The sequence below is a fragment of the Thunnus albacares genome, chromosome 8, assembly GCF_914725855.1.
Source record: "Thunnus albacares chromosome 8, fThuAlb1.1, whole genome shotgun sequence".
In the NCBI taxonomy this organism is placed as follows: Eukaryota; Metazoa; Chordata; class Actinopteri; order Scombriformes; family Scombridae; genus Thunnus; species Thunnus albacares.
This window is the reverse complement of record NC_058113.1, coordinates 10,839,737-10,911,825: the sequence shown is the minus strand read 5'-3', so window position 1 is coordinate 10,911,825 and position 72,089 is coordinate 10,839,737. Positions and strand designations below refer to the sequence as shown.

Below are 72,089 nucleotides of genomic sequence, written 5' to 3'. Positions count from 1 at the left end.
CTTAAGTCCTTTGGAGTATGCAATGTGTTAAGAATCTTTTATGACACTGTGGTGGCAACAGCAGTTTTCCACGCAGTGGTCTGATGGGGAGATGGAAGCATGGAGAGGGATAGAAAAAGACTCAATAAACTTGTTGAGAGGGCTTGTTCTATCTTGGACTGTCCTCTAGATTCCATAGAGAAGGTGGGTGCGAGTAGGATATTAGCCAAGCTATTGTCAATCTTCAATAACACCTCTCATCCCCTGCATGAGACTGTGGTGGCCTTAAGCAGCTCCTTCAGCAACAAACTTCTACACCCACAGTGTAAGAAGGAGCACTACCACAGGTCCTTCTTTCCAATGGCGGTCAGACTTTTTAATAGTTGCATACTGTAACATTGTTGTTGTCTCTGTTCTATCTCACACAGGCTCCGCCCTCCACTGGACGCACGTATTTGCCCACTGAAATTTGCATAAATGTAGCCAGCCAGTCAGGATGTGCCTACCTGAATACGTGTGGAGCCCACAGTATATAAGGCAGCGTCACCCCTGTCCACCATCCTTTCTTCTTCAGTGAACAGGGGGTTTACCCATTGACCAGCTTTCTCCTTATCACTGTCACTGACCATGAATTATGCTTTGAGAGCCTTGGGTGAGACCAAGCTGACAGCTGCCCAAGATTAGAAACAAGCAGCGGTGGGAGCACTTTCAACGTTTTTAAGTGATGCTCCACTGCGAAGAGAGCGAGTTGGAGCTTGTGATTGATGACATCGAGATGCTGTTAGAAAACACACCACACCTGATGTAACGGTACTGAATAACATGCTTGCCTCCTGTTGTGGCCGCTGTTACTGCTTTGTTCCGGTGTGTATTATGTGTCTCTCTGGTTAAATGTGAGGCGTCAGGTTGCATTATCTCTCCGTCAGGGAGAAATACACCAGATGCAAACTTATTCACAGAGCAGTCGACAGTGGTGCATTCACGGACCGCCCCACCAGCTCAGCTCTATCCACACCAGCCCCCTCTCTGCAGTGATCTCCAAAGGCATCACAATGCTGTGCTGGTGTGTGAGCACAATGTTCGGCATGATGCTGTCAGAAAGCACAACTCACCTGATGTAGTGGCTCTGAATAATGAATGAATGAATTATCTTTATTTGTCATTATACACAATAATGCTTGCCCCCTGTTGCTGTGCATTACTGTTTGGCCTCAGAATGTTGCGCACAACATGTCTCTCTTACTATGAGTGAGGCATCACGGTGCATTAATTCTCCATCAGGGAGAAATACACCTGACACGCTTAACCCAGAGTGAGGGGAGTATGTGCATGTCGTTTTCTCCTTCATCAATCTTCACATGAGAGGCGAGAAGGACTGAATGCAATGACACAAATACTGCTGCTGCAACGTTTACAGGGTGGCTGGCAGTGGTGCTTTCATGGACCTCCCCGCAGGCTCGGTCCTTTCTTTACCAGCCCCCATTGGCCAAACTCCCAAATATGGAGTATTTGGTCATGGAGAGGGCCGAGGAAGGATAGCACAGCTTCCACTGTGCAGCTGGTTGCTTGCCCCCTGAAGCAGTAGTGTGGTGCCACAATTGCGTATTGATGGAGTGAATGGACAGGACACTGAGACTGGGTTATTCTCTCCAGTTCTGCCGTGTTCCTCCTCCATTCATGGGCATCAAGGAGGTGACTCTATCTTCCCAGGAGGAGATTGATTTCCTGTCAGCAGAGACCCAGGATCTGCTACAGAAACAGGCTGTGTCTGTTGTTCCCACTCACGACAGACAGAAGGGGTTTTACTCCGCATACTTCCTTCAACCTCCTCAAACTCCAGGCCATGTTTTTGGTCCTCCAACACTTCAAGCTCTTGGCACAGGGGGGACATGTGTTGGTGATGACTGACAACTGCACCGCGATGGCCTACATCAACAGGCAGGGCAGAGTTCAGTCCACTGCCCTGTTGAGAATGGTGGAGGACCTATGGAGAAGGGTGTTAGAGCATCTGTTGTCTCTGAAGGTGCTTCACGTTCTGAGACTGGAGAGCAGGGGGGCCAACTTTGTGTCAAGGGATGGCCCCCCAACCAGACAAGTGGAGGCTTCACATCAAGGTGGTGAAGCGGATTTCGACTCAGTTCAGGAAGGCAGATGTGGATTTGTTTGCCAACTGGTGTAACACCCACTGTCCACTGGGGTTCTCCCTGATGCCACAAGATGAACTACCCCGGGATGCGCCATGGCCAGTAAAGCTGCTTTATGCTTTTCTGCCCCTCTGGCTCATTCCTCTCCCATTGGAGGGAGTGACACAGGAGCAACTGGCAGTCATCCTGATAGCTCCAGGTCGCTGCTCGGGACCGTGGTATGCAGAGATGACTCAAATGCTGGTGGCACAGCCCTGGACTATCCCTCACTTTTGGGGGCTCTGTCCCAGCAGGCAGGGTGATAGATGCGTTGCCCATTCTGAGCCAACCTCTCTAGGCTTGGTTTCTGAAAGGGACAGGCTAATGCAAGCTGGACTGTTGTGACATCACCACCACGACATCACCCATTGGTTTGGTTTCAGACCCAGAGTTACCTGCTTGGTCTGTACGGGTCATACAGACCATTCAGGCAGGGAGGGCGGGATCCACTACTGCCTGTTATAGGGCAAAGTGGTTGGGATTCCAACTCTGGTGTGAGCAAAGGAAGTTAGATCCTCTGACATGTGCAGTCAGTTCTATTCTCTACTTTTTGCAGTGTTTGCTGGATGTTAATGTCACTATTAAAGTATATGCAGCAGCCGTTTCTTCCTATCACAAGGGTTTTGGAAACAGACCGATCTTTAGCCACCCTCTTGTGAAATGTTTCTTGCGGGGGGTCAGGAGGCAATGCCCAGTGATGCGTGCCTCTACCCCCTAATGGAAACTGCCACTGGTGCTCGAGGCTCTAGTGAAGGATCCTTATGAGCCTCTGGAGCGCTCATCTCTGAAGGCATTCAAGACAGCTTTGCTGCTTGCTGTGACCTCAGCTAAGAGAGTGTGTGAGCTAAATGCCCTGTCAGTTCAGTCCAGCTGCATGCTGCTTCGTAGTGACCGTAGTGGAGTTACTCTCAGACCAAATCCCTCCTTTGTTCCCAAGAACATACGGTTCTTTTCAGGTCGAGTGTTATTCAGCTGGATGCATTTTGCCTTCCACCCTATGTTGGGGACAGGGAGACGAAATTGGATCTGTGTCACTCAGTTCACGTGTTAGTATGTTAAGTTGAACACATAGCCCCCATCAGATAAACAGAGCAGCTTTTCGTGTGCTACAGAGATGGTGTGGCTGGAAAAGCCCTATCTAAGAAATGCCTTGCTAGGTGACTTTGTGAATGCATCTCCCAAGCCTATAGGCAGGTGGGAAGACGCTCCCACTATGGTCTGCACACACTCTACACGCATCATGGTAGTGTCAGTGGCCTTGTTTAGAGAGATGAGTGTTGAGGACATATGTACAGTAGCATTGTAGGCTACACCCTGTCTGTTCATATGATTCTATCTCTTGGACATGTCAGGCTCCTTTCCAGTCTGTTCTCACTGGAACGACCCAAGACTGGTTAAAAGGGTGTATGTCAGTTTCACCTGACCCCCTCTGGGCATGATACATCTGCATTTTTCCTGTGCTCCTTCATGACCCAGGGAATGAAGTGTTCAGAGGGTCTGTTGCTTGACAGTGGACCCCTGCGAAGTTAGGCCATGGCCTCACCCAGTTCAGTTGTATGCTATCAGGGTTGTTCTACTTCTCCGCTGAGATGGCCTAGGCTATAAGGTGGGCTGCGGCGATTAACCTCTAGCCGGTCAGGATGATTGGGGCTGGGTTCATTCATCAGACTCCACCTACTGTACCCATAGAGTACTCCACTGGAGTACTCCACTGGTGGAGGGTGGAGCCTGTGTGAAATGGAGGTTCAAAGGTTATGATATTGTAACCTTATTTCTGTTAGCACAGGCAGAGCACCTGCTGGCCCTCCCACTCTTACACCGCTCACTGAAGAGGTTGTGAGATTGCAGGCAGCAGTGACGCTGCCTTATATACTGTGGGCTCCAAACATATTCAGGTAGGCACGTCCTGATTGGCCAACTATATTTATGCAAATTTCAATGGGCGAATATATGCGTGTGACTGGAGGAGAGTATTACCCACAGAGTCCAGTAAAGAGATCCGCCTGTCCTTATAGAACTAGGCTTACAATATCATAACCTTAGTTACTACCACCCACCACTTAAAGCATCACAGCTACTTAGCACAATAGCTGGGGCAATATAACTTGTTTATTCATCTATCAATAAGCTTTGCAATAACTTGATGCAAAAAGACTTTATACTGTTTTTTTCTTTTTGTGCAATTATCCAATTTCCAGTGCAATATTTTAGTACAATGCTATGCACCATGTGTGTTTCAGCACTGCAGGTCATATTTGTATATGTGATAGGTGAATATAGTGTATATAGTTTTATAGTTTTTATTTATCACTCAATCACTCTTTTTCCTTCTAATTTTTAGCTGCTGTAACAAGTGAATTTCCCGTGTGGGGATCAATAAAGTTTCATCATCATCATCATCTGTATGAAATGTACAATATAAATACAAATGCTGGACTGACGGTACTGAAATGAAACTGGTGTAGGACCATCTGCTGCAATCATCCAAGTGATGAAAAAAGCATATGGTCATGCATACAGTATTCGTGGGGAGAGCCTTGCAATATGGGTTTCACTAGGTAAGTGCCAAGGGGGGCATACATGGGACAGAACTAATTTTACTGCACTTGTAGCAAACCCCATGATCCCAAGTGTAAAAACTGGAGGCAAACAAATGCCAATTAAAGCATGGAAAAATATGTTAAACTTATGGCACCAGAGGCTAGATCAAACCAGTGTGAGGAAAGAGTGGGTCGATGTAAAAGAACACTCACTGTTTCTCTATGTGTCTCTCCCCTCTATGTCTTTATTGCTGGATTAGACCCCTGTAAAGGACTGCACCTTGCAGGCAGGGTCTGCTTTTACATGCAACAGGGGTCTCCACCTCGAGGTCTATAAAGTCCAGCCAGCTGGCCCCAGAGAGATGAATTGAACTCATTACATTACAAGGAAGTAAGAAAGAGAGCTGGACAGACCCGCACATAGACAGACACAAACAGAGAATCAGGCAGGTAAATTTGCCAGAAAGATCAACAGATAACAGGGCATCTTTGGTAAGGAATATCAATTTTGGTCTATCCGTTCACCACTTTTGTCCAGACTGAATTATCTGAACACCTATTTGATGGATTGCCCTGGAATTTTCTACAGACATCTGTGGTCTTCAGAGGATGCATCCTACTGTCTTTGATCCCCTGACTTTTCCTTAAGCACCACCATGAAGTTGACATATTTGTGGTTTTCAGTGAAATGCCTCCACAACCACTGGATGGATTGCCATAAAACTTGCTACAGATATCCATATTTCATGGCAGCAGTGGCTCAGCAGCCAGATCACATTGTCCACTAGTTGGACTAACAGTGTTGGTGTGTCAATCCCTGGCTTCTCCTGTCTGCATGTCGAAGTGTCCTGCAGGACACTGAACCCCAAACTGCATCCAATGGTCAGGCCAGCACCTTGCAGCTCACTGCCATCAGTGTCTGTGTGTGTGTGTAAGTGTGTGTGAATGAGAGGCAAATGGTAAAGCACTTTCAATAAAGCACTATATAAATGCAGTCCATTAACCCTTTCCATCGTGCCCAGAGAATGAATCGTAGTGACTTTCATGATCACCTGACTTTTCATCTAGTGCTTTCGTCAGGTCAAAATTATAAGTTATCAAATGTGAGTGCATGTGATTTACTGCTAACCACCAAGGCCACCAAGTTCCAGTAACACAGAGATGTAAACTGCCAGACAGTGGGCATGTATCTACATACACATGCAGAACGAAACCCACATGTACCACATTAGAAATATCTATAATGTGTCTCATAACTTGAGTCATTGCTGCCTTTCTCATTAAAAAGGCTATATGTACAAAGTAAAGCACAGATACCCTCACTGACCTCAATAAGGGTCAACACACAGTATCCTCCCTCTTCCAAAACAATGAACAGTTACAGCTATTTTGAGGAACTTAATGTCAAATTATGCTTTAGAGAAAAGAGAAAATATTTCACACAGCACCTGTTTATTACTATCATTAGCCAGCTATCTGAACAAGAGGCTGTGGGTTAAGTGCATCTGGCATGGCTTAATATAGCACGCAAACTACTGCAATGGCAAGTAACCATAAAACCACACATGTAGTAGTTAATATCCACCTCACTCCGTACCATTAAAAACTGATTAAGGACTTCAAACAGCCTCCATTACAGGAGCGGTCTTCTGCTTTGGTTTAGGAGAAAACAGTAAGGTCTCTATAAACAGTTCTGGTTTGGACTGTTGTGGTCTGATTGGTGTTCTTCAGTATTAATGTGGTCAAAGTTAGTCATTATGATTGTACTGTACTTTGACTGCAGCTCTGTGTGTTTGTGTCGGTAGTATATGACTTTAATGTGTTTTTGCTCTTGTATATAAGCAGTGTGCTGCAGGATGGATTTAATGACCCAAGTGAACCTTTTAGAGGAAAGTTGGTTTTTAGACTTATAGGACAGACTGGTAAGTAGTTTTTGCTTTGGCAGGTTTTTCTGATACTAAAAGCACAGGATACAGGATTGTAACAAACTGAATAAGCTTCCTTACAGCTATATGGTATACTGATTTAATCCATATATCAACTCTGAAATATAAAGAGACAAAGTAAGGAAAAAACAGAATGATTCATGGTTGCCCACTTAGATCAGTACAAATTCTATCTCACACAAACGCAGATGGTAAAAGGAAATTCCAGATAGACATGCACCTGAAAATAAACTAAAACAGACTACACTTTAAAAACTGAGCATTTTTCTCTTCTACAAGTAAGTGAGAGGGGGAACAAAACATTCAGCATATGTTAGGTACTACTGCCATTATTTCAGATCGTCTCCCAAAAAAACACGAGGTATGTGAAACATCTGCAAAGCATTTGCAGAATTAAAAATAAATTAATAAATAATAATGGGCGTCTGGTGCTCTGCCAGGTTTTTGAGTCCAGTTTAATGGCACATGGCTTCATGGTTTGTATTAATTTACCCTGGGCTTTGGCGTTTGGCAGCTGGCTGAAATGAAAGAGACAAGCCCTGGGCAAAATACATCATATTTACTAATAAAAATACATATTGGAGCTGCAGGTTTTTCTACCTCACTTTTTCCGCCCTAAATTGCTGAGCTTGAAGTGCAAATGTGTCCGTGCCTGGTGAGAGTTTAATTTAAGTGTGAATATAAGCTACGCATACCAGCAGTTGATGATAAGAAACCCGATTAGACATTAATTCCTTCTATGGAAACACAACTCAAGCATGAAAATTCACACTTCCAACACAGATTTACTGTTGCCAACATTTAGTACTTACAGTGCTTTTCGATGTGTATATATTTAATACATCCAATATACATTAGACATTTAATAATGATAAAAGTATTCCTAAAATTTTATCTCTTTAGCTCATCTAAACTATTTAAAAAAATAGAAATAGTTTGACTTAATTGATTATTTCCAATATCTGAGAATATTTTGTGTAGTGGACTGATTTTATATTTACATGCCTATTTAATTTTTTTCATTGCTTTTCATGTGGATGCAACTTTTATAAGCATGGAGAATAAAGGAACCTGCCCTTTAATGAAGGCCACTTATTCACCACAGATGGTATCACATACCGTATTCCTGATGAAAGGTTATGGAAATGTTCAAAAATAGTTTCTCAGTTTGGTCGAGAAAAGAGCAGCTTGGTAGCAGCTGCTATTCATGTTTTATCTGTAACGTAAATCAAATAGAGACTCAAAGCTTTTACCAGTAACTTGTGACGCTGAAAATTAAAATGAAGGAAAGATCAAAAACACTCAGACGGACTTGTATGTTCTTAAGGGATTGTTAGTGCTTAATTCATTCACATTGTATGTGTTTGGACAGACTGAGGAAGCCATTTTAAACTCATTTTGTAGATAACCACTATACAAAAACGGCTATTTTTGATGATTAGCAAGTCATTTGCTGGCCTCAACATATTTTTCTACTTTCTGGTTTGCAGTGATGGTGGCTTAAAACTCTGAAAGGCGATCAAAGGCTCTTCATACACCATTAACCAGGAAGTGCTGCCATTATAACTCTAGGTTGTTGCCAGTTTTGACACCCTTCCTGATTTCTCCTGGACTTTTGTACTCAACCAGAATAAATCCTTTCAGTTCAGGTACACCCAATCACTTTGTCCTAGATGTCATGTATGATACCATAATACATGTAGCAAGAGTGAAATAATGGAACAAGCTCCCTGTTTCAATATTTCAACTATTTCCTCCTAGTTATAAAAAAAACAAAAACAAAACAAAGCATATTCTACAACACATATGGCTTTTCATTCAATCGCATGGTTTTGGAGTCTGTAGTGTTGTCATGACACCTTTTACAGTCATATCAATTCATGCATTTTAATAATGATAATACATTCAATTTGTACCGCACTTTTCATTCATAGTGAAATTCAAAGTGATACAGTATTAATAACATAGAACATGCAACATAAAGAAAATAGTAATAGGAGTTAACATGAAAAAGGCCTTCCTGAATGTGTGCAGCAGAGCAGAAGGCTCGATCCCCCATGCTGTGGAGCTTAGTACTGGGGGAGCAAGCTGCTGGCAGATCTGAGGGTGTGGGTGGAGATTTGTGGTATGATCAGTTCCTGTAGGTAGGGAGGCGCATGTCCATTGATGGATTTGTATGTGAGTAGCAGGACTTTGTAGTCAATCCTGAAGGAGACAGGGAGCCAGTGCAATGAAAACAGAATTGGTGTTATATGTTCGTGTTTTCTTATCAGGATCCTGACAGTGCTGTTCTGAATGTACTGGAGCTTCTGGATGCTCCTGCCAGGGATCCCTGTGAAAAGCGCATTGCAGATAAAGGTGTGATATTGGAGATAAAGGCGTGTTTCTCTGCATCTGACAGGGTTAGAGAGGGACGGAGTTTAGAGATGTTTTTGTTTATGGTCATCAAAAGTCAGCTGAAGGTCAAACCCAGATTAGTGACTGAGGAGGAAAGGTGGATGTCCAGGCCGTCAAAGGTGAGATGAGGTATGAGGGATGACTGAATCTGATGTGAAGTGCCAACAAGGAAAGAGCTGCTTTTAAATTTGTGCTCATCCAGCCCTTAGACAGGTGCTGAGGCGTGACATGGCTGCAGAAGGGCTTAGGGCAGTTTTGATGTACAGCTGGGTATCATCAGTATAGCAATGAAAAGACACCCCATGCCTGCTGTTGACATGTTGACAGGGGGAGCATGTAGAGGTTAAAGAGGATGGGGCCGAGAACCAATCCTTATGGCACACCACAGGTGACAGGGAGCGATATAGACCTGCATCCTCCCAGTGAGACATACTCAGTCCTACTGGAAAGGTGGGACTGAAACCCCTTAAATGCAGAATCTAACAGTCCAATGGTGGTGTGGAGGAGGGGACCCTCTATCAGCTGCCATCAGCAGGTCATTCACAACCCTGAGCAGGGTTGTTTCACTGTTGTGTGCTGAACGAAAACTTGACTGAAATTGTTGAAATAGGTTGTTTTGTTCAGAGTGGTCTTGAAGCTCGGAAGAAACCATCTTCTACAACACCTTGGAGAGGAAAGGGAGGTTAGAGATAGGTCTTTAGCTGGCAAGAACTTCTGGGTTCAGGGTGGGCTTCTTGAGGGTGGGGGGTGACTGCGACCTTGAGGGCAGATGGAACATTACCAGTTTGAGGGGAGAGGTTGACAGTTTGGGTCAACAGAGTAATACAGTATGTATGATTTAACCTACTTTTAAACTCAGCCATAGACATCATTCCTCACTCTTTCTCTTGCTCTCAGGTGTTGATTCCCTCTGCTCTTGACTTTGGGCTTATTGAGGTGAAATGGTTTCCATTCTCTGTGAGAGGCCTGATTTAGTGCTGCTGGATGTCATTTGGGTCCAAGAATGGGCAACCATAGGGCATACCACACACAGCTTGCCAGAGGGCTTCACAAGCTGATTGATTAAATGTGTGACAAGTACTGTGTCTACTCCAATTATGGAGAGATGAATCACACCTGTGAGTAACTCACTTTCACCTATGATTACCAAAAGATATATACACACATTATAATTGGGCACAAAAATCCCAAAAAACTGGCTATATTTGTCCATATACAAGTGTGTAATGAATGTTGCATTTTAAGTTATATTATTTCATTACTGAGCTTATCATAGAGAAAACTTCAATTGGGGCCAGATGCAAGCATGAAAGGATGTTGTCTCTCTCTATTGGCTCTCTCTCCTCACACACACACAGCCTGTAGGCTAATCTTGACCCTGTGAGAAGGCATCTGTTGACTATTGGACTCTGCAACCTGCTTCGAAAGACCTCCAGAGTTGATAGCTAAGAAACATAAAACAGGTGCATGCAAACACACACACACAGAGGAAATGGCCCCCAGATTCTGACAGAGAATGTGCGAAGGGGGATTTTTCCTGGTCCTGCTGAATATCAATGTATCTTATTCTAAACACCAAAGCACATGTGCAGAGGTGTGTGGGCATCGTTTGAACCACCGTTTGCATGTGGCAAAGTCGACCAATGTTGATGTAAATGAGTGAGACGAGCTCTTAGCCGATGCTGCTTCTGGGATCAGGCTTACTGTAACTGTATGAATCAAACTAAAATAATGCTCTTTGTTTGCCCTGATGATCACTTTTTAACTTTCTTTGTCTCCATGGTTCACATGTACAGAGAAAGATACGTGAAATAGGGAGCTACGTTAATAATGTATTCATAGGAAATCTGCTTCATTAATCCAATATTCTTTTCACAGCAGGAGGCCAAAATGTAATGTATGCATTTTTCTTTCATTTCATTATGAATTTTCCTTATGGGTATATCTATGATCACTTTCTAACATATAGTACATTTCATTCAAATTACTGTATAACCTTTTATCAATCTTTAAAAACGGGTGTTTCATTAATCTTATCTTACAAAAGCCTACAACATCAGAGAGCCAGTCCTCTTCCTCCCTGCTGAGCGTGCATATACAGTATGATTTCTATACTAGGCAATCGCAGGTTATTGCACATATCAGGGATAGCAATTTGTCATGGTTTTACAAACAGCAGGGGGTCGGACAGCAAGTGAAGCTTTTAATGATTCCACTTGTCTAGTGCAAAAGATTATTTCTTCAGCTGACTTATGTATAATCTATATCTTTAAGAACGACAAGAAAGAGAAGGCATGACAACAAATGACTGTAAGAAGGTTCTTAGCCATGATGTTGAGCATCGCAGACACACACTATAATATTAAAGAGTCGAGAGGCAAACTTTTTTACCACACTTTTTAAAAAAATTATATTTCCATTAATATTCATTGTAATTTTCCAATCAAATCACAAAAATGTTTGTTAAATGCATTAAAAAGGCACACATGAGTGAATGTGTTACATATGTAATATTGCAGCATGCTAAAAATATTTACATTTTTGCTGATATCCCTGACAATAAAATAAAATGACAGTGGTAAAGGAAGCTTAACATTAATTTGGACCTTTTTTTCATTTTTCTTCTCTGGAAAATTTCTGGAGTTTCCTTTTTCTGTACTTTGTGGTTATGTTTGTACTGTGTAGGTTTGAATTTTAGTTTGAGTGTGAGTATGTGTTCATGAATATGTATGTTGCAAGCACAGTCATTAGCACAAATGACAGTTTTCATTCTTAACCATAACTTTTTAAAATTGTAATTTCATCGAATGAATACTTTGCTTATTTGAGAGTGTTGTACATTTAAGCAATTGATGTTACATTTGGTAACTTTGAAATAGAGAACTTAAGGAAATAACCGCCAAGAAAATGACCTTCTGAGAAGAGGTTTGCTGAAAGAGAAAGAGATCCAGCGAGGGAGTTTGTTTGCATTCCCACATAGTGTTTATATCATTGGTGTGCCACGCAGTACAGCCCTGCTCTCTAGGACTGTGTATGTGTGCGTGTGTGTGTGTGTGTGTGTGTGTGTGTGTGTGTGTGTGTGTGTGTGTGTGTGTGTGTGTGTGTGAGTGAATCATGAATCATTCTCTCTAGGATTTGGGGCGAGTCTCTGACAGCAAAGTGAAACCATTAGACCTGACAAGATGTGGACCAAGGACATTTCATTCACAAAATTCAATACAGTTTACTGTTCTGTACAACAAACTACTATTCACTAATTATGGGAAATATGGTTACAAAAAGTAAATAACATAATCTTCTTTATTCATTTCTTCTGATTTTTTTCAAAGTTTATGTTTTGTGGTGATTACTTTCAACTGTTTGCTGTAGACTCCACAGAAAGGATAAATAATGAAAGCATGAGTGCTGAGTGTGCACTATTTTTCAAAAACTACAACAGATAGAGCTAAGAGTTATGTTAAAGAGTTTTGTTAGTATATATTATGCTTTTTGGATTGGAAAAAAAATCTATATTTGCATGTGTTAAAATAAAAAATTCAGCAAGGCAACATTTGATACTGAGTTTTTAAGCAACTGCATCAGTATGGCAAATCAGTAGGCCTACCTTAAAGTAGCTATAATTGATATTTTTTATAGTGAGTTTCTGCTCATTGTTTAGCTGTTCAGCAATTTTATTGTTTTGGTTATCTCTCACCACTACTTTGGCCAAAGCACACAGCTGTTTTCAGAGAAAAAACTCTAAAAACTCACTGAACACTACCTGCTCAGCACCAAACGGCAAACAGACACAGTTGTCTGGTGAGCATAGTGGAGCATTTAGCTGCTAAAGAGCCGGATATTTCCCTCAGGAGTTGATAGAAAGCAAATACAGAGCCAAAAGAGAATGAATACTGGAGTTACATTCATCAGGTGGATAGAAACATGACTACAACGATAACATTGCTCCCTAACTGCTGGATGTGAGAATAAGCAACTGTTTGCTAACAAATTTGCAATATCAACATGAAAGGTTATGATATGTCAGTGTTGTGTTCAAAACTTGTGTTCACAAAAATAATGCAGGGTTAAACAAATATAGTTTGATGTTTTGGGAAATATGCTTTGTTTTCTTACCTTTCAGAATGAAGCTGGAGCAAGCAGCTGGTTAGCTTAGCTTAGCATAAAGACTAGAAACCATGAAGACGTAGGTAGCAAAATTACCATGTTAGAGGTGCTGGTAGACGGATTTTGTTTCCAGTGGACACAGCCAAGCTAGCTGTTCCCCCCTGTTGTCAGTCTCTGTGCTAAGCTAAGCTAACCATCTCCTGACTCCAGCTATATATTGAACAGACACAGATAGAGTGGTATCGATCTTCTCATCGAACGCTTGGTAAGACAGTGAATAAGCGTAATTCCCCTAATTTTGAACGATTCCTCAAAGTAAAATACAGTGACCGGAGAATAAAATAAGTATCCATTAGAGGAAGCATGAAAAAAAGAAAGTTATTTTGTGCATCCTCCAAACTAAACTGAACATTGCAAAAAGCCATGGCAATCCCTCTTTTTCCTCAGGTGAATCACGTCTAAAGATGAATAAATCCCCCCTAACTACCAGCCTACAACAACACAGCTGCAATAGCAAAAGCCAGCCAGTCCATTCCTGTGGTGTCAGGGTCCGGGGGTGTCAAGAGAGCTGACCCCTAACACACAGCAAATAAAACTGATTTACTGCTGCTTCGCTGGCTGCACTGCACTTTATAAAACTGTCCTGGGCAGAGTTATGACCCCAGGTAACACGTACATAGACACACATTCACAGGCACATATAAACACACATGGAAACACAGATGCATGCATACAGTACTTGAACGCACATACTGGTGGATTGGAAATTTTTCTCAAAAGTAGACTTGTGATTGTCTATGTAAGCAGATAGTTGAACACACTCACACACACAGAGAAACACAAACATACCTTTTAAGGCAAAGAATAGGACAGTCATAAAATGATAATCATCGTGGCTCTTTTAAAGACCAAAACCTTAACACATGAGCCCCCTATGTTTTTCTAAATGTTGATAGATGGAGGTTATGTCAGTTATGTTTTACTTCTCTATAAATCTCACCTGTTTCTATCAGATCGTTTAGCTGTGTTCATGTAAGATAAGAGGAAGGGTTGGATGACAGAGGGAGCAAATTCTATGAAATATGATGTGGAGAGAGACTGAAGGAGAGAAAAAGCCCCTCAGTGTGCTTGCATGTTTACATGTAAGTGTGTGAGTTTTGCCTGCTCGGCAGTGCCATGCTCCAGGGATGTTGTGCAATGCAGAGGTCCTGCTGTTGGAAGAGGGAAGAGAGTGGAGAGAGAAAGAGCAACAGCTTTTTATTATTGCTATTATTATTTTTTAATTACAAAAAGTGATGTGGTTTAAAAAGTTCTGAAAACCAGAGCCTACAATTGGTGATAACCAATACAGCCATAGATAAAAATGAAACCTGATTTGTTTTTTTCAAAAAGTACAATGGTTTGTTCCTGCTTTGTCATTCTTAATTGTATGTAAGCTTGATACTAAACTGATTTGCTTCTACCTTATACACTGTAGACTGTACGGTTTGTACAATAGGTCCTCCAAATTAAACAACAATACACACATTTTGTGATTGTTCCTCAGATCCACACATGTAAGCATTTTCTGATCTGACACCTCTATCAGCAGAATGACATAATTGTTTGTGACTTTCAGAATCATTACAAATCACCGTTGGAAAAATAAATCAGTTCATGATCTGACAGTTTGGTCAGATTTACACACAAAAACGACTTGGTTAGGTTTAGGGAAGATCATAGTTTGGGTTAAAATAAGAGCTTGGTTGAGGTTTTAAAAACATCTTGATTTGGGTAAAAATTACAACTTCGTTAAGATGGTTATGATTAAGGAATTATCGTGGTCATGGTCAAAAGAAACCAACCTTGACTGTTGATAGGAAACAGGAAACAAACAGCGACCTACCGTGTTAAAGATCCACCCATCCACCCAACCTCCTCCCTTTGCACACTTTGTGGCTCTATAATGTCACACTACTTCCTCCTTTGCGAAGTAATGAATAAGGTGCCTTGCTCGCAGGCGCCTCTGTGGTCGTGGAGGTAGAATGGAAATTCATCGTGTTACTCACTCACTTTCCCTGTGTAATTTCAGTCTTTCAGATCCAGAGAGACTTGTCTTATTAGAGGCTGACTTATGTGAATCATCCAGTGGTCAGACACACTAATGATGTGGTGACAAACCTAAACCCATTAGTCAGAGGATGCAGCTCCTCCTTGTAAGAATCGTGCTGTGTCAACCTGACTGGCTCATACAGGATACTGCACATGCATTCGGTTTCAGTTGTACTGTAATTTTTGTGTGTATGTGTGTGTGTGTGTGTGTGTGGGTGTGTGTGTGTGTGTGTGTGTGTGTGTGTGTGTGTGACTAGGAAAACACATCGACACACAAAGTCAAACACTATGCACCACTAAGTAGCCAGGTTAGGGGGGTAACTTAAAAAATAAAATAAATTCCATCAGACTTCCATCAACACTGCAACTGGCGATCTACAAATCTGATAATAGGATACTGTTGTATTATATTTAGATTATGTCATGCTACCACAAGTAACCTATTACTACCCAACCACTTTGCCTCACCATACGGACACACAAACTAAAATCTGATAGTACAGTATAGCGCAGTGCATTAAACCCTCTGTGTTTTTAGCTGGCCCCCTTTTTCGAAAGAGGATAAGCAGAGCCGTTTGGCTCATGAGTTTAAATCACCCACCTCGACTAGTTCATCCCTCTGCCGCGGCGGATCGCTGACACTAAGCAGATGTGCTGTGTTTTATCTTGTCATGACACAGAGCTACTGAAGGAAACCCTTAGGACTAAGAGGTTCAGCCTGAATTTGATTTTCAATACTACTTGATACCTCATTAACGGCAGGATTGTGTCTAATGTAAATATAATAATCTGATGACAAAATGTCCAAGCTTTGACACTAAGCAGATGCCTATTGAAGGTAAGCTTAACTCTTTGGTTTTATTGGGGTCTGCCCTACAGAAAATCAGAGTCAGGTTAGTTTTTTGGTTAACACACACATGAAAAGAGATTCAGAATGATGCCATTGATACACACAAGTACACCTATTTGCACCATCACAGAATACTTAGACAATTAAAGAAGCTATTAAGGTGAAATTGGTCTTGTCTAAAAATGTGTGTGAGTCTTGACATTTCAATTATACCATTAGACCATGAAACCTTTTCAACATCGTAAAATAATGGTTGATCATGACAAAGTGTGAGTGCTGAGACTAAGCAGATGTGTTGTGTGTTATCTTGTCATGCTACAGTGCTACCAAAGTCAACCCCTTAGTTTTCAGAGGGCCTTGCCTGCCTGCCTGCTGCCCTCCTCTGTGGCCCATGACGGCTCTAACAGTTTCCTGATTAACAGCAGCTGTCAGTGCAATAGGGGGGATGACCGGACCCATTATTAACTATTAACTCTTTCTGGTGGGGCTGTTTAGAGAGAACTGGATTGCCTGAAATTGGAAATCTGATAGCATGTTTTCACAATAGCCGCATGGTCCTCGTTTGTGCTCTTAGTTGTATATTCTGCATGTACTCAACTCATGATATAGTTTTGTTGCTGCAAAACAGTAAGAAAGTACACCAAATGCAAAGAAATATTTTCACGAACTGAACTCGTTACCCTGAGGCAAAGACTATGGCCTATGATCAACGCTTCATGCATGTCAGCCTTTTGAGCTGTTGTGTTTAAGACTTGCTTTATCTTGTTAAGCCTCAGTCTGATCAGCTATATTAATGTGCATGTGTGAAGGATAGCTGGCCATTACAGAGGAGAGGACACAGACAGCATGTCAGCTATGAGGGAAATGTTGCTACAAGCCTTGTTCACCTTGTACCCTGACAATTACACACACACAATACACACAGGCTCAGTTGGGTCAATAAATAGCAGTCACTACTTTCTTTCTAATTACATAGACATTATATGACCTATGTGTCAGCCTCTATCTCTGTCACCACCCCCACCCCCCAACCTCCACCTCTGTGTGGTGGTGTGGTCCAGCCATGAGAGTTGGACTAGAGATTCCTGGAGGTGAGAGGAGGGTTGATCCCGCACTCTGTCACCCACCAATGAGAGGTGATCCTGGGATTAGAGCTCTGTTGGTTCAGGCTGGGTCACTGGAGACAGACTGGGGCTGGTTTAGAGACAGCAGCAAGAGGAACAAAGGGACAGAGGGGGGGACGGGATAGCAAGGAAGTACAGTATGAAGGTGAATAGGACTGGGAGGAAAAAGAAATGAGGATATACAAACAGAAATTAGGCAGTCCTGTTCATCAATCTGCAATCAATTCCAAGTCAGTCTTTGGTGTTTTACAGAAGAGGAAACCTTTCCTTTATTCTGCCTCATTTAGCCCTGCATCAGTTCATACATTTCCCAGAGAGCCTTCTTGGAATTTGTCTGGACTTTTTGCATTTCTCTACTTCATTCTCTATTCTTTCATGGATATTTGACTGTTGAGCGTCAGTGCAAATAAATAGCGAGTCTAGAAAGAGGCTCCTGCATCTCGATTCTGATAGTCTGATATCAAAACCATTCAAGTTTTAGATTGATGGAAACCATGATGCTCCACTGCAGTTATGGTTGCAAGACTTCATGTTGTATTTGTCAAGGTAGCCAAAGGAATAATATAAAATTAAAAAACAGACTTCATATTGAAGGTTGTATTCCTGATTCACTCATCAATCTCTAAATGTCTCCGTCATAAAGACACTATTTTATTCACTGTACGTGCTGCGATTTTTCCCACAAGGATTATTAACCTTCCAGTCAATTCAAACCTGAACCTTTTTAACCTGGCTGACACCCAAACTGAGTATTTGCAGTCAGCATGGGACCAAAGATCAGAAAAAATAGAAAACTGCATTTCTCATACAAAAACCCAACATAGGAATATCTGTGATCCCTTCTGGACTTAGCATTTGAGAGCAGGTGCTGTATGACATTGATAATGAGGGTAAAAGAAGAAACTAGCCTGCACGGGGACCTCCTCTGTCCACAGGTGCAGCACCTATTCTGTTTCAGACAGAGGTCATTGTCACCCCCTCTGAGGGGTGGAGGGATGAAGAGAGGGATGAAGCGACCAGAGGACAGGACCCTTCAGCGCCTCTTTGGTTTGACAATGGGTTGCTTCTGCCTGCCTAAACGGTGGGTTTGTGTGTGGAGGGAGGGGTTAGGAGTGTGTGTGTGTGCAAGAGAGAGGGATGAAGAGTTGTTACCTCATGGAATTACTATCCCTCCACATACACACGCACACAAAAAACACACACAGATCTCTTCTCTCATTCTGTGCTCTGACCTTCTACTGACCTCAGCCAGTATCTGGTTCACCTGTCCACAGGGGATCTCCTCATCCTGCTGTCAACTCATCACTCTCTGCTCAACCATTATATTGCTGTGGCTGCAGACTGGACTGAAAACTAGGACTATCAGCTATTGTTGCAATAAATATGACACAAGCAAAGTTTTAAAAAATAAGCTGAAGGTAGAGTGTTTCTGTAAAGTTCAGGTACAGCCAGACGAGGAACTTCTGATGATGCTAAGACATAGGAAATCTTTTTAATGTCATCCGCTGCCCTAAAATGTTAAAAACTCAATACAACACTAACTTTGCAGGTGTGATTGTGAGGCAACACACCTAACTGGAACTGGGGTGAAAGAAAATCAGTCCCTTGTGGGGGGGTTGCTAATGAGAAATGGCCCTTTTGCTCCCTCCGGTGGGCAAATCAGTCACATATGACCAAGTGTCAATCTTGTCCAGTTTACTTGTGCGAATACAGAAATTGTGAAGTGACTGCATATATTGTACTCTGTTTCAGTTATTTACAATTGTTCACAATTTACTGTATACAGTAAAGACCAGAACATTAAGTAAAGTTCCGTTTATGTAAAGTTAATGTGTTCCAATGGCAGTTTGAGAGTAAAAATGCTATGTTTTATGTCATAATTGCAACAAAAAGTCCTGGTAGTAGAAATTAAAGTGACATGTTTCACAATGTAACACAGAACCTTGTTTCTCAGTGAAAACTATGGCTTATACTGTATGTCTGATACCAGGCTGCAACAATCATTCCTCAAGCAAAGAGCGTTGAATATGAGAAACACTGTAAATACACAGAGAGGGATGAAGAGTGTGGTAATGTAAAGTGATTTAGAGAGAAAGCAGTGGTCTGGAAGTAATAGTGTTGTTCTGAGTTTCCAGTGGCTCATACAGCCAGGGCTGAGTGATGGAGAGAGGAGAGCACAGCCTTCACCTCTGCATGACACCCATCCATCCACCGTCGTAACAGGAGCGCATCAGAGCAATGGCCAACAAAGGCAGCTGGACTGGTTTGAGTTGTGCACTCACCACAATAAAAGGTCATGGAGAATATCTGTGTGTGTGTGTGTGTGTGTGTGTGTGTGTGTGTGTGTGTGTCATGACAGAGACATCCATGGTTTGGTCTACTTAGCCTCTGTCCTATCATCAAAGGACACAGGTGAGAGCAGCATTGTGGGTCCTGAGTTCTCATGTTACCCTTTCAACTCAGGGAGGGCACATCAAAGACAGGGGCTTAGTACTGAGTACAAAATACATGCACAGACACACACACACACACACACACACACACACACAAATCATAAAAAATGCAAGAACATATGTGCACACATACAATACATTTCATGCACACTCGGAGTCATCATGTACCTTTACCTGTATGAGTAGAAGAATGCATGCATGCACGCAAGCAAGCACACACAAAATGAATATACAAATATGTGTGTGCATAAGCATAAATTATGTAACTCATCCCCCCAGCATGACATTGAACAAATTCTCTGTCACTCAAGCCTCATCCTGTCATATAAGTATACATGTCACTCATTCACTGTGTCTCATAATCTTCCACATGTCCTCACTGGCCAAAGCATGAATGTGGGCTCATAAAGATGAATATTCCTGCTTAAGTTGCTCATATCTCACCTGGCTGGTGTTGGGATCTCCTGGAGATACTAGTAATGACCTGCCAACTCATCATTATTTAAGACCCATCTTAAAGTGTTTTCCTCTTCTGGACCTGCATGAAACAGACCTGTCAGGCCCTGTTAGCCAGACAGTGGGGGTATGCCAGGTGTTTCATAGCAGCAGCCAATGCATGCTTGACACACCATTTGCAGACACGACACACACAAAAAGACGTTCTACTGTACATATATAAAGCTCACTCATAAGTACACTCAACAAACAAATATGTATCTGTATGCCTAAACCTAAAATGCATTTTACCGCTCTTAAACAGCAAAAACGTTTTTGTTTTTTTTTTTTGTTGAATTGTTGGAAGCGTTCAGTGCAAAGAAATAAAGGTTGAAAAGCAAAAGCATGGTGCTGACTTCATTTTGAAAATGAGCCAAGTACATGACATTTTCTAAATGTGATAGTTTTTCATTCGGTTCTTTCTGGCCCATGGATGAAGACAGAGGATCATAACAATACTCACCAAGCTTGAAAAGGCAGAGAGCCTCAGTGCTTTTTAGAGATCAGTATGTCAGAGAGATTGAGTGATACAGGTCAGATGTGTTTATGTGCTCTCAATACCTCAGAGTGTGCAAATGAAAACAAACCACAGCCTCAACCCACTTTCCCAAAAGCAACTCAGCTCTAACATCATGCTTTGTTCCATTTTAGGTCGTATTTTAGGTTATGTATCATAAAGCTGAACCCATTGAACTTTCTGTGACTCGAAACTTGATGTGAACATCCTGAATTCACCGAGATCATCTTTTCTTCATTTTTTTCTATAACTTAATCAAAAGTGCCTGACAATCATGAGTGTATGTGAAATGTCCATCTAATGTGTTGTTCTTCATCTTTATACTTATTTCTAGAAGAGTAGTACAGCCAAACTTATTTATATTGACTGTTGAAGGATTTGTTCATCCTAGAAATAAAATATTGTAATTATCTCCTCACCCTCATGTCAGTGGAAACACACAGCAAGTTAGGCAATAACATTACATCAGCCTCAGGAACAAAGATGGACAAAATATCAAGGTGTTTAGAAAAGCTGGTCTCGTGTTAAGTAGGTACTAAAACGTGGCTTATGGGTGAATTTAAGCAATAACACTTGATTTTGTTTGAAGGTTTCAACTGATCTGTTTTGGAGAAGGCTGTAGTGTTGGCTGACTTCTTGTGTTAGAGAGAGAAAACCAATCCTTTTTTGGGTCTTGCTGTCATTTCAAAACCTTATATCAAAGCTGATATTGTACCCACATTGGCAACGACAGTAAAAAGTTATAACAAATTCATTCAAGTATAGTTTGTATGGTTATATACACGCAATTACATATTTGTGGAAATGCCACTGAGCACTGGTGATTATGCAGACACTACCATTACACACACACAGTAAATTCAAACATTATAGACTTTTCGCCCCTCATAGGGAAGTTATTAAAAAATGGCCTTTGATTAGAATTACATTTCATAATGGTTCAGACAAAACTGTAGCTAAAGACAAACCTTTGGAGCATGTTTATGATAGAACACAGTTATATGATTTAAATCCTTTCATAAGTGAAGCTGAAAACAAATACTGAAAGCCAGAATAATAGAAGAGACATGTTTTACATCAATAAACTGAAATGAAAAGTTTTAAGTACTGTGTGCTATTAGAGGGCAAAGGAAGCCTAAAAACTGCCAGCATGTTTCTGCTGTGTACTTTCACCAGAGTGTTACAGATCAGGTGGCAAATGGGACAGGACAATCAGTTGAGTTCTATTTTATTTGTCAAAATAAGTTATACCCTTAATGTACTCTAAATATATAATATCAAAGGGCCTATCACATTTTTAAATGGGGTTTTTATGATCAGGTGATTTTCAGATAGAACCCTGTAACTCTGTGAACTCACTTGTTGCTCAGGATTATAAGGTTTCATCTGTTGCGGCTTCAGAGAAAGTAGTGATTCTGTTGAAAAAAAGTTGACAGATTAGTCTTTGTTTTAATATACAAAATCAGTGTATACTGGAGGGAGTTCTGATTTACAGTATTTGGGAACAGACAATAATTTAGCAGCATGTTTTAAATTTAGACATAAGTACATGGGGTTTTCATTGACAGATTTGAACTGATGAAACAGTTCATAAAGTTTTACAGACAACAAAATCAATAAAATAAAATAATCAGTTTGGTGGTTTCAAAACTTAAGACTGAGCAATATTTCATGACCTTTTCAGCTTATTTAACCACAGCCACAGAGCAGTGAGGTCACATGGTAAAGAGGCAGAACCTGATTGGTCCTCCTGTCTACATTCATGCACTGATTGGTGCTTTGCAGATGGAACCTTATAACACAAACTTTAAGATTGATTTTTGAGATAGAACCTTTTATTTTCTCAAATTTTAGGGCCAATTATGTGGAAAAAAAACTTACACAGAATGTTAATAACTCAAAGAATAGTTTCATATGAATAACTCGTTTTTGCCAAAAATGTCAGATAGTAACTTATAAATTACAATTTACAATTCAATTCAATTCTACCTTTCTCATTTAAATGACAGCCAATTTATCTTTTTTATGACCATTTTTTAAAATCTTGTTTGGTTGTCACACAGGGACATGACATAAAGGAAATTTGTGAATGGAGACAAAATGTGCCAACATGTCTTTACAAAAAGTTCAAAATGATTAACACAAATACAGACTCAAAGTCACCTACCCCACCACCTACCCTCTACACATAACCCATGACTGCAGAGGAAGACTAAAGAAATAAATGAATAAAATCATAGCTATCAGGTTTGCTAAATCTTCAGTTGTAACTCCATATTTGTTTTCTGTAAATCTCTCTTTTTAGCTGAAATATTCTATGTACTTGCAATAAGACACTGTGTTCCTCTGAAAAGAGGTTTGAAGGTGACGTTTTAGATTTTCCCAGAGTCTCAAATAATAAAATAGACTTTTTATGGTTTTAGTCAAACTTTGATAAGATAACGTGAGTACCATTTTTATTAGAAGTATTTGTATTCATCAGGTATCATCAGTTTGTGTCCTGCCTTCTTACACAAGAGAGGGATCATTCATTATGACTGCACTGGTTTGCCCTCGTAAGTGTGGCCTAATTAAAGCCTGTTTGCTTTCCAATCTGTAACTGAGGTGAAGCAGTGTTACAGCTGAATCACTAAAGCTGAATAATTAAATTTCAAATATAAAACACACTGATGAGCCGGGAATGTATTTCTGTACTGTATCTATCTGTACTGTTAGAAATCAGGGACATACTCATTGCATTTTTACTTTTTTCAGTGTTTCTCCCTTATGTGAGCACCTGTGGAGTTGGTTGCGAGCATGATGTGCTCTTTGTGGTTTGTCTTTTTTTTTTTAATAAATATTGCTTCTTGCCATGTTGTGAAACACTTAAAGTAACTGAGGTAATGTTTTCCACTTTTTTGTAGAGCAGAGTCGGTCATGAGAGAGTTTGGTGCACTATCCAACTTTGAAGTCAGATCCTCATCTGATCCAATGTCTGCTTTAGTTTGTGATACACTATCTGTGGCAGCTCTTAAACATGCATTCAGAATGATGAACCATGTCCAAACTGTAGATTCATCTCTGTTGAAGAACATGCCATTAAAATAAAATCCTAGTAAACCATGATGATATGACAAGTGCTGTGCTGTGGGAAAATAATAACCAGTAGTTTGGTGGAAAAAATAAAAGCTAATGAGAAATCTAATGAGAAAGTAATATATCAACTGAAAATGGGTTCTGCTATAAATCATGTTTCATAAGTTAAACCCTGAGATTCAGAGATTCAGATTCTGAACTATAATCCTCCAACTTCTAGACATTAGAATGATTCTTGTCAAATGATGCTATTGCATCAATAACACACATGTACAGAAAAGAAGAAAACTATCTAAAGCAGGAGAAGCTTAAATAATGTTTTTTTTTAGTTTTTTTCTTTTATTTCTTTTCACAAACACCTCCGCCACAAGTCCTTCTTCTGAGCCCAAGAAGTGATATCATCTCTGACAGTTTTTTCCTAATGAGGTCCATCTCACATGAATGACTTGATATGGTGTGTTTGTTTGTGTTTCTACAAACACGTGTGTGTAATCTAGCTGATGTCAATGTTGGTGTCTTGGCAGTGCTATCTCTCTGAATACTGTAAGACTAAGTTGCTGTTCCAGCTGGGTGCTGCACTGCGATTACCTTACCTCCACCCAAAAATACTGTACTTCGCAACCTTTACAGGGACAACTGCTGAGATGGTCCAGGACCTGCTGCTTGAAGTGACCAATAACCTGTCCTAAGTCTGTTTCACAGTAGCACTCTCTTCCATCTCATAACTTTCTCTTTACTCCCTGCTTATACTTAGAGAAGGCAGCAGCCAAACTTGTGGTAAGAGTAAGACAAAGAGGGGAAAAAAACAAAAGATAATATGAGACAGAGGCTGCAGAGACAAAGAGGTTCTAAGTAGAGAATAAAGTTACTATCGTCTGCAAGTTCAAACATAAAATTAAACAAGGGAAGTTTTGAAATTATGGATGGATTGTAAACAAAGTAAAGCCTGTGAATATCTACCACATACAAGCTTATGTTTTATGATAGGCTCCATAAACCACTGTAATAAAAGCTCTCACACTCCAGAGATGGCCTGTTTGTCGGCTCTCGGATCAGGTCACATGGGGCCAAAGAGAAATAAAACCCCTAACAGATTACATACAGTACACTCACACTTGCAAAACACATGCAAGTCTGTTCCAAAAATGTTTTTTTCTCCTTTTCTCCCTCAGCAGTAATCCAAAAACCTTGCCTGTGTTCAAGTTGTTGTGTGCACCACACTAGCATATGCAGTATACATTATGTGTGTGTGTATGTGTGTGTGCATGTGCGTGTGTGTGTGTGTGTGTGTGTGTGTGTGTTTCAGTCTAATAAGCATTACCTCTCCTCATGCACATTCCTGGGTCATTGCCTCTGCAGAGATAGATAAGCAAACAAGGTGCGGCTGAATATGCAAACTATAAATTCGTCTTGCTCAATAAATAACTTGAATAATCAATCACCAGCCATTACTGTCAGTTAACTGGACATTAAATCACAGACCTTTCATTGCTGGCACATGTGCTGGATCTGATTCCCTGCTTAAGAGGGTGTCAAGAAGAAATACAGCACAGTAGTCTATTACCTCATGGCATCAAAGCTTTTGCTGTGTAATAATGGGCGCATTGTGGATTTTAGAGGGTATTTTATACCAATTACTGTTGGTACTTCACAAAGCCAACTTTGTGTGGTTGCCAGGGTGGTGAAAATCACAACCCTCCCAAAAAAATCACATTTTAATTTACCTGTCTGCATGAGATCAGTACTCGACTGAAGATGTTTTATCAAACCTTTTCATCTGATATCCTACATTGTTAATAATAATTTTTTAAAACGTACTGTAGTCTATCATGAGGGTCCCTGCATAAACAGGATTAAGATCCGCTGTGGCTGCTGCTCAAACTTTGCAACACTTAAAGAGAAAACACAGCTCACCTGTTCAGGATTATCCAAGGTAATAGAGTTAAAAGTCCATGTAGGACAAAGACACTTCCGCACATCTGTTTGCACTGACCTCACTGACTGTAAGTCACTTTTATGAGAATGACCTATTCCTCCACCTCAGACCTCTCTACTACTCATCTTTGACCGGCACAACTCAGTTTTTGACTCTCAATTTTACACCTCTGCACTGTGCAAGATGCAAGCATACAGAACGATTATACGCATGACTCAGATATTACAGATGAATAATGTTGGAATGTCACCTTTGTGTCAGACTCCTGTGATGGTGACAAATTGACGCAATTCTCTCGAGGATAGTATGCTGACTAAGACAGTTTTTTTTTTTTTGTTGATGAACATATCTTGTGAATTTTCAATTTTTCCGAAGATGCCATAGAGAAAATAAATAAAAAATCAAAACAACAAAGTAGATTTAAATAGCGCCTCCATGTCTAAGGTAAGCAATGCAATAATTTCAACAGAACTTTGTTCTACATGGAGCTGTATTCTTGTAGCTCTCTGCGTCTGTCTCAAACTTTTTAATGAGCTTGTAACCTAAAAACTGAAATAGGTAATCTAAAAAAAAAGTTTAAAAATCATAATTTGTAAAAATCTGCAGAAGTGTCTCATCTTAAATGCCTACTATTACACCATCACTATAATCTCAGTCCAAACACAGTTTCTATGCTCATGTTCCGTCACCAACCACTTTTTGCTTCGTCTTAACGTTCTTTCCAGAGACATCTGCCTTCTGCTGGGCATACATTCTCAACATTTGTTTGGTGACATCTTAACAGTGGAAAAATGTACCTCAGTTCTGGGAACATTGCAGTCGGTGGTGATGCCGTTCTGCAAGAGCATTCAGCTATTGAGAGCCAACCCAACAACGGTGCGTTTGGTTCTGCTTGCAGCTTCATAAAAGAGAGGAGCATCTAAGCTCACTCTTTGCATCCAAGCCTTAATTCATTCCTTATAATGTAACGTTTCCCCCTACCACCACCTTGGGGAGTGCTGGCAGCAAATGAGACGTCACCCCCTCGCCTCCTACATGGCATGTCTGTTTTTTATTACAGGTTTGAAGTTTTTTTCATTTTTTTCCCCTCTGAGCTTTCATTACACAAATGGTTCTTTTTTGGAAATAAGTATATGATGATAAATGACTGTTGGAGGCACACACGGTGTTACACTGCGGGCACATGTACCTTTGATGAGGAATGGAGGGAGGGATGAGAGGTATGAGGTTGGTGAGGTAGAAGAGGGATGGAGTAGTATTTTTCTCCCTCAAAAATAAAGGTTCCCTCAAGACCATTTCAATTAGTCATCAGAAGGTAAATTGGTCAGTTTCTTTGACTGAATGAGAGCAGATTTCAAGAAAAATGACTTCAATGCTTATGAAGTCAAAGAGGAATTTCTCGCCTAACTCCCCCCCATTAGTATAACAGCGTGTTTCGCATATGCTCTTGGTCTAAAATGTGTGGATCAGACTTTGTTACTGCTTTGTTTCTAAGCACAATTCACATAAACTTCAAATATCTGATAACATGAAAGACAAAAACAGAACATGGCTGCCACCATCATTGAAATCTGTTGTGCCTCATAAAAGTAGCAACCTTTCCGAAAGCCTTTAAGTTGACCACTCAGATCACGGTATAGCCACTTATAAAACAGATGAAGCCTGTTCCCAGTATGGCAGGGACCATATCGGGAAATGCCACCAGTGGAAACACCCACCAACACCTGCCAGTCATGCTCACCATGGCTGCAGGTTGGCAAGCCTCCAATCACCCTTTTCTTTTTTTTTTTTTACAACAACTCTGTCTGGAAAGTTCTGATGAGGTGCTAAGTGTCTAATAAAGGGTGAGATAAAACTCCTTAAATAAGGACACAACTCTCTCCATACTCCAACAATCTCTTCATCATTTGCCAAGGAATGTCCCCAATCCTAACTGGCAGCACAGAGAGTCAACAGACCTGCTTAAATTGCAGTAAGATTGAAGCAACTAAGCGATCACTTGGCTCATTTAGGTACAAAAGAGGCTTTTTCAAGAAGTGTCACTCTTCTGCTCCTACCCTCTGCATGCTCACGAAAGAAGTAAAAAGGCAAGTTTGTTATTTGCTCGCTTAAGCAATGTCAGAATGGCCTACAGCGTAAAACTGAGGAAAGTCAATCACCTCCCACTGTTGTTTGTCTGTTTGGCTGCAGAATGAAGAGCTCATTGGTGGTCTAAGATTTAATAGAGGGACCACACTTGTTACTAAATAGGCTTTTCACTCATTGTTTAGTGCACACATAACCACAAAAATGAACATAATTAACAGAAAAAATATATTTTATCTCAAGATTGTTTCAAGAACCTGTCACAATGACAGGCCCGTAACTTTCTTTGGAGTCCAACTTCTGAAACCTTCATCATGTGTCTCTCAACTCTGCTGCATTGCTGGCATCCATCAGCATCACCATCATCTGGCTCAGTTCTCTGAGGAACCATCAGCAACTTTGAAGTTGCTGGAGCCTGCATACAAAACTATAAGAGAATTTGACGTAGATGTCAGTTTATATCAGAGTATACAGGTCAAACAAATCTTAACTCTATTGGTCAAACACAGCTGTACAAAATGGACAGGCTGAATGTTGGTTTTATATAGCCTAATGGGAACATCAGAGATTTTTGAGGAATATTCATAGCAGGTATGATTTCTACACATAGAACCAGATATATTCAAAAACACTCCTAACCAGGCGTACTAACAAGCCTCAAGTGGAACAAAGGTACAATCCAGGGCAAAACAATTCCTAAAACCAACTCTACTGTCAACCATGTAATAATGGATAGATTGAAAATGATTGTTCCTGAAGACTTTCGTTTCCATTTTTATTTGAAAAAAAACAAGGTAAATCATATCATTCAGAGTGAAATTACTGGCCATTAATCCCTCTACATCATCTTGTTTCTCTAATACTGCACCAATAAACACTTGTGGCTCCATATAAAGATCAGAGGATGTGTTAATAATGTTCAATTCTAATCAGTCTGCATTAAACATGAACTGTTATGTTTTTATACCATTCATTTTATGCGTTGTATATTTTCTGTTATTCTGAAACTGTTACAAAATACATCAAATTAATAAGCACATTCTTAATCTATGAATTGTACTGAAGTGGTACTGTGCCCAGTGTCTTTTGTGTATTGCAGCTCTGACCGTCACATAAACTGAGTCATCTGTCAGTCACTTGTCAGTCCCCATTTGTCTTTGGACAAGCCACTTGTGCAGTTGTGAAATAATCTGGTTTAGTGGAATTTTTATTCAATATTGCGGTGGTCAGCTATGAAGTGGCAGTGGAGAGGAAGTGTAACATTAAGTAATGTAATTATAGGGTGACAAGTACAAGCGCAATTTACTGTCATTAAACGTACTATTATAGTTGATAGAGAGATCATGGTGGATTGTACACACAACGTGATTTGTGGTCTAATCATATTCACTCATCATAACTAATTGTATGCCAACATATGAAGTGTGGAAATAGTGAAAAAGTTATACAACATAATGAAAAACACCATAACATCAGTAACAATACAGGAACACACATAAAATAAGACTTATGTCCATAAGTACATTGCCCTGGTGCATGCTGGAAAGCTATTGATCACGATTGCTCACCGGGACTTTATATTAACCTCATTGTCTGTGATGGGTTTTTTTTTCATTATTTATCCTGTTTTTTACTTTTGTCTACAACAAGTAACTCTACATTAAGGCTACCAAGATTTTCAAAAAGGATGTGTTTGACCATATTTGTCATTCTGGGGGTGTTTCTGTATGTAAATAAGCCTGAGATTTATTATTGTTCATTGCAAGTTTTTATACAGTTTCTACGCACACATTTAGAACTTGTTCACTGCATGCTTTGATAAATGAGGTTTCGGGACTTTTCTGTTGGGATATGTGCAGGAAGAATGTAATTACAGAATAAAGGAATGGACCATTTAATTCTAAACTCAGGATTGCTACAAACCCTAGCACAAAGCATGTAGCATGTAAAAGGAATCATGGTAAAATACCAGATTTGTGCCATCATGATCCATTGTGTAATTTTCTTTTAAATTCTGGAATATTTTTGCACTGCACGTGGAAAAACCCTGAGCCACAAAGAATGACCATGTTACACCTTGTTTCAAATCAAATCCAAATATAACAGAGTGGTGGTTTTAGACTCCCGGGGCTGGTTGCTGTTTTATGGCAGATGCTGAAACATTGCATGAGTCTGGCAGGTGGGAGGTAAAAAGCGTCTGAGGGAGAGGAAAACGAGAAGGGAGCAAATTTCAATGGGGGCAGCTGGAAGGGAAAAAGTGCAAGCAAAGAGCGAGATGTTCTGGAAAGCCCCCATGATACAAACTGTACAGATAGTCAAAATCACTCACACACACATGCGTACAAACAGTGTCGTGGGAGTGCAGACACCTACACACACCAACATGCTCCTACATGCACACGCAGAAGCTTACACAAACACACATTTTATTTATTTAGATTCATAAAACCCCAAAATGTTTAACAAAAGCTATGCAAGAATGAAATAAAAAACAACGGCAACAAACTTTTCATCAAGCAGTATCCAATCACACCAAGTAAACAAATGAAACCAGCTTCCCAGCAGTCTCACTATACATATGAATTTAACATGCAACCTACATTCACATCAAAGAGCTTTGTTTGTATGGTTTTCTGTTAATCCCTATATCCTGCAGGTCTCCCACCACAGTGTATAGAACAAGAAACTTGAGAAAATAGGAGGGGGAAAAAAATGTATGCATTTTACATGTACTGGATATTCCTGCAACCTGGCAACCCAACAACCAAGCCCTGAGCCACCAGCAGGGTCTTTTGCGGTCTGCAAATTCTTTATGGTGTTACGGCAAGAAGAGGTAGCATAGCAACATTGTTTAAAAACAGTAAGAGAAGAAAAGAACAAAAATAAACAGCATTTCTTGTGGTTTGTTTGAGAATGTTGTGCTTTTGTGTTGATCTGCTCATAATACTTAATTTGATATCAACCATTTAAAATGCCTCCTCTTCCTCAGGCGCTGTGTCTGTTGTTGCTAAATAAATTGAAGAAATTTCACAAAATACTTCAGGAATAACTCCCTTTAAAACTCATCCTTTATCATATATGATCTGTTTGGAAAGACAACTTGGAGACATTTTACCAGCATTATAGTTTTCCTCGCTGCATTGCAATATAAAACAAAGTTGTTACAGCTCTGGGCAGCTCTAAAGGCTACATGGATGGAAATCAGTGTTGGTCCTGGCCTGCGCCAAGCCAAAAAGCTGTAACAACAAGAACAAGCACTAACTCAAATCTATGGGGTTTATTTGGTTTGAGTTCCACACTGTCAGATACTGGCGAGGCCGTTTTTGGCCACACAGCACAGCACAGCAGAGAGGAAAATGAAGTTAGAAAAGTGCTTCATCCAAGCACTTTTATATGACCTGATTCATCAGATTAGAAAAACTGAACGGAAAGAAATATGATTAAATTGTCTAAATACTGAAAGCAGATTTTTATTTCACCTTGTTTGACGCAAAAAGGGTTTTCTGGGTCATTATGAGAGGCTATTAAAATATTTCTTTGTTTTTGTCCTTGGAGAACAAGAAATGTTACCAACATCAGCTGATAATCAAAATCTTTCATTTTCTTGTGGATGAATTATCTGATGCCATTACTTTCTGTGTTCAGAATCTTGTTCATTGCACAGTTTAATGGAGATAAAGCAATTTAAAGATTAATGCTCACAGACAGAATGCTGGAAGAGAAAAAGGACAGAAGCAGAGAAAGAGAGTTACAGATAGAGATACACTGACACACAGAGAAACACAGCCAGACGCAGGCAAGCATGCAGGTGAGCTGGGCTCAGCCAGTCCTCAGCAGGCTCACCTGTACAGAAAGGACAGGTGTGAGTGTGTTGGTAGCCAGGAGGCACCTCACAGTTCCACCCTGAAGAGATAGGGGTGATAGCCTCCATGGTGTCTGGGAGGAGAAAACATTTGAGCGTCATGCGTGTATCCTGGCCCTGACTAACGCACACCCCCATGGATAACACATTCCACTCAGCTAAACAGCCGTGAGAGCCGGTCGGTGTGATGGCCAACAAATCGGCAAAGTACATATCTGTGCAGCAAGGGATGCTCATACAGACACACAAACGCCTTTAGTGCACGCACACACAGTACCCCTACACCTCAATCAGACCCTCCCAAGAGGCACTGAGGTGCATCGCTGAAATTCAAACCCTGCACACACCAGCACTCTTCACTGCTGAGAGGCAGAGCAGCTCATCCTGAAAGATGTAATTTCTCTGGGAGAGGGATGCAGAGACCATGCAAACTGGGGTAGAGGTGGAAGAGATAAAGAAGGAGCTTCAGGATTAAAATAAATGGCGGAATGGGCATCTGCCAGTGCTTTTGCATAGAAAGTGTGGATGATATAACAGAGAAGGGAGTTTCTAGAAAGAGGTGCTTGCCATGAAGTTCATTAAAGTCATTTTTAAAACGGCCGCAAATATATCACATAAAGCACAGAAAATATACAGATATTTCCTTTCTGTGGTGTTCCTCCTCCTGTGTTCACAGTATTTCCTTTGGCAGCTCCAGTTTCCTCCCACTTTGCAAATACATGCAAGTCTGGTGAGACTGGAGACTCAAATTTGCTCATTAGTGTGAATGTCAGCGTGAGGGTGTGCCTCTGTGCAGACCGGTGACCTGTCCAGGTTGTTATGAATGAATGAAAAATGCTCTCATAATGACTGCGTCCTCACTGGTGTCTTATATTATGGAGGCATTTAGTGCTTTATGATCCTTGCAAGAGTGGAAGAGGAAATGTGTCACAGCCACCGTGTTTGCCATCTTGGCTGTGTGTGCATGTGTGTGCATATGTGTGTGTGTTGTTTGTCTGTGTCTATGTCTGTGTGTGTGTGTATATGTGTGTGTACCCACTTGGCAGTTAAGAGTCATTAAAAAAGGGCGTGAGGGAGCCATCCAGCGGTTTCTTGTCATTAATGAAGAACAGCGCTGACAACCGCAGGAACCCACATATACACACAAACATTGTAAACACAAAATGAAGCACATATGCACACGTCCAAATACACCCATTGACTGTTTGTCTTTGGCTCTTGGCTCTCTGCTACAAACACTTTTTTTTTTCCTTCTTTCCGGTCATATTAAGTGTGATGACCCCATAAACACAAATACATGCACACACACAACACACACACAGACAAACATGTCATTTTACAAAAACAACAATGGATGTGGAGGAGTTTAGGTTCGCATGCTAGAAAATAACAGGAAAATAAGGAGCCGCATAAAACCACAAAGTCAGATATCTGGTGGTTTATTTTAAGTAAAGCCTGAGTGGTTGTAGCAGAGCTTTACCCTGGAATAAAACCCAGCATGGTGATATAACAGTCAAAAATGGTCATTGAGAGTGGGCCGTGAATAGGTGAAAGAAGGATGAGGAAGTTGTGTGACAAGTCGTTCAGTCACCCCTTTTCCTTCCTGGGCCAACAACCCTCACCACTTCCAGGCGAGTATCTTAAAAAGGATGTTGTGTGTTCAGAGCTGCTCTGCACTTTCTCAACCACAGCTCTATCACTTCAAAAGCTTAGCCTCTGAACTGTTTGTTTACAAGCTGCACAGCATTGATTGTATGGCAAACAGTCTGTAGGCTGGAGTACAGTACATACAGCACAGACGGAAACTCTGGTTATCACTTCAGGGGATACTTTGAACATTTTCTCTGCTCAAGTCTGTCATCTAGTGGCACTGAATTCAATAGTGCTGGAACATGATGCACTGAAGTTTCTGCTAAAATAATCGAAGAACAGTATAATCTCAAGGTACTCTATTCTCTTGCCTAGCTCTTCACCCCTTGTCTAACCTTTCTTCTCACTTTTACAATTCCTCTCCTGCTTTATTCTGAGCATGGTTTGAGTTTCACACAGCTGTGTGAGATAGGACTCTTGTGGTGATTTGTAGCACTATAATGGCTCTTCCTCTGCCACACTTCTCCTCCCAGACATTGAGATAACAGCTCTCACCTTACCTCAATCAACCACTGAGGAGCTGCAGACGGCTTCCTGGGGTTGATGAGGGCATCGGGGTGACCTGAGGGCGGGGGAGGCAAGGCGAGAAGGGGTGGATGACTTGCAGGTGTCCAAACTCCCCTGGCTACGGACAGGTGCAGTGCACCTGTGCCACATGTGTTCAGTCGCTCGTGTGTGTGTGTGTGTGTGTGTGTGAAGCTCAAACACTCCTGAATACCAGCTGTGCGCTATGAAGTTTCTCTCTCTTGCCTTCACACACTTACCACCCTGCACAAATGGAATACATGTACCTTTTCACATGCAGTCCCCCTGCACTCTTAAAAATTCCATCATACGGCCCACATGCTTCTATGAAGAGAGATCAATGTGTTAGCTAGTGTTACAACTTGCTATCCATCAGTGGCTAACAGATGTGTGGAGCATCTATCCGTCATCATCTAACCAAGACTGATAATGACATGATGGATATACCTTTCTCTCTGTCTGCAGGGATCCTCCCTAAAGATTTGAAGAGAGTGTGTGTTGTGCACATGTTGCTTTCTTCTTCTGGTGGTGAAAGTATTTGTTTATTTACTTTCTCTCCAAGAGTTAGATGAGTAGATTGATACCACTCTCATGGTAAATATGAAGATACAGCCAGCAGTAAGCTTAGCTTAGTCTAAAGCCTGAAAGAAGGGGGAAACAGCTAGCCTAACTCTGTCCAAAAGTAACAAAATCCATTTACTGGTACCTCTAAAGCTCAAAAATTAATATATCTTGTTTATTTAATACATACAAAACCAAAGTGTAAGAACATGTTGTGGTTTGGGTCATGTGCCTGACTATTTCTTGGCCAGGCGCAGTGACCTACGGTGGCGACAGGACTACAGGAAGAAATAGCTCTGACCATAACCCCTAGTAAAACCACAAAATGTTGTTTTTATACTGTGGTACAGATTAAATAAACAAGGTATAACTTGTTAATTAGTGAGCTTTGGACAGAGCCAAGCTAGCAGTTTCCTCCTGTTTCCAGTCTTTATGCTAAGCTAACGGGTGGTTGGCTCTAGCTTTAACAGTACAGGCATGAGAGTGATTCTCCACTTGTCCTGTCTTTGTGTGTGTGTGTGTGTGTGTGTGTGTGTGTGTGTGTGTGTGTGTGTGTGTGTGTGTGTGTGCCAGGTTTTCCAAGTATTGTTCATGTTTTTGGGGGACTTTGGGGGACTCGCCTCCTTAATGGGGACAAAAAGTCCCCACAAAGTAAATCATAAATTTTAGGGTGAAGACTTGGCGTAAGGCTAAGGGCAGGTTAGGGTAAACAGGGCTTGAAATCAACACACGCCAACCCACCAAATGTGGGTAAAAATTAACTGTGGTGGGTAACATTGTAAAGTTACTAGCCAATTTGGCTTGTGATGAATCAAGCTCTAAATATTCATATATGTTTAAAACACGCTGCAGAAACAGTCCTTCAAGTCCTAATCATACATTTCCTATGAACACTATGTCATGTTCACAGACTGTATAAAAATAATAGACGTAGCCAGCATGATGTCACCCATTGGTTTATGGACTCGCGTTTTAAAGCTTCAAGTTTCGGATTTTGACTGTCACCATCTTGGCCAGAAGTGATGAGAAGTGACCATATTTGGACAAGAGGGTGGAGCTGACTCTAATGCTTGGTTAGCACGGTGCATTTACAGCCTATGGTTAACTGTAATAATGCTAATGTTAATTTTTGCTATCAAAAAATGGGCTTAAGACCATTAAAACAAAACATACTTTCCAGAAAAACTGAACATCTGGCTCCTTAGAAGGTCTTTTAGTACAACCAAACACTGAACAAGACTTTTTAGGCCACTAAAATTTTACAATTAACTTTAATGAACTGAAAATACTGAAATAATGATGGCCACAGCTACGCCTATACTCTGTGAATCTGGGGTTACACCATGGTTACGCCAGGAAAGTGTTTACTGGGGTAATAAACAAGTGAGAAGTAGGGTCATTTTCTCATAAACTTCCGTACGATCGAACTTCTCTTTGGAGCCAGTGGAGTCGCCCCCTGCTGGCCATTAGAGAGAATGCAGGTTTAAGGCATTTCTGCATTGGCTTCACATTTCAGACCCGGAACTACCCCTTGCTTGTGATACAACCATCGGCTTGGATATAGCATGTGGTAGAATTGACTGTGCGAGACCACAAGTATTAGCTAATAGTGTGGAGGTTTATGACTGGGGCAAAAAACCCAAATGAGCAGAAGAGGAAGGCTGAGGATAAAAATTAAAATGAAGGAGAGGAACATAAGAAAATTAGGACATGTGATGCCAAATGGCGATCAGTCGTGAGTGGCTTGTATTTGATCCATAAAAAAATATAATGTACTGTCAGGATTGCCGGATCTACATAATCTGGTTTATTTCAAGAAAAACATTTTGGCTGGTGGAAATTCTGATTGGCTGGTAACTTTAAAATCCAGTTGGCTGGTGATCAGGAAAATTAATTGCAAGCCCTGACGGTAAGGGTTAGGGTAAGGTATGTAGTGGTTAGGGTTAGGGAAATTAACGTAATCTCCATTGAAGCGATGTAAACACTACTGTGTGTGTGTGTGTGTGTGTGTGTTCTTGTGCTTCAATCAAAAACAACAGTTTGAGATCTTCAGAGCCGATTTACACAAATTGCAGACATTTTGACTGATCCTTTAAGGTGTTTTAGTTTAAGCTTAAATTAGATTTAGGTTGAAGTTGTATCTAGGTTATACGTATGTATATGTGTGTGCCCTAAGCCACCCTGTGTAACAGCTGATTCAGTAGTGTGAAGGTCACTTTCAGACAGAGGGGAGTTTAATCAGAAGCCATCGTTCCAAGACAGCGGGCCGTCTACTCCTAAAGGGAGTTCCCCTTTGAGAAAAGGAGAGGCCTGAGGATGACAGAGGAGAAAGGAGGAAAGGGCAGAGGTGAAGCGGGTGAGGAGGTGAAGAGGAGGCTGGGAGAACTGGTGGAGGTGAGGTGGAGAGCAATGAAGGATTTGGGAGAAAGGGAAAATGGAGGAGGAACAGAGCCTCCATTCTTATTGAGAACACTGATTAAACTGAAAAAATATAAACACATTTTTACACACGGGAAATGAAAGAAGCAGGGAATCCGAGAAAAGCAAAAGTAATGAACAGAGAATGACGTAAAGGACCTAATCTGGTAGTGATGAAATTATTACGTAACCTAACCGATGGTTGAGATATGATTATTATTTACAGGTTAGGTCTCAAATCATTTTATTGTCATTGAATTACACCTGGAAACTACTCTGCTGCAGTTACAATCCAGCATAAAATAAAACCAGATCTCCCCCACACACACAAACATACAAACAGAATTTCCTCAACGTCTGGACAGCATTACGTGGTGTAGAGAGGAACCCCCTCTACTCCACCCCCCTCCTAATTATAGTCTGCATTATTGGAGACTGAGGGCTCTCAAGAACACGTTTTATCACTGTATTGTGGCAGCACAAACACACACACACACACACACACACACACACACACACACACACACACACACACACACAGTGCTCCTCAAACAGAAATAGACAGTGGCTGTATTAAAACTACCAACTTCAACGTAGAGGGGTCTTCTGTTGTGGCAAATATGTTACTCATTTACATGTGACGAGTGAAAAAATGCTGAGACAGAAACGACTGAAGTGATAAGTAAAGAAAGGCAGAGTCTCTAACTGTCTTGTGCAATCATTTGATTTTCCTTGATGATGATAGACAACAAAAGGCCACTGTGGGAACTGTAAACAACACGCACCACAAACGATGGTGAGCCGGGTATCATGTGATGGTGCCTGAAACTCTCTTCCTGGGAAGCTGAGCGAACGGGGAAGTGTGGTGGAAAGGCAGAGGCCCAACTGATAAACAGAGCGATGGGGTAATGTACATAAAGGCCTGCTGCGTCGTTCTCAGGAGATGAAAAATGAGTCAGGCTGCATGTAAACTGTGGTTGGAAAACAACAAAAGCTGCTGACTAACTGTAGTGGTGTGTGGCAAGGTGGGGACGCCCTGGCATCTGGGCCCTTGCCTGCGCAGGGAGGCCTCTCTCGCCTAAACATGCTCCCTTTGTCTGAATAAAGCAGGACCGCCATAGCTCTAAATGTAGTCTTAGACCACAGAGTGTTTAAACACTGAAGCTGAATAGTATCCTCCTATCAATTAAATCAATAAATACAGATGTCAGCCTGTACAATAAAGCCTTTAGTTACACGAAGTACATTAAAGGCACTGTTGTATTGCTATTATCTTTTAGTAAATAGGAGGGAGTGTAAATTTTTTTTGCTTATTTTTCCTTCGGTTGGATGTTTGAGCTTCACTGTGCAGAATGATGTTTGTGCAGAGTTTGACATTAGAAATTATTTATGTGCTGAAGGGGGGAACTTTCTCTGTGCTCACCTTAAATCTGGGTTTAAGACGTGTACCTACAAGATTGTTTTGTGACATCACAACTAGTTTGGAGCCAATCATGACCAAGTGTGATGTGGAAACTTGAAGCCTGCAAAGCACATACACTGAAAATAGACTTTTTAGTGAAATAGGACACACTTAGTATCCAATTGCTATACAAAAGCTAGCACATTTAGCTAGCATTATTATTGATTCTGGATTTTTCAATGAGGGGGAAGGACTAGATGTAATTTTAAGAAAAAAAAAAAGGAAAAACATCAGATGCAAACTATTCAAAGCAGAATTTTTATATCTTGAACCAAGTTTGGGGGGAGCATGAGCACATGTAAAAGTGCTTTTATGAAATATAAATAAGCGCTACACTTAACATGCAGGTAGTCAATTCTGTGACTTCAGACAGATTTAATGGTCACCACTCAGGAGAAGGCACTAGCATCTTACACATTTATTTGCAAAACAATGGCAACAGGCATAAAAAAATGACACTTAAAATTGTGTTAAAGATTTTTAAAAAATTAACTATCAGTTCCTTTTGAGTCCACTGACCATGTCCGGACATGGTCTGGCCGGTCATATGTTTTCTCTATTTTATTGAGGCTTTCAGGAGACATCCACTGATCTTCATCTTAGGGCATTGATTCGTTCACTCTCCATTGACATCAGATTTGTTGTCTTTGCCAATCCTCTTATTTTGTCCACTGAAATACTTCTCTCTGAAGGCGTTGTGTCCCTGGTAGGGGCTGAAGCGTGAGTCTGCTAGATGAGCCAGGCTGTCTGACTCCTGCGGAGAGACAAATTTAGAGGTTACATTGCTAAACATGTTTAACATGATTAACTGTTTAACATGATTAAGCGTTTCCCCAATGAGTTAAAACAAAAAGAAACAATTTCATTCAGCATTTAGCGACATTATACTTTACAGCTGGTTGCTTTGCTAATATATTCAAACTAGAATACATGCATTTTTGTCCCTCCACTGTTTAAATGGTAAAAAATTAAGACTTTATCCTGACACATCTTGTTATTCAAATTTACACTTTGTTTACAGCAAAGAAAGTAATGAAAAAAATGCAAATAAATACAAATAAACCTACATAAAAGGGAGCTGCAAGTTATGCTAGGTGTTGACACTAAAAAATTGATATTACTACATTAATATAAAGGTCAATTAGATGTAAAAATGGAAACAGCTCTTTTTATCTCCCATTTCCAGTCAGTGAAGCAACATCCACAGCAGGTCAGCCCAAACTGGTATCACAAGGTTTGCATACTTTTTCCATGTTTGCATGTAGGAACAGGACTGTGCTCTTGTATTTTAGCAATGTATATGAACTGTTATGAATCTCTACAGTTAAACAGTTTGTCTTGGCTGTAAGGTAGTCGCTGGTCAGTTGAGGGATGAAAGGGAGGAAGAGAGATGCTGGGAAGAGGAATAATGAGGTGAGCTGAGTCGAAAGTGATGACTCCAATGCTGGGGCCTGTAATTTGTCAGCAACACCTCTCTTTTGCTTGCTGATGCTGCCAAGCAACCTGGAAACAGTTTCCACTCGGAGGGAAAACTCCGGGTAACAAGGCTGACAACCTGACCATGACCTTACAATTAATAAGGATGAAGAGACAAAACTACAAACAACTGAGAACAGTGGAAATAACCACTCGACCTTTGCCAACAACCATACAGATGGAGGGTTATGTACATTTAGTGTTAAATGAGGCAAATAACAAGTAGTTTATGGCCGCCAAGTACATTATGTCACACCCTATAAATGAGAGAGGTATACTAGTTTAACAGGAAACGTTTACAGCAATTAGACCGGCCCCTTTATCATCAAAACACCGAAATGGTGTAGACACAAGCACATGTATCATAAGCACACAAGCAGTCATATACACACACCAAGCTGTGAACCCTGGTGAACGAGTGGAGGTAGGGGCGGATTGAGGCCTATTTGGAAAGGAAAAACTCTGCGACCTGAGATAGATACCAGTCAGATAAGATCAAACAACTGTGTGTTTGCTTGTGCGTGTCATACAGGGCCCTTTATGGGAGCAATTTGCGGTTTTGAAGTGGAATGGATGTCAGATCCAAAGATGGATTGTTTTCATACGATGTGTGATTAAGCCATTTAGGGTTCCAGTATAAAAGAAATGAGCCAATCACAGCCAGATGGTGAGGATTTACCCCAGACAGACAGAGAGACACCATCACTTCCACTGGGATGACATATAAAAAAACACACACATACACACACCCTACATACACGGACATGACATATACTTATGTGGTTACATATACACTTTTATAAGTCTATGAACTACACATAAAAAAACATGAAAGAACATGCAAACACATGCTCTCATTTTACATAAACTCATATCTGTTTTGCTGGTCATGCTCACACATATAAAAATAGTAAACAAATTCTGCAGCACACTTCAGGTTGATACTGTGCAGACACGTTCATGTCATCTAGAACAATGTAACCACAATACATACTGTAACTGAAAACAATATATTCAGGAAATCATGCTTCCAATCAAAGGACAAATAAAATTTGATTATATGGTAAACTGAACAGTCAGACACACATCAGAAGAAAAATGAATGTTTTAAATCTCATAAAATAACTTTTTTCTCTGCACATTAACCATACAACAATCTGAGTAAATGTTTTGTAAAAAGAAATTAGGAAATGCAGCGTTTGTTAATGAGGCACATGACAAAAATCAAGTATGCATGCAAATGCATTTCCACACATGCTCAAACCTTTGTGGCCTCAAACTTTTTTTTTTATTATGGTTTAACCTGCTGATTATTTTCTCAATCATTTTGTGTATAAAATGTCTGAAAATAATGAAAATGTTTATTATAATTTCCCAAATTGCTTGTTTTATCTGAGCAACATTCCAAAACCAAGCCTGTTCAAAAATATTCTATTTACTAACATATGACAAAGAAAAGTCCTCACATGGGAGAAACTGACTGAAATGATGAATCGATAGTTGCCAATTAATTTTCTGTTCCTAAACTTTGTTTCAGATCTAATTCAAACACACTCAGACTTCAGCACACACCTCTGGCTCCTTGATCTTCTCCATAGTGATCAGGCGTCGTGACGTGTGGCTGGAGAGAGTCTGTTCACAGTTGCTGATGAGCCGGAGACATGGATGAAGGGGAACCATCTCCTCACAGTACCTGGGAAGGACATGCATAGTAATTAATCGGTCTCTAAACGGAAAGAGCAGAAAGAGACAGAAGGCCAGGCAGACAAGTTTAATTCATCTGGACGAGGCTGTCAACCTAACTCTCTGTACCACTCACTCCATCAATGCTTCTTTCTGTTTCTCTTTCACCAATCAAACACTATTCGATCAATGTAGTGTAACCATGTCTGGAGGTAGCTCATTTTGCACAAAGATGAAGGTGGAAAAAGTGACTCTGACCTGACAGGTCGACTGCAGACTCTGTCATCGCCAGCCAGGCCAGGTTAGGGCCTATTAACAGCAGATGATGTACAGTATGTGTTTGCATATTTGTGTCAGTGGCACTTTCTCCTAACCACCATCACAGTAGCAACAGTCCCGAGTCAAAGCCAGATTTGCACGTCACTGTTTGTCTGCCCCGTTGCCATGGCTGCATGTGGGCCTCTGCAGCCACGGGATGTTTGGTCGTCACGGTGACTAGCGGCGATGCAGCCAGGCGATAATTCCCTCCTGCCAATCAGGTGGAGAGTTAGAGGAGAACCGGACCTGTTGAGCTGGTGTAAACTTCTAAGCGGAGACAGGGGATGTCCTCCGCCTTCGGAGCTTCTTTTTCCATTTCGCCTTCGTAAAGGGTACTTTCACACAAAACGCTACTTCTCACAAGCTCTTTCTGTATCACTCTAGTTGAAACTATATTTTTCTTTTTAACCATGAGGATGAGTTTACATTTTTGTTTTGTTTAGCTAGGAACTAAGAAGAAAATCTCAGAAAGATCTAGATCTAGAAATCTCATTATTTCATATGATACTTCGTAAAACAGCTTGGCGATTATCACACTAGGACACGAGATTATACATTTCAATACATTAATTTAAACAAAAAAGCTATTTAAAATGCATAAAAGACAAAATAAATTATTTTATCTGTCCCATAATATTTAAACCTCAGCCTAATATATGTACACTCTTAATTTCAGACCGTGACCCGCAGTAAAAGTGCCACTAAATGAGAGATTTGCCAAAATGTCCAGACACTTGGAAAGAAAACATGGCTCATTCATACTCTATCAATGACACAAGTATCGCCTTACTTCGGACAATACAGCCACTTCATTTCTTTGCTTCACTTGTTTATGTTGTAATTAGGTCACTTTAATGCTGTGATGACTGATATTCAGTCATCTGTCTTGATTCTTTTTCTTCATTTATTATTTTTTTTTTTTAGAGGAGAAAGGGAAGAGAGTTCAAGGGGTCTGACCTGGTCTAGACGCCGTCCCTTGCTGACAGGACTTTGTGTCACCTGTCATCACACACACACACACACACACACACACACATAGCCTCCCCGTTCTCATGAAACAGGCAGACGCACACAATCCCCACTGTTTCTATCACAGCCATGGCCGCAGATACACACATATGTGGGGGTGACAGAAACCCGATATCTCCCCTGTAGAGCCCCAGATTAGGCCCAGGAGACAGGCTACGTCTGGGCTTACACACACACACGGACACACACATTCAAAAACGCACATGCGATTGTGCACAAAAACACACACACACACACACACACACACACACACACACACACACACACACACACACACACAGGTCAGCATGTAGACCACAGAGACAGATAGTTCACGTCTCTGACTTGCCTGGCCTCAGACGTTTATTTTGGCACGGTGCTCTGACAGGCACAGAGTCAAGCACCGGTAGATGAGTAGCAAAGACAAATGTGTGAACATGATGACACACATGTATGCATGTGCTCATACACAAGACCACACACATTCATGCATACGCACACAAACGCACAGGGACATAAACAAAGGTCCACAGGTTTGTGCATGTGCTCTTTCTCTCTCATACACACATACACTCACACTAGAACTCAGAGGATTCATGATTATCTCATCTCTTTCTTGGTCTTATAATCAGTGACCAGAAGGAGTCCAAGCCCTGCAGGGGTTTTCTTCCCCAACCGTCCATTGCTGCTACTGTGTGTTGTGGTTCACACCTTTACAGTCAAACACCTGCACTTCCAGTCAGCACTTCAGTTTCTGCTAATGCACAGAACATTTAACAATGCACAACTCTGTTTCAGGGCTTCTGACTTATAGGGCCAGATTATAAAAGGAGCTCACCACTGTCAGTTGTGGTTTACTGTGAGCAGGAAAACCTCAACACACCTGTATACTATTCTGTATAAACCTGTGTCATTCACACAGGTGGTTACAAACGCTGGACAGTCTTTTATAGGAGCGGGAATGGGAGGGAGCTAAAGGGAAACCCCGGAAGGTAGAAAACACAAGTGGGAAAGTGTGGCGGAACATTCTCTGTGTGCCAGTCGACTGGACTCAAACTGAAAGAGCTGCTAATACACACCAGGAGTCCATAAAGCATGTAGCAACCCACTAATTAGTCAAGACTGGTCATTAACAGTTATTCACTACTGTTTGTGTCATGTTTACATTTCCTCTAACAGTTTTACATAGCCAATTAATTACAGTAGTAGTAATTAGATTTTTTGAACATTTAAACATTTTTTCATTAAGATCCTTGTTTGCTTCATGTTGTTTGATTATTTATGGAATTAATTAGGCCAACAATAGATACATTTTATGGGATATGTTCACAACAAGTTTGCAGTTTTGGTTCTTGGTATAAGCCTGCCCCCTATTGATACATTATGATTTGGAGAAAAAGTACCATTTCTATGGCCTGTAAACATCAAGTCCCCTTTAAATCTAGTATCAATATCAAATCATATCATATAAATCAATACTTTGACACAGGCCCACTTTGACTGTTCAAATGATGGTGACAGAAATCAGTTTGCTTTAATAGGCCTGGATGATTACTGTGAGAGGCTACATTTTCTCTTGAAGCAAGCAAATTTAAACAGTCCAGAAGAAAACTACAGAAAATGATGAGTGCATTATTCTGAAGCACTTCATGTTTTTGACTGGTGATACCATAAGTCTGTATACTCACTCTGGCCTGTAGATGGGCAGCCAGTAGACCAGCCTCCCACCTATGGACAGGTGATGGGCAGAGAAGTTCAACAGGTCTGTGAAGATGTCGCTCAGGTGGTACGACTGTGAGACAGGGACATGAGACTCTGCATAGCTGGACAGAAGAATAAAATTGAACAGGTTTAGACATGTTTAAAGATTTTAATTGATCCAGGTTTTTTTGCATTCACCTGCTGCATTCAATAGGGAAACGTTACTGAGAATAAACCTTTTTGAAGTAAAATCATGGCCTATGAAAGGTCTAAAGTGTTGGTGTAGGTGTTGGTAGAGTATCATGTGACCTTACATGCCATCAGGGGTTTTATTATTGTCTTTGTGGGAGCCTGTTCTCCTTGTGGACTCACGGATACCATATGGGGCTGACATCAAAAGGGCCACGCAGGAATCACAAACAAGAAAAAAAAGACAGAGTTTAACCTGTTATGAGAGGAACTCAAGAGACCCCCATCTTAAAAGACAATAAACAGTAGGATTACACCAAGACTTTCAGCATGAATCACATATTTTCATACTCAGCAGTGGTCTGACTAAGAATGAACTCAGGGCTTACGATCAGTGATGATGGCATCAAACAGAGCAGTGTCCCTCCACACAGGCTTGGATGCATCAGATACCATCACATCCAAGTACATCTTCTCTGTTCCATACTGCCGCAGGTTGGCTCTGATGTTCTCATCAGGTCCTCGCCACTTCTGGTTTTTACGGCTTGATCTACCTGGAAGAAAAAGGTTACTTTTAGGACACTTTAACTGTCCTGTCCCTGAACACTGAAATGACCTGGAGGAATATTTGCAAGCTTGAATTAAAATGCAATTTAAGCAGTGAAATAAAGCCATATAAAATATTAAGAGATTACAGATGAAGAGCCGTGTAGACAAAACGTACCTTTGCCGTGAATAGTGTTGTAATCAATATCTGTTCCACAGACATAGGCTCCAAAATGAGAACACGCAACCAACAGGCTCCCTAAAACAGATCAATAGACAAACTACTTAAAAGCATCTCCTGATGTACTTTTCCCCAAGTGTGTGTCCGTCTCTGTGTGTGTTTGTGTGTTTGAGAGTGAGAGAGAGTTAGACGTAACTCACCGGTGCCGACAAACGGGTCAAAGACGACGTCGTTCTCTTTGACTCTAGCGTGGTTGGCCATGATGAATGAAAGGCCTGCATCCATACTGGTGTTTCCTATGAAGTGTCTGTTCTTCACACTGTGGGAGCGAATCAGTTCACGCTGTCCATCTGCCACCTGGTGCAGGATCAGTGTACACAGATGAAAAGTGTTGTTACAGAAGGTTTTCACAAATTAAAGAACGTTTTGGGCATACAGATGGACGGCAGAGATTTGTTAAGTTTCTTTGTACATTTTTCCGCTGTAAAAGAAACATCTCTTAAATGAATTTATTACTCTGACGGATTTTTTATTACCATTATACTATACGTAAACACTGTACTCTCATTTGCAGTCAAACGTCTCTCACCCATCGGCCAAAATAGATGTAATCTGGATGCTCTGGGATGTTGTTGGGGTCAGTGCCATAATCTTCCAGCAGACAGAAGATGTGCTGAGGGCTCTTAAGGCTCACTGTGCCCTCAAACGGAAGATACTCCATAGCCTGGTGATAAAACACGCAACATGATATTTTCAACATATACACAGGCAAATAAAAAAGATGGAAGTACAGTGAACACAAACATATCTTTATACTCACATCAATTTTTTTGATTCTGTCCGCAAACTCCAGAGTTTTATTGAAGGTGTACACGTTGATTCTGTATGTTGAATCTTTGTGCATGAACGGTGTCTGTGAGGGAATGTGGAGAAAGAGCGTGAGCAGAAAGTAAACACAATAGTTTTCATGTGATATATCAGCGAGTTTGAGTAAAATAGTAAAGACTGGTCTGTTCAATATGATGGCAGCATCACCAACCATGTTCTCTGATGGGTAGTTCAAGAGGGATGTTCTGAGCTCGCTGTGTGTTTGTCCGTGGCCCCATAGTTCAAAAGCAGACCTGGAAGAATAATGCAGCATGAACAACACCTACATCACAGCCACTGTAATACAGAAAATACTGACAAGGCCCCATATTGGATGATCAATGGAATTTAAGTGTGTACAGTTTGAACATTCACAAGAGCTCATAAATCAGGACAAGACTGTGAGGGTGTTTATATCCCAAAATGCAATTTGTGCAGCATGATCAGCATATAAAAGGAGATATAAGTTCATCCTGAGTCATCGCTTTCCTTCCCACAAAGTTAAAACACTTACTTTGCACAAACAGATCTGGCCATGATGCCACGGACATCCTCTTCAGACAAACCATCCAGACACCAGAAAGGAGACTAGGGAGAAAAAGTGATGAGAAGGGATGTGACTGTGGGAAAAAGAAATCTAAATGACAGACACTTTCTGATATACAGGTACAACTTATGTTAGGATTGGAAACCTTTTCTTTGAAGTTCTCCCCAGGACAGAAGGGTTTTCCTCTGAGAGCCAGCAGAGCCTTAATCTCCTGGAAGAATGAGAGCAGAAACAACAAATACAGATTTCACAGGTTTCACTGACATGTGCTTTACACTTGACGCAAGATAAAGAAAGTAGAGCTTCAATGATTTGTCGATTAATTGATTAGTCAATTGCCAGAAAATTAAAAGCCAATTATTTTGATCATCGATTCATCATTTTGAGTCATCTTTTAATAAAAAAAAATTTTCCAATTCTCTGATTCCAACTTCTCAAATGTGAATATTTTCTTGTTTCTTAAGTCTTCTGTGATAGTGAATTGAATATCTTTGGGTTGTGGGCTGTCAGTCGGGGGAAAAAAGACATATGATGATGTCACCATGTGCTTTGAAAAAATGATTAACATTTTTCACCATTTATCAATATTTAGTACACTCAATATTGACATCCATGGACAATCATGCACCTTACTACCATAGCAATATCCACCTGACCATTATATTCTTTCTGTTCTATTAATTTTCATTTATATTTGAGTTAGTTTATTTAGTTACTGTCTATAATTGAGCCTTTAATTGCATTTGCTTCTTTTACCTTTTTTACCCCATTGTTGGCTGCTGTAACATTTTAATTTTGGGATTAATAAATGATCTACAGTATTTATTTTCTTTCATTTTCACTATTTTACAGACCAAACAACTACTTAATTATTTGATAAACCAACAGTAATGAAAATAATCGTTAGTTGCAGCACTAAAAGAAAGAATAGTCAAAATTAATGCAGCAGAGAACAAGATGAACAACTCCCTGCCTGGTATACAACCACGTCTTTCAAACTCCAAACCTCCACAGACCGCCATGTTGCACCTCCACGTTTCTACAGTAGCCCAGAACAGACAAATTAAACACTGGCTCTAAAAGGGCCTTTTGTGTTTTTCACAAGTTTAGCTGCCACTTTAGGTTCTCCTACATGCTTGGAAGGGAGGGGGACGGGTTGTCAGTGGGTTGCAATCAAGCTGGTAGTTACAGGTCTGAAAAGTGAAGTCAATGCAGAAGTGCCTTAAACCTGTATTCTCTCCAACAGCCAGCAGGGGGCGACTCCTGTCTATGAGAAAATAACCATACTTCTCACTTAATTTATTACACCAGTGAACAGTTTCCAAATTAGTTTGTGCTCTCAATCGCTAGTTTCAAGTCTTCCTCAATACAGCATGATGTTCATTTTGTAAATTATGGTCCAGTTTAATTTAAATTTGATGATAAAGCGGGGTGCGCTTTAGAGCATGGCTACATTGTGATTGAGAGGTCGCTACCATGGCGATAACGTTGGTTAGGTAACATAACCCCAGATTCACAGAGCATAGGCGTAGCCGCAGAGGTCGCTATTTCAGTGTGTTGTCAGTTAATGAAAGTTAATTGTAACATTTTGGTCACCTAAAAGGGTCTTGTTAAGCATTTGGTCTTTACTAAAATACCCTCTAAGGACTCGGCTGCTCAGTTTTTCCAGTAAGTATATTTTATGTTAATGGTTTAAGCCTGTTTTTTGCGAGTGAAAATTAGGATTAGCATTATCACAGTTAACCATAGACTGTACATGCACCGTGCTAACCAAGCTAGCAGCTAGCGTTAGGGTCAGCTCCACCATCTCGTCAAATATTGTCATTTCTCATCACTTCTGGCTCCAAAAATCCAAGATGGCGACAGTCAAAATCCCAAACTTGAGGCTTCAAAATGCAAGTCCACAAACCAGTGAGTGATGTCACGGTGGTTACGTCCATTATTTTTCTGCAGTCTCTGGTTGCAATCTACAACTTCACCACTAGATGCCACTAAATCCTACATACTGGTCCTTTAATGTTACTTTGCACTACCAGTTTATCACGGTGTAAATACCATTTACAGAAGGGAGTCCGATAGAGAAATGTGTTAATGTGAGATTATTATAGTAAAACAACGCCCACATTAAATACCACCACTACACTAACAGTTATGACAACCAGTTTCTCTCCACAGCTCGACTTAGCATTCAGCTAACACAGCACACCAACATGAGCTTGGATGTAACATGCAGAGTTCATCAGTTTCCTCGCAATAATCACACTAACATTCACAAAAAGAGCTACACAGAATTTAGAGCAGTCTGTGAAAGGTTACCGGTAACCTGAAGTCCAGATTATCTTGGGCAAGATGAAATAAATACTTGAGGCATGATCGATTTTTGGAAGTCGCCATGTTTGTTGCAGATTCAAAACACGTCCGGCTAGAAACCGGGCTGTGAAACTGAGACAAGTTCCGCTTGCGAGGACAAATCACCATAAATGGCAGAAGAATGAGGTATTTCTCCTCCAGTTTAATATAGTAAATTACCTGAAATTTAATTGTGCAATGTTTTGGTTTTTATGTGCCCTTTTTATACAAGTGTTCACACAAGTGGCTGTTATTTTGAGAATTTTAATATCGTTGGTTACGTTGTCGATGTTTGTAGTTTGTTTAGTGTATTAATTAATATGTCATGTATTAGCAACTATTTGTCATCGATAGATTACTATTCTGTATTTGCGTGTGGATAAACTCCTCTCTCCTCTGCTATCTGTAATCTGCTTTACTTCAGAGACACCTTGTCATGTCCACCTTCTCTTGACTGTGATTGGCTGTCCTCTTACAGCCTACTGGCCGAGACAGATGTCAATCAGACTGGTTTCGCCTCAGTCGGGACAGAAAGCATCCATACTCTTGTTGCTGTCAGCAGTGTTGCCGTATTCTGAATTTGTTCTCGGTATCACAGGATACTTTGTTCATTCGGCTACAATGAAGCATTACTGCAAGTGAAGTGACCACCGAACCAGAGGTTGTCATGTAAGTTGGATCATGTTTGACAACTGTTTACTGACAAATCTCTGACAGGTTAGACTTACTTTACAAAGAAGGATGTCCAGTCCCTCTACTGTAGTTTGGATGAATTACTCATTTGTAGAATAATAATAATATAGCTTTTATTTAGTTTTAATCAATAGAGTTTGTTGTTTGGACTGTGGGTTACAACTGCTGGTCATCATTGAACTCTCAGTCATTATTTACCACAGATACATATAGAGATCTATACAGCTCAATCTCAAGAACATATCAAATACATAACAACATTACAATAATGACAAAAGTAATTTAGCTCAAAATCTACTCAACTATTCAGATCATTCAGGCAGTTGTTTTTAAATAACAAAGTAAATCAAAAGCAGTAAAGGTTTATTATGCAGTGAGTACAAAACGGTTTCTGAGGGTATAATCTACCAATTACAGCTTTGTTATCTTTCCTCAACAGAGCCAGTGATTGGAACAAACAGCCAGAGCGAAACCATCATGGAAACTGAAAATAACGTCCCTGCTCCTGCTCCTGCTCCCACTCCTGCTCAGCTCAGCGACGACACTGCGGTGTGCATCATTTCTGTAAAAGGCATGAAGGATAACTGGCAGAAGTGGTCCAGTGAGCACCAGGAATACCAGAAGCACAACCCCTTCAGTCATGACACCAGGCCCAACGTAGTAGTCCCTCAGAAGGGGCAGGATGACTATGGAAGGCCTCTGCAGGGCTCCATGACGGAGCAGCGGGGAAAGGATGCTCACACACACATCAGCAGGGAGGTTCAGGAGCTGTGCGAGGTGATAAGGAACATCGGAGTGCAAAGAGACAAAGGTGGGGCCGGAAGCAGCAGCGATGGGAAAGTGATCACAGTAGAATTTGGGAAACTGTTTGAGCATTATGTGACCATCTCTAATAAACTGGTGGGGATTCTTCTCCGAGCGCGAAAGCAGAGGCTGGTTGACTTTGAGGGGGAGATGCTGTGGCAGGGGAAGGATGATCATGTGCTGATCACTTTGTTGCAGTGACCAGAAACTTGGACAAGTGGTTATCCCTCAATTCATGTGGCATGCAGCACATGCAGAGGCCTGCATTGAGCAACAGCACAGCAGTGCTCACTATAGTGAACAGATAGCATGGGGATTACACTCCGCTAATTTTGCTTTACTCACTTAATGACACCTTTGTTAAGCAGAATAAGCTTTTATTTTGCTCATGCATGTAAAAGCCACAGTGGCAGATAATTCAGACCTCCGCTCTGAGGAAAGTACAGTAGGCGTACAAGTGCATTTTTTCTTTATGCTAAAAACAAATTGAAGAAATATCTACAGCCCAGAGTGCAGGAGGGAGATAAAATAATGTAAAAAATCAGAAAGAAATGGAGTGAAGTAGGTTAGTCACAATTAAAAACACTGTTACAAATATGGGTCATATCAGGAGAATTTCCAATTAGCACCATTTCTCAGCAATAAGAGGTCTGGCCATCATCAGCATGTTGATATGCGAGTTCTCAAAACACATTTAGTGCTCTAAATAGGCCAGATCATGTGAAACTAAAATGCAGCTTCATCAATAGAATCATATTTCAAGTGATGAAATATGGCAGATATGCTAAACTTCATCAAAAAATAGTAGTGGTGGTCACAAGTTGAAATTGAACTGCAGGGATACAGCAGATATCATGCATAGGTGGGGTTCAATCTAATATTGCCCACCTCCATTGCAGTGTTTTCTGTAGTGATTTGGTTGCTTGAAAAATGTTCATGTATATACATTATTACGACCCTATTGTTCTCTTCTGAGCAAACCCTTTTTCCATATGTCCCTACCAGCTTTTCAATGTAGGGAAAGTAGAGAAGTGAGCCGCTGAAATGAGACTGAACCACAGCCAAAGAGAACATGAGGCTGCCTGTGACAGACAATATGGTGCTATAGGATGAACTTGATCCGACGTGGCTTGGATGTTTCGGCGCATGTATTTATTACATGTGTGCTTTGTAATTTAGGTAACATCATTAGAGTTTGAACTTGGTTGTACCTGAAAGACACTGAGATAGGAGTACAATAAACTAAAAATGTTGCTTTATATATGTGTGAGAGAGAGCATTTGCTGCTTCTGTAATGGCAAGGTAAACTACTGACCCACTTAAACATCAGCACAAGTAGATTGATATATTAACAAGTATTGTTGATGGTATTATGGATGTTTATGCTTGAATAAAAAAGAAAGAGAAGAGTCAGCATCCTGTCTGTTATTGTGTTACTGCAGATGCTTTCTTAACTGTAAGCACCAACTGGTGTAGTTAAACTAATGACTGAGAGAGAGAGTGTGTGTAAAATGATACTGGTAAGTCCACATAGCTGAGAAAATCATAGCAGCAATATATTATTTATTCTGAATTAACATTTCTTACAGTGCAAACACTTTTATACAACAGATACAGTATGATTTCCCATCTTTACATTCCATCAATATATAGTAAGTACCTGCTTCACGCACCATCCAGTTATTTTTTATTGAGTTTTAGACAGTAGATCAAATCAAATATGAGATAGGCATGTATCAATACCCTGCATACTTAACTTTCAGTGTCAGCAGATTACTCAGTTGCTTCCACTATGAATAAGCCTTGTTAATAGTTAATGAGGATGTGACTCAGTGCTTTGACCCACGTCAGCTACACTGCAAAATGCCCATCAGTAAAGATTCAACGTAGATGAGGTAATCATGTCAGCATAGGAATTATACAAATGTATTTTCTTATACCTCTTTAATTAAAGTTCCTTTTGTTACATGCATACAATCAGATCTGCAAAGCACTAAAGCAGTGCTGCATGTCAGGAAATCAAACAGCCTGTCAATCTTATAGGCATTGTTGATTGTAAAATGATGGAAATACTAAGTCATACAGTCATCAATCAGTCAAGAGATCTGAATGGCACTGTATGACACTTGGTCCATAAAGTAAATTAACGTTTTTATTGTGGAGAACTAATGCGGATTAAATTCACTTTTTCTGTAAAAACATTAAAAACTGTTGACTTGTGATCTTAGAACCTTTCTATGACACGGCTCAAGTACAGTTGCAAGAGACACAATTTGGCTTCATTCAAGCTTTTACTTCATGTCTGAAAAAACATCTAGTGTTGTTTCATTACAAATATTTCACAGGTTTAAAATAGTGCGATTGGCAAACAGACAGCAACTTTATATGAGTGTGTACCATCCAACATGGCATCTGCAAGGAGATGGAACCATGGATGTTTTAGTCACCTCATCAAAGTTGAAAGTAGTGGATCCACAGCACGCGATCAGTTAGTCTCTGCTTTAGAGTTGAGAAGCTCAATCAGCTGATCTGCCTGCAAAACATTAGCACATGTGGACAGAACAGAAATCAGACTGATAGCACTGCTGCTGCTTGACCTTCAAATTTCAACTGGATACACTTAAGTATGGTGGAAGCACTGGTTTAGTGTCACTGAGAGAATTACCAAACTAATCTGTGATGATGTGTTGATTATGTGGATATGCAGCACACTGTCTTCCAGGTTAACAACACTGGCTTTCACACTGCATTCCCTTGTGCATTTTAATATGAAATATAAACCAAAACATTATTACTATATGTTTTATATACTTGTGTAGAGAAACTGAACACACTGCAATAAATTTATGACAATTTATGATGAGGAGAAAGATGCATTTTCTGCACCTTCATTTTAAAATAGTAAGTCTTTGACTTTTTTTGTCTCCCTGATGGTACAAGATTTTGGGATTGAGAACCAATAAATTCATCCTTACTGATTCTCACATGTACAATTACAATTTTACTGGAACACAGTGTAAATTGCGGAGAGGAGGCTTACTGTGATAAACCAATAGGAGTTGAGTCTGTAGAAGAGGCGGGACATGAAGCTCATCTGACTGGCAGGTGCCAGGACATGAAGGTGTAGGTGTGTGACAGAACAGAATGGGGGCCAATGGAAACCGAACCTGCAGGCAAAGGAAAAGGCTTTACTGCACACCGGCTCACTCTTTTAAGATATGATGAGTTTACAGCAAGGATGTTTATCAGTCAACTGTTATATCAACAAAACAACACATATGTTACCAGAGTTAAATAATCATTAACAATTAGAAAGCAGTTTATAAGATTTCCATCAGATTAAGTACTACTGACAGGGATAATGTTCATCAGTGCCTGGTATCACTGTGGGTTGTTTGTTCTTCTAGGCATAGTGTTGATTATTGGCACTGATTGTTATTTAAGGGACAGTTCACCTCAAAACAGTTACTATTTGTCAACCGCAACCTGAACTGACCTTTGACCTGCTTAATTGAAAATGTTTGGGGATGTTCACCTTGCTGTAGCACCTACATTCATGAGATTAACTAGTAGAGTGAAGAGTGTGTACCACTGTGTAGCCCACCTGACATCACTGAGATCTGTTATGTTGTTTTTCTGCAGGGTCTCCTTCCCTGTCTCGACCATGCGCTTCACTGGGTATGACAACAAAAACATAAAAAATACTTTTTGAGCATAATGCAAACTGCCATTTAAAAATAAGACGTTTTTCATATAAAGAGTAACAATTTTAATTCTAACATATTAACACAAAATAGCAGCCACTGTACCTTATGTCATTTCTGTATAGTTGACAAAAAAATACAAGTTCAAGTCCACAGGATGAGTTAGCAATGCATTAGCTGACAGTAACATGCAGTAGCTTAAAAACTACCACAAAGTGTGAGCTTTTCCACAGGTATCAGTAATAAAGCTTGTAATGTTCACTTTACCCAAAGGCACGTGTTCTTTGCTGAGAGATTTACAATTTCCAACATGTTTGGTTGGGACAACCAGGTAATGGTGTGGAGCTCCAGGTTTGATGTCTCTGAAACATGAGATGTCCTCATCCTGCAGTGGAAATTAAACATAAATTTATACTTGGACTACACTATACTGTTCACTTCAGTACAACTTCATTTTTAACTATGTTTTTGCAGTTTGCTGCTCTTTCTCCTCTCCCCAGTGGTGATTTCCATACTGGCCCCTCAAGTGAGTGAGTGTTTCAGGAGATTTTAATTAGTAAAATAAATGTAACTGACTGTGTTTAGGATCCTTCAGAGTAAAAAAAAAAGCGAGACAAGTCTGAGCTTTGTAAAAGAGGACACAGCTAGCACATACGTGAACGGGATGGACACAAAATGTACATATACTGTATGTACAACAACCTCATTGCATATACAATATGTGAAGTGAAAAATACGAGGCACACCTTACAGCTGAAAAGATTAATTAAAACTTGACAGTCTCAACGAAAATCAAACATTAGCATCATCTTCGCAAAGCCAGTGTTGAGATAACTGGAAAACACAGGAGTTAATAACAACTTGCTAACGCTAGCTGGCTAGGCACTATATTATTTAATTATGACAATATTCTCACACAATGAAGAAGCTCCGTGCCCATTTCATTGTTTACAATCTTGCAGAAAATACATTTCTTGTCATATCCTTCTGATGGACCGCTGCTAGTTTTGGAAATATCAACCTGAGCAGGTTGTGTAGTCTCGACCCCTGCCATTGCTGTTTTTCTAAAGTCAGACCAACACAGTCGATCCCGAAGGTCATCGAGCTCACAGGGGAAACAGATAGATTGCAGATCTAGATTGGCAGTGCAGAAGAACAACACTGCCACCAGAGAGCGATGCGACTCACATCAATACATATTATATTGGATTCATTTTACAAGCTTAACCTCTATGTCAAATAAACAAAATCCTCCAAAATCTTTGTCTAACTTTTTTTTTTACTTTTTCTTCAAAATTAACTGTAATGATTTTTCAATTGAATATGATTGAAGGAGGGTTGATGGAGGGTAGATAGTAGGCCACTGTTGCCTTAAAGCAAAGGACCTACACTTGAGCCACCCTAAAGGACCTGGATTTGAGCCAACAGCAGTTTAATTTTTGTTGAATTTGAAAACAAACAAAAAACCCTGCTGAGGTGAGTCAAATCGAGAAGATTTCTTTCAACTTTACAGTCTTTTTAGTGCCAAAGTCCCTCTTTTTGTTATTACACTTCCACTGCTCAATAGGGAAACATTGTCCAAGGAAACACAAAGAGGGAATTGTGTGATAAAAAGACTGTAAATGTGGCAGATATCAACTTGATAAGACTAACTCAGAGTGCTGAAGTCTCATATAAGCTACAGATAAACTTTTAATTGCACAAGATGACTGTGTGAACACAGTGTGGATTTTGGCCCTCATCACTTACATTGAAAATGCATTTGAAGGGGATCTTTTAATAGTAAGTATGAACAAGAGGAATTATTACAGCGAGGAAAACCTCTTTCAGTGGTCATATGGACACCTGACTGTTTTAAGACACTTGAAAAATTGTGTACCTGTCCTTTGAGGATGAAAACTAGAAGCATGCAAATTATGTTAGTTATTTTGGACATTTCTGTGTTAACTATATGCATAGGCATCCAAGTACAGTAAGCAGCCTATGTACCAGTAAACCACCAGCCCTGCGTCATTTGTGGTTTGTGGCGTTGTGGTTTTATGTGTTTTTCCCAGGTAATGTGCATGTTAAACTCTAAACTCTAAAGCTCTGGTGCTGACTGAAACTATTTTGTTCCAACAGGAAATGATCAGAGGATGTCTGAATCATTAAGTAACTTTCTTTACTAATTGAATGTGGGCTTATTGTGGCCTATTACTGGAAAATTAGCACAAATATAAAAAGATAAACATCAGATTAGATTGTGTATCAGTGAGTACTAAAGGATCATGATAAAAAAAATATTGGGACATCTCTACTTTTGACTCATGACTCTGTAGCTTTACAACAAGACTTGTCACCTCAAACAGAGGCTCTTGCTTAGTGGCCCCTTGGGTCCCTTAGTAATCTCTCCATGCTTGTGTCTACATGTGTTTCCTGTGGCATGGTGGTTCAAAGCCATGCAAGTCAGGTAAAATGAAAACATTAAATTGCTCATAGGTGTGAATGTGTTAGGCTGTCTGTTTATGTCAGGCCTTTGATAGACTGGTGGCCTATCTCTAACTCAGTGCATACTGTTATGGATGACTGAACACTGATTTGTAGTTTGGTGCTGACGACTGAGTGCATGTCTTCAGTACAACGGGATCATTTTCATGTACGGTGTTCTGTAAGCTTGTTGCAATGCAAACATTACCTTTCATGGACGGGGAGCTCTTTTTCAGATGCCTCAAGTTCCTAAATGTGCTGTGGCCTATTGTCTGGGAGACAAGCAAATTTGAATTAGTACATTTATCTATTTACTTCTGCTTTTACTCAATGGGTCCCTCTCTCTGTGTGAATATTCAATAGGAAATGTTCTACTTTGTAATCCCTCTAATCATTTATTCTGTTTGTACTTATACTGTGAATTTAAAAGACAAGCTGATGTGAAAAACATACATTTATCATTTTACTACAAAATGCCTTAAGCTAATGGCAGCTATGGGCTGTGGCTAGCTACTTTAGCTCCTTGATGTGGTAACAGAACACTCTAATAGTACTATAGTTAGTTATTTCTATTTTCATTTAGACAAATACATCCATCTCTATCTTATAGTATTTTATGTCTGGTAAGTAAATGCTTGCCAAAAACTACAGGGATGTCATAATGTCTGTGTTTGCTGGCTAACAGACTGTGATGCTGTTCAGCTGATATATGATGGTCAACAGCAAAACCAGCACCAGACCAGACTCATCAGCATAAATCTGCTTAGACCAATGCTTAAGGTATCAATTTTCAGCAGGATAGTTGTTGATTTGCCAGATTTACTGTTTTTGTGACTAACATAAAAAACTGAAATACACACAGTTCCTGGTCTATATTGTCCAATTGCAGGTTGCACATGTTGATCTCCACCTATGAAACGTGTCAGCATACAATTTGTATCAAAATTTGCTTTGACCACAACCTCCAGTTCTGTTACAAGGACATCTGCTGCATTTTTGCCTGTATTGGACAGTCATCATTGCCACCAGGATGCAACGAAATAGTACATAGTTGTAAGTTCTGTTATGTTTTAAGTTTTGGTGTTTGGAACCCAAAACGCAGAGACAGAGGCAAGGACAGTTTTTGGGGTGTTTATTGAGAGAATAATGTCTCAATGAAAAAAAAGGCAAGAGGCTGGTGGTGGTGGCTGAGGGCTGGCTGGCGTTGCAGGTGAGGTGGCAAATAGACCAGGAGATCCACCGAGGCTGAACACTAGAAAAACAGTAGCACAGGAGACTGCAGGCGAGGCATGCCGGAAAACTATACACAGGGAAAAAACTCAGGTCAGTCCATTCTCTAAATAATCTCTAAATAAACTCAAAGAAGCTCAAGTAAGTCACAAGAAGCTCTGGAGAACAAGGGAACATCCGGGACTCATAGTTACCGACTGCAACAGGACAATCTGGCACAGGACCAGACTTTTATGGCAGGAGTGATTACTGGATGAGCACTAAGTGTGCCTCTTAGAGAAGGCCCCACTCAGCCAGCCACACCCTCAGCTGCACACACACTGCCAGGGAGAGAAACAGAAAGGGAAGGGGAAAAAAGAAAACACAAAATACCCCAAACACAAAACCAAACACCGAAACAAACGACACCATGACAAATTCTTTATTAGTTGATTTGCTTTTCCTGCTTTAATAAGTCAAATTATCTGCCATGATAGGCCTAATTTTTAGTAAAAAAGCTTCCTGCACCTTACTAGTTTGAGGGCACCCTGAAACTTTTGAACTGCCACTAAAAAGTTTTATTACAAGCACATTTTTCAGTCATACAGTGTCTAATTTCATTCTACTCCTGGGGCACCACATTCTGTTTTAAGAGCATCTTGAAGCTTTTGAACTGCCATTTGCACATTTATTCCTTTCAGTCATGCTACATCTAGCTGCACCATCCAGCTCTTAGGGCATCTTAGTGTGATCTGGTCTGAGAGCATCTTGAAGCTTTCGTCATGCTTCAGCCATGCTATATCTAGCTGCAGCTTCCTGCCCTTAGAGCATCTTACTGCACTCTAATCTGAGGATATCTTGGAGCTTTTGAACTGCTAATAGTACATTTTATTCCAATGGCACCTTTCAAACATCTTCCTCATTGAAAAAAGGTGAAGCTGTTTAAAGTGTTTATTTATGATAAAACACGACTGCTTTACTCAGTGTCACCGGGAAAGACAAAATTTTATTGTGGTTCCACACAACATTGGCAGCGCCAGCACCGCCTGATTTAGATTTACACACAAAGATAAAGAAATGTAAAACAAACGGAACAACATGGACTTTTGCTTTGCTTTCCTGTTTAATTTTTCTTAAAAATGCATTCAAATATATAGATAATAAAAACATGAAAACGATGTAAAATGTTTCCTTTTGTCTTTTCAGTTTAGAGAAGCAACAGTAAAATCCATTTGTACAAACAGACAGGCAGGTGTTTCATTGACAGAAGAAGAAGTGATAGTTAACAGTTGAGATCCCTTCCTCCTCAAATGGCACTCATCACAGATAAAACATTTTTATTAGTGCAACTCTATATTTCTATTAATGAACCTGAGTGGTTAGGTCTATACCAGCAGCTGTACAGCAGTTTTCAAATAGAGAACATTAAAACTGGATCTCTTATGAGAAAAACTCAAAAGTACAATTACAGTTAAGAGGCCACTGAGGGTTGTATAATGTTACAGTGTTTTTACCATAAATCAATTACTTGACATTTTTGTCTTTAAGGTTTATGGTGATTTATGTGCATATGCATATGCAAATAGCATATAGCCACCATGTGCACATACTGTAAACACATTTTAAAATGTCACAAATGCACATGGCCCTGTTAAAATGAAATAAAAAACATTTTCCTTTAATCCTGAATGTGCTTACAGTGGTTACAAACTTTTTGTTCAACAATGTTAATGTGAACTTTGTATTATAATGCTCTCCACAACCAAAGGAGGGCATGGAGGGCTTAAAGCTTCAGATGCCAGTTACTTACTGGACTTAGAACAAGGCTACTGATGAATAGCCGGTAGTTTAAAGTGGCTGGGCCCTGAATCGCAGGATTTCATCTAGCCACTCATCTCTAAGTAGAAACAGGCACAGATCAAACCAGCATTAACAGGAAATCCAGCCTGAGAACCACTAGAACAGGCTTCATATGTGGGCTAATCTGAGCCAGGTACACAGATGATAGCCACTGTTCTATCGGGTTACGTATAGCAGTGGTGGCTGAAGCACATGCACTCCTTGAAGTCTTGAAGTTCTCTCACTCCAGACAGGACAGTGGCTTCTACTTTGTTTTTCTCTCATCTTTTCAGATGTTCTCCTTCAGTTCTGCACAGTCCAGACCTCGAGGTCTTGTACAATGAAGTCCTCCTGTGTGGAGAGAGGCGCGTTGCGGAAGGTGGGACAGGAAAAGCTGGAACCATGGTACAGATCAGCATCCAGCCACAGGCCAAAGCCGCCCCTATACAAACCAAGGAAAAATGGAGCTTTTGAGTTAAATTTTTTTGAAGCTATTGATGTTTTATGATTACATATAGCTGATGTTGTAATCTTGCATATCTCACAGAGAGCAGTTAAAGTATTACGTATTAAGTATTTTTATGGTCTTGCTCGTCATTGCATCCGCATTAGATGCATGCCGCTGTTAGATGTAACCGCTATTTTCCGTCAGTGTGCATGTCTGTATTTTATAGGAGCAATCGATAACCATATAACTTACCCGCCTCCACCAATCTGCAAAGATTCCAAGTTGCCGCCCACAAAGTAGGAGTTCTCCCCGCTCCACCTGTACGCCTGGATAAATGCCAAAATACAAGACATAAGAAACTTCCACTAAAACCCGGTACACCAATCTAAAATATATGTCAAATTCTAGTTATGTTACATAATGAGGTAAAACATGTTCTCTTAAACGGTTGAAATACACAATCTTTTCCAGTCTTACCTGGAAGTCTGGGTTGAAGCTGAACAGGAAGGTTTCTCCTGTGCCGTAGCAGTATTTACTGACTCTGAATGGATCAGAAGAAAAAGCTCCAAACACCTGAAAAGTGCAAGACACCAGGTCATTAAAGGAGTACTTAAATATAAACAGTTCATCAAAGTATCAGTTTGGCCACATATTTTTTTGTATTGGCAAGTTTTGGAGAGTGTAAGCAAGATGCAAACCTTTTTGTGCATGTCTTTAATGACCAGCAGCACCGGACTGTCCAGACCAGCCATGTTCCTGTACAGTGTCTTCAGGCTGCTGCCGTGGATGGCGGTGCTGTAAACTAGTTGCCATGGATAACCTTGAGTCCTTGCTGGCATGTGAGCAGCAAGCTGTTGGAAAAAGAGATGTTAATCAAAAGACACCGTATTGATAGATGTACTAATAATTATTACAATTCGTCAAAAGAAATGTGTTGTTGATAGCTGTAAAATCATCCTAAAAATTGCCCAGTTGCCTGATATAACTTACCCTCTCCAGGTGGTGGTCATCGAGCAGCTGGCTGTAGTCACTCAGGACAGGGAGAATTTCGTCAGCCTCCTCCTGGTACTCAGGTTCCTCTGCTTCAGACTCCTCTGAGCTACTGAGACTCAGGCGCCGCTTAGAGTCTTTCACTGTGATGATCTGGAATAGGGCACAAGATGAAAGAAGTTAGTTAGAAAGCACATATTATCAGACATTTTCATACTCTCACTATTGAAATTGTATATCTAAAGAATAAACATGTTATTGCACCAGTAAGCTGCAAGATAGAGGGACAAGTTATGGTTATAGCATAACTAGACTTGCTGGATGACAAGAGAGAATTGATGGATAATGACAAATACTTTTAACAGCCAGAATTAAAGTATCTTTTACCCCTTAAATGCAGATCATCCCCTCACATGATTATATGCTGCATAGTAGTCCTACCTCAACATATGGCTCCACACAGTCACTGGCAAAATAAAGCACTTTGATATTTTCTGGCAGTAGCTTCATAGCTCCCGATTTCTCTGTCAAGCTTTGCACTCTGCTGTACCACATGTCTGTCAACCAAACCAGCCAGTATGCGGCTCTGCTTTTGTACCAACTAGATCACTTTCACTTTCTGTGCTGAAACACTATTGGTTGGATACAAGACAAGACTGTCATTCCATTGGTTAGATCTGATACTGAACAGTTTCTTTTTCCTCTAAACCAGAGAGTGAAGTGCAATACTGGGAATTCAGGATGGAAGTTAAAGAGTGGAAGTCCATATATAGAGAAAGTGGGATTGCCCACTCTGGGATAACTGCCAAGCACTTCAATTTCCTGTAAGTCTTGGTAGTTTTTATATATTACTCATGAAATAATCAAGCATTGACCTAATCTTAGCTTTATTCATGTCTGTGTTCTCGTGTGGCTCTTACCTCCCAGTTTTTTGCTGTGGGGTTGACAGGGTTGCTGAGTAGTTTGTTGATCACAGCCACTTTGTTCTTCTCCACCACCAGATAGCGGTTCTGATGTTTCTCCCTAATGAGGTAGCGGGGTTGGCGGTGCTTCTTGTTGCCTTTAGTATAGATATCTGGTGACCACTGCACAAAGAAGGTGTAGAGGTGGTCAACCCTGTAGAGGCAAAAGGACAAAGTGCATTTTTTTTTTATTTCTACAGCAGAAACTCATCATATATTGTAGCTAAATAGCAGATATGAAAATGAAAATGCATAGATTTTAATATGAAAAGCAAAGCATGCAGGGCTTCAACCCTCAAACACCACTACAAATTCATCTACATTATGTTACACCGACATAATGTTAACAGAAAATAATTCAACAGAATCGATGCATGTCACCTCATCTATACTAGAACACAGAAAACAAGTCTTCCACTGAACATTCATGTAAGCAGCAATTTTGAAGTCTTCATGACAGTTGGCCCAACCTATATTTCCCATGAAGGTGACAAGAAAATCTGTTGAGATGTGCCGGGACATGAATTGTAGGAAAGTGAGGCATACTTTGAACAAATGAAGCATTAGTCATGCCGGGTTAGGGAAATTTTAAACAATAGTGACATTTAGTAACCCTTATTTGGACTTATTTATGTTAGATTTTCCTGCTTTCCCCCAGGATGTGTTGAAATCCTGGAAGTCTATTTAGTCTTAGCTAAAGCAGTAATGCTGCAATTTATAATCAAAAAACAACTTTTAATTTGTTTAACCTCAATTCAGCCTTTTCCCCTACCTAATTCTCTCTTTCTGTCACACATATGTAGTCCATCTGAACTGCAACAACCTCTTTCTACTATGTAATGACAAAAGTAACTACACCTTGCCTCTTTTGCACATATATAATAATAAATAAACCAGAAACCAAGAACACTAGTCACTTCAATATGATTTTGAAAAAGGTTTATTTCCCATGCATTTCATCTGATTTGAAGTTAAATAAATTTAGAAAATTGGAATCAACATTTTGTAATTCAATATTCTATGCAATTCTAAACTCACATTTTCTTGCCTAAATTAGTTGAAACAAGCAAACCAAAATACAGTTTGATTAAACTCTAGATAACATCAGCATATTCAGAATCACAGCATAACAATGTCCACAGATTCCTTTCACTTACTCTCCAACACTGTAGGCAACTCCCATGGCTGACTGAAGAGGAAGCGTTGATGGTAAACTGGAAGGAGAAGGAGACAGGAGATGGTATGGAGGCTCAGTGCTGAAGCAGCATGTCCACTCTGAGTCTCTGCCATCGCCGGCATTTTATACCATCGGATCAATCGCTGAGATAAGCCCCTTTGACCATTACCCCCTCTCCCTTTCTCCCTCGACAGCTCTGCATGGCCTGCACGTATTCACACCAGGATTTCACAACAGTGCCTGAAAGCAGAGTTGGTGACATATTAACTTGACCTGCTCTGGGTCCCTGTCCTTAGGTTTTGGCTGGTGTCCAAGCAGTTACTGTGTCAAGGTAGTGGCTCAGTGACTGAGTGAGGTGGCTTCACAGAGAGATAAGGGTCTGTCTGTCTGTCTGTCTGTCTGTCTCTTTGATTGTCTTTTCATTTTACCTCTCTGTCTCTCAGTCAACCCAGATGTCTGTCTGGTCTCTCTTCCCATCCCATCAGTGAAGTACTCTAGCAATTTAGTATTGTACTTTCATAAAGTTAGGGGATTCACAAGAGACAGATTTTTAAAAAACAATGGTCAAAATCGAAGCAGCAGAGTCCAGTATATCCTGACTTTTAGCATTTTGTATGCAGGGCCAAGTTCCAAAAAACACCGGATCCTATTGGAACTTACCGAAATGCAACAGGATAGTGTGTTTCCTTAGAAAACCCCAACCACTTAAATTAACCAGTGTACTTCAACAGAAGTGTTTGTCAGATGGTGAAACAGTTTGTAAAACCACCTCCCCCCATTCTCTTCCAATACCAGAGTAGGGATGGCCGCAAACATTTTTTTGTATCTTTCTGAAACGGACATTCCAACATTAATCATCATCATCATCAGGGTTAGGCTTTTGTAGAGTAGTACTTCTCATTGTATGTATAAAGTTATATGTAAAATTGTTGGACTGCCACTTTAATTTACACTTACATTTAAAGTTACTTAAACTGTACTTGATTTGAGAATCTCCATTTTTCTGCTACTTTCTATTTCTATTTCACTGCATTTAAGAGGTAAAAAATGCACTCCACTACATTCATTTTACAACTACAGTTACTGCTTTGCAGATTAAGATTTTAAAAACCTATGATGAGCATATAAAATACAATTGTACATTGTAATACAATACATTAAACTACAGTGTATAAATGAATTAGACTTCTACTAGATACATCAAAATTCTCCTAACTCATAAATGCACCAGGAGCTATTCTGGATGACTTTTGATACTTTAAATACATTTTTATTGATAATACATTTACTTTTAATTGAGAGTTTTACACTGTGGTATTGCTCCCTTTACTTAAGTAAAAGATGTGGATAATACTCATCTCATCAAATGTATTTCTTCTCTTGCAGCCTGTTAGTCAAACCTGTCTCATAGGTTCCCTTTGAATAAGGCAAAAGGGAGAGTGATTCACATTTTTCTGAGTGGCAAAAAAAAGTGCATGCATGTGGTCTGTAGCAGTTGGAATACTTTAGGATGACAACATCTGAGAATTTAAGAGGATAGATGGTTTTGGAGTGTGATGTTCATAGTGTGTGTGTGTGTGTGTGTGTGTGTGTGTGTGTGTGTGTTTGTGTGTGTGTGTGTGTGTGTGTGTGTGTGTGTGTCTGTATGATAGTATGTGTTTACTGTTTTTCTATTCATTGAGGTTTTATTGGAGGGTTTTTTTCAGATTCCTCTGGCGTCTGTACTCAAGATGAAACAAACAGTTGCATTGACTCAGATGCAATGTATCTCCTTTATTTTAACAGTCTGCCCTCTATCAGGATTAATCTCAGGCTTGTGCCTAAATGTCAAGATTTAATCAAGGCAGAAAACCTTGATATCAGTGTTGACCATTCATAAATTATCAATGTTCAATACAACCCATTCAGACTTATCAACTTCCAGTGTTTACTATTATCTGTCTACGCTAATGCTCAGACATAATCACAGAGTTGTCTGTTTCTGCTATCTGTGTTCATTAGGATTAATTGGTAAACACAAATACACAGGCCTCTCAATGGGTTTATTTGAACGCTCTGAGCTGTTGAAGCAGTAATCCTATTTGTGAGAGGGTGTTATTTCCAGAAATCTTTGCTTTTATAACTGGATCTTTCAACAGTCTTCTGCTACGATGGCAAGACTGCATTCAGCTATATTACAAAATGATTGTCTATGATAGTGATTCCAGCGCATAAACACAGGTTTGTTCATGTTAAGATATCAGGTCAGGAGATTACAATGGGGACACTCTGGGGTCAAGAGTCAGCCATGATGTTCTTACACAAGAGAAATAGGATCGAGAAGATCAATTTGAGACAGTGTCCGGTCTGACACACAGACAAGATCGATAGGCAAACACACAAGCATACAGATATACAGATACACATGCTTAAGTGGACGCAGGGATATACATGCATACTGTATGTGCAAACACCAATAGACATGCATGCGTCATACATGCACACATGATGCACACGTACATGTCAGCAGTATACCTGTGCACATGCAGAAAAACTCCACTGTAACTACGTCTTTTTTTTTATTATGTGACCTATAATATGGCGGGTGATGTTGTGAGGTTGATCCGGGAGCTTTTAGTTGAAGCTTTTGTCACCCATTCAAGTCAGAATACATGCTACATGTTCACAGCAGCAAATAACACCTACTAGTTCACACTCAGTGCTTTTAACTCTCGCTTTGAATTCTTTGAATTCTGGCTCTGGCTTGCAGTGACAGCAGATGTCTGTTTTGGTTGCCACTTGGAATGTTTTCACATTTAACTTGCAACAGACATGCACGGTTTGCAGTACTTCCTTTCATCAAAGATGTAAACCATCTATATCTTGATGTTTGATTGTATTTTTTGTTTTTGCTGTGCGTTTGAATTTTTGATTATAGCTGTGCAAGGCATCTTTTTCTCATTTTATTTGGAATTTGTTTGAAAGAGGGGAATACAAAAATTAATCATTAAAAAAATGATTTTTAACTCATCACTGTGAGGCCTAACACAGTTTATCTGCACCGCTTAATATTTCAAAAAAGCTTTCACATTACTAAATATTGATGCAAACCATGGTGGGATTCAGATGAAACTGTTTGTGTGAGGAAAAGACAAATAATATTCTGTCTTTTTAAGGTAAGATAGTGAGACAAAGTGATTTGGAGATAATATTGAAGGTCATTTTGATAAATGTGGTGGATTACTTTTTCTGTAACTGCAAACAACTTTTTCCAAGAAAATGAAAGAGAATGTAGACACACACGACATGCCTTTATCATTTTCTTGGCAGCTGGTTGTGGCATCAATTGTTGCAGAGCTGTTCTTGCGTAATTCTTGAGTAATTCTTGCATCACTTCTCCCCCAGTAGCCATAAATCCTCTCTACCCCGCATGCATGCTTCCAGCCTTACATGGGAAAAACTTCTATGGGTCTGCACACCCATTGCTCTGGGTTCAGTCCACACATAAACACAGAACTGCGAAGACAGGGGCGAAAACACAGAGGCATGCAGGCTCACATGTGTGTCTATGCTCATATAAGCTTGAATAACTTATTTATGCACTGTTTGGCTTTTCAAAAATCTCTAACTGGAGTGACTATTACTGACAGATAAAGACAAAGATTGATGCCATTGTTTTGTTTTATAGTGACTGATTTAAGATCAGCTTCGATTAAAGCCTCATTGGTCTCTATGTGAAAAACCATCTTCTTCACACACAAGTCCAATCTGTTATTGTTTTTAAAAATGTCAGGATTATTTAACAAGATAATTTTTGAGATCACAGTGAAGATTACGTACCTCACATTCTTGGCAACCTACTCAAATGCAACTCAGTCAGGCGGCAAAAAACAATCCTTCATCAAGCTGTTACTTGTTTGATTCTGTTTATTGTAGAAAATTACACAATAGCCAAATTGAGGCCTGAGACGGAACATATTTAGCTCTAATTCATTGTGAAATTTATTTTGCCAGCATGTAGTTTTATTGCTGTGGAAACTCTTTTCAAACTGAGCACATTAGATTAGTCTGTACAGCAGCAGAGCTTACTGAGCCAACTAGAGAGCAAGAATCCATCAATATAAAAAAGCGCACCAATTGTCTAAATCACTAATTATATTTGGCTGGCTGAACACATCTTGTGCTGTAGGAGATAATACTGTAACTCCCCTCGACATGGGAGGCAAATGTAGATAATGTTTGACTGACATACAAAATCTGTGACCAAAACTCCGTCGTCATCCTGTTTCTCTTAATCATGAAAATACATTTACTCAGTTTTTCTTTATAACTTGTTATAAAAATGTTTTTTTCCATTACAACTCTTAACTGTACAAGATAAATAAAGTATCATGTTTGGTCATGATGACATACTAACCTTCTTGTTTTTTGTTACAAAATAAATCAGGATATTATAATACTCATAAGTATCATTATAACAATTCAGTATCTTATAATTAGAAAAAATATCTCTTTTACCCAGTGGCAGTAATACCATCATCAAAAACTACAATGGGAAAATAAGTTTTTTTGATTACTATTTTGTATGAACCTAGAAAAATGAGCTTGTACTTGAATGATATTTGATCATATGAGTTTCCACCTTTACTGTAATATTTAGCAAAGTGTTTTTGGAGTCCACATAGAGTTAAAATGAAGTAGTGCAGAGGTCGCATGACCACGAGCTGAACCCTGGAGGGCCATTGATTTTCTACTATCCTAAAGTCCAGTAAGGGTTATTGCTAAAACTCACTGAGTATATGCATGCGGATAGGTACAGGACATGTTTGTGTGTGTGTGTGTGTGTGTGTGTGTGTGTGTGTGTGTGTGTGTGTGTGTGTGTGTGTGTTTGTGTGTCTGTTCGTATGTGTGTTGCGGAGGCATGTCTGTTCAGATTTTATCTATATATTGTATGAATGTGTATTCATAAGTTATCCAGCATCTGTTTGTGTGCAGACGTACATGTATACAAGTCAACAGTGTACGTGTCTTAATGATAATAAATCAGGACTGAACATTTGTCAATCCATTTCCACAGTCAGTGAGCACAGGAGTTCACTCAGAGGTTACAGGTGAAAGTGTGTCAGCTCAGTTATCCCGCTGGGTCATTTTCACATGTGAATATTTTTATTATATGAACCTGTGATCTTAATTAAGATCAATCAGATGGATTCATATTAATTTTATTTCATTACGGCTATTTCATTACCCCAAAGATATCCATGTTATATTTCAACATGCAGACATAATGCTTAAAAAAACGAATGTTTCAGACACTTCTCTGTGGTACTTGCTTTCAAACACATCACTGAATGTTTGAAGTTGTGAGAGGCAAAGTGCAAAGTAAACTTCCACCCCCCTTTCATCCACCAAACTGTTGACTTTGCACTGAAAAAGGGGTAATGTTAAAATACAGAGTTGTAGTATCCCACCTCAAGCTTTAATTCTAAGGAGGACTCCTTGAGTCTAAGGACGGTAACTGTGTGTAAATGTTTCCATTATTTTGTCCACCCCCCATTTTTCCTTCCCCTCTTTGGTTGTGTATAATCATGGTGTTTTTTTCCCCATGGCTGCATGTTGGGACGTATTAGTGCACAAAACCAGGTTAATGCAATTGTACTTTTGTTCTTTTTTTGTCTGCATGCTGAGAAGCCAAATCTCAGAGCTGGTTTGGACTGGACAAAGCACGGCTTTCATTCCCTGTGTGTGTGTGTGTGTGTGTGTGTGTGTGTGTTACTGTCCTATGTTTTAGGACAAGAAAATAAAGCAGCAATACAAAATGTTAGCATACAGTACATGCAGTATACATCACACCTGAATTGTAAACCTAAATTACTATATATGACACCAATATTCTTTCCCTCTCTTTATGTCTAATTCTCTGACCCTTCTAACTCCCCCTGAGGTAAACTGCTTACTTGGCATTTTGTTCACAGATATTTAACTTTGAATACCATGTGCAGCAGCAGTAAAGGACCGATTTAGGCCTGATGGCAGTGTAATAGCCCTGACATTGCTGTGTCAGTCAGAGTTAATCAGTGATGTTTCTGAGGCAGTGAGGTTTCCATTGACCCAGATACAGCACAAGGTGTATTTTGGGGCATACCGGTTTAGAAAGACCACAAGTGAGCACTTCTCAACATGTTCAGGAAGAAACCAAACCGGAAATTCCTCTGAAACGAGAGCTTTCTTTCAGTTTAAATTCAAGTGTACAAGATGAAAGAAGGGTTTAACCAAGGAAATTTTTGTCACTTCTAAATGCAACCGCTGCAAAATATTTCCGTCCTTAAAAAAATTTAAGTCAAACCTCATGTTTATAGAAGAGCGTGACGTATATCTCGCCTCACTTAAATTACCAATGCAGTCGTGTAGGCCTTCATGACAAATCATATTACTTAGAATCATCATGATGATGACTGATATTTAATCTTAACCGTGGACAAAATCAGCAGGAGACACTTTCGTAACTCTTACTTTTAAGCCACGTTTGCTACAATGTTCTGTGGATGTCGGTCTATCGGTCCACTGAAAAATCTCAACAACTACTGGATGGATGCCTTGATATTTTGTACACACATTCATTGTCCCCAGAGGAGGAAGCCTACTGACTTTGGTGAACCCCTGACTTTTCCTCTAGCGCCACCATGAGGTTGACATTTGTGTTTTTTAGTGAAATGCCACCACAACTATCTGATGGCTTGCCATGAAATTTTCCCCTCAGGATAAATTGTGGCGATCCCTTAACTTTTCAAAGTGCCGTCACCAGGTCAAAATTTCAAGCATTCAGCTCAGAGCACTAATGTGCCTTCAGTATAGCCTCACAGAGTTGCTAGCATAGCTGCAGACTCTTAGCATTCGCTAACATATTTTAGTGACAGTGTGTGGCTTATTTCACGTGGTTTAAATATTTGTTCATCTAGTTTACTTAGACAAGAGATCAGTGGCTCAAACGTGCTGACAAGAAACAGTCACAGCACTTTTTCTTTTTGTCTCCAGAACCTTTGTACAAGGAGCAGTCAGAGCATTTAACACCAATAATATTCATCACCATCATCACCTCTTCTCTCTTCTGACTGTTACAATCAATCCTGTATTACAATCTTGGTTTTAAAAAAAAAAAAGTATGCTGTACCTTTGTGAAATTGTTAGATTTACAGCCTCTGGTGGCCTGCCAAAACCAACCTAACGCTCTCAGCAAACTGAACAAATGTCACTTCTGCACTTTAGACCACATCGGCCTTTACATAGCAACAACCAAGGCCAGTCTTATGCTCCATCTCCATTTTTTTGTAGTTGTGCAATCTTTTATGGATTTCCATAAAACTAGACTATGAATAAATGGCCCACTTGTGCAATTTTGCATTAATTTACATTGTTACATGAAGTTGAGGTAAATCTACAACTTTTTCCCTTTAAGTGACGAACAACTCTTTTTTTACCTGTCCAACTCATTCACTCAGTGCAGCATAGATAAAACAGATAAAACAATCAGTAATAACTCAAAAGGAAAGTGGAATGTTTTTTTTTTTTTCTTATGATAGCAGACGTGTAGGTGCATTTATTAGTAATTTGTTTGGAAAAAGAGTAGGAGGGCATTTAAATGTGAGTCAAATCCCACCACTGAATACAGTAAATTACAACAATAAGCAGTGAAGAGGTGTTTTACGTTTGTTTATGTATCTACAACATAAATATTACATCTGTCTATGCAAGTCATAAGCTTTTGTAGCTCATAATTTAAGCAGGACAGTTAACCCTTAAACTTTGTAAATGAATCATCCTCAGTGCTATGGATGTCTTTGTGTGGGAGATTACATTAAAGACCCATAATCTCTATATTTGTAAATTGAATTTATAAAAGGCATTGCTCATTTATTTTTCCAGCCAGGCATGAGAAAACATGTATCTAAAAAATTCATTCAATTAAATTTAATTCCACACTTGAGGTTAAAAGTTAGTGTTCTCAGTGTCCTGCCAGTTCTGCCTGCTCTTCTGCCATCTCATGTTGTTCAGGTACAAGGCATGATTTCAGTCCAAATCAGAGTTCAGTGACAGTGACCTATTTGTGATGCACACACAAAGAATGATGCTTAACTTGGCAGCGGTTGTATGGCGGGTATTCAGGCTGCAGTGCACATTCTCCTTTTAAACTCATAAATGTTTACGAGAGGTATAGTATAGGAAACATTTACAGGAACTTGGCAGTATAGTCACGTCATTGCTGATCTACTAATCTACAGAAGTCCTCTTGCAATGCATAGCTCAGTCTGGGTCATCCTTGTTGTTATTAGACCAAACACATGATAAGCATTGCATATTTCAGTCTCTCTTTCAGCGTCTCAGTGAATATTTCATTTCTAATGTTGATAGAACGTAAAAACATAATGCCAGATTAAGGGGAATTCCACCGATTACGCATTACATACAGATAAAGGTCAGTTTACTGTCATGGGAAGTACTCAGCCTGTTTAAAAATAGATGTACAATATCCTCTGTGACTCAAGTGGAGTCTGAAAAAGTTACTTAAATGATGTTTAAATGTTTAAAAGTGCTATATAAATATATAAATACATTTGTCACTGTCTTAACAGATATAGACTAGAAACAGATATACAATCAGTAAGAGTTAAGCAAACATCTATACAAAGCAAGAACACTTTC

General features: G+C 40.0%; 4 protein-coding genes across 6 annotated transcripts; 1 reads left to right on the top strand and 3 right to left on the bottom strand.

The window, feature by feature from the left end:
* Window positions 1–38,495: 38,495 nt before the first annotated feature.
* trmt11 (tRNA methyltransferase 11 homolog) lies at window positions 38,496–49,200 on the bottom strand. The gene is made up of 13 exons (XM_044359281.1): window positions 49,086–49,200; window positions 46,915–46,980; window positions 46,737–46,810; window positions 46,395–46,476; window positions 46,176–46,268; window positions 45,945–46,079; window positions 45,556–45,712; window positions 45,353–45,433; window positions 45,018–45,182; window positions 44,754–44,826; window positions 44,427–44,561; window positions 41,302–41,422; window positions 38,496–39,007 (listed from the first exon to the last, which is right to left on the bottom strand). Exons 1-13 carry the CDS (start codon window positions 49,161–49,163, stop codon window positions 38,870–38,872), a joined length of 1,398 nt encoding a protein of 465 aa, XP_044215216.1. The 5' UTR covers window positions 49,164–49,200; the 3' UTR covers window positions 38,496–38,869.
* si:dkey-29b11.3 (actin-binding Rho-activating protein-like) lies at window positions 49,196–52,028 on the top strand. Of its 2 annotated transcripts, XM_044359283.1 has the most exons (3): window positions 49,196–49,265; window positions 49,717–49,787; window positions 50,251–52,028. In XM_044359283.1, the coding sequence occupies exon 3, from the start codon at window positions 50,289–50,291 to the stop codon at window positions 50,814–50,816; it is 528 nt and encodes a 175-aa protein (XP_044215218.1). In that variant the 5' UTR covers window positions 49,196–49,265; window positions 49,717–49,787; window positions 50,251–50,288; the 3' UTR covers window positions 50,817–52,028. The 2 variants fall into 2 exon arrangements, with proteins under 2 accessions (XP_044215218.1, XP_044215217.1); XM_044359282.1 differs by lacking the exon at window positions 49,196–49,265 and having other exon boundaries at window positions 49,291–49,787.
* A 133-nt stretch (window positions 52,029–52,161) lies between these two features.
* Window positions 52,162–55,418, bottom strand: hint3 (histidine triad nucleotide binding protein 3). The gene is made up of 5 exons (XM_044359284.1): window positions 55,236–55,418; window positions 54,587–54,704; window positions 54,220–54,289; window positions 53,656–53,782; window positions 52,162–53,148 (listed from the first exon to the last, which is right to left on the bottom strand). The coding sequence occupies exons 1-5, from the start codon at window positions 55,371–55,373 to the stop codon at window positions 53,101–53,103; spliced, it is 501 nt and encodes a 166-aa protein (XP_044215219.1). The 5' UTR covers window positions 55,374–55,418; the 3' UTR covers window positions 52,162–53,100.
* A 3,470-nt stretch (window positions 55,419–58,888) lies between these two features.
* LOC122987441 (nuclear receptor coactivator 7) lies at window positions 58,889–63,606 on the bottom strand. Of its 2 annotated transcripts, XM_044359331.1 has the most exons (7): window positions 63,391–63,606; window positions 62,192–62,387; window positions 61,272–61,424; window positions 60,980–61,132; window positions 60,759–60,854; window positions 60,534–60,607; window positions 58,889–60,275 (listed from the first exon to the last, which is right to left on the bottom strand). In XM_044359331.1, the coding sequence occupies exons 1-7, from the start codon at window positions 63,414–63,416 to the stop codon at window positions 60,137–60,139; spliced, it is 837 nt and encodes a 278-aa protein (XP_044215266.1). In that variant the 5' UTR covers window positions 63,417–63,606; the 3' UTR covers window positions 58,889–60,136. The 2 variants fall into 2 exon arrangements, with proteins under 2 accessions (XP_044215266.1, XP_044215268.1); XM_044359333.1 differs by lacking the exons at window positions 62,192–62,387; window positions 63,391–63,606 and adding an exon at window positions 61,713–61,957.
* Window positions 63,607–72,089: the final 8,483 nt, after the last annotated feature.

Coding starts and splice junctions, on each gene's coding strand:
- trmt11 (XM_044359281.1), bottom strand. CDS start 49,163: ATGGCGACTTCCAAAAATCGATCATGCCTCAAGTATTTATTTCATCTT. Junction 46,269..46,394: donor ACTACCCATCAGAGAACATG/GTTGGTGATGCT, acceptor ATTCCCTCACAG/ACACCGTTCATGCACAAAGA. Junction 44,827..45,017: donor TGATGCCATCATCACTGATC/GTAAGCCCTGAG, acceptor TTTTGATGTCAG/CCCCATATGGTATCCGTGAG.
- hint3 (XM_044359284.1), bottom strand. CDS start 55,373: ATGGCAGGGGTCGAGACTACACAACCTGCTCAGGTTGATATTTCCAAA. Junction 54,290..54,586: donor CAAAGAACACGTGCCTTTGG/GTAAAGTGAACA, acceptor TGTCATACCCAG/TGAAGCGCATGGTCGAGACA. Junction 53,783..54,219: donor ACAGATCTCAGTGATGTCAG/GTGGGCTACACA, acceptor CTTTGCCTGCAG/GTTCGGTTTCCATTGGCCCC.
- si:dkey-29b11.3 (XM_044359283.1), top strand. CDS start 50,289: ATGGAAACTGAAAATAACGTCCCTGCTCCTGCTCCTGCTCCCACTCCT.
- LOC122987441 (XM_044359331.1), bottom strand. CDS start 63,416: ATGGGAGTTGCCTACAGTGTTGGAGA. Junction 60,608..60,758: donor GCTTCAACCCAGACTTCCAG/GTAAGACTGGAA, acceptor GCATTTATCCAG/GCGTACAGGTGGAGCGGGGA. Junction 60,276..60,533: donor TTGCAGATTGGTGGAGGCGG/GTAAGTTATATG, acceptor TGGTTTGTATAG/GGGCGGCTTTGGCCTGTGGC.